Source organism: Alosa pseudoharengus, unplaced genomic scaffold (assembly GCF_046254945.1).
Source record: "Alosa pseudoharengus isolate Yale_2024_CS ecotype anadromous, Long Island Sound unplaced genomic scaffold, YU_APseudo_1.1 YU_APseudo_1.1_scf_18, whole genome shotgun sequence".
Lineage (NCBI taxonomy): Eukaryota > Metazoa > Chordata > Actinopteri > Clupeiformes > Clupeidae > Alosa > Alosa pseudoharengus.
Genome location: NW_027468650.1, coordinates 1618782 through 1682536, shown reverse-complemented (window position 1 = coordinate 1682536; position 63755 = coordinate 1618782). Strand labels below are relative to the sequence as shown.

Genomic DNA, 63755 nt, shown 5'->3' with positions numbered 1-63755 from the left:
GCACACTGTCTGATATTTTCCTCCTAATCTTAATGTAGCCTCTTGTTTTAGTGTTACCGTTTACTCTGAGAAAGTCAGCAGATCCCCCTGGTTGAAAAACATCCCAAAGGAATAATTTTCTCAGCCCCACAATTGAAATGGACATGGTGTCATTCAATCTCAGGCCATGTCCCTGGGTCAAAAAAAAATCCAGCGAAAGCTAAATTCATTGTCCAGGTGTGCCCTTATAAAGGTTAAGCTGAGTTGTGCATGTTTGGAGAATAGTGATCCATGATCACATCCATGATGACTAAGTGATCAATTTTGGGATGGGGTGAAAATTTCAACCACCAAAACATCACCCCCAAAGTGGAGAATAGCTATAGAAATGTAGGCCTATTAGTTTTGGGTGTTTTTCAGACAATGGGACCTGGTGATCTCAAAGTAAATGGTAACACTAACACAAGGGGCTACATTAAGATTTTTGGAGGAAAAGATCAGTTAATTCACACAGGAATGCTTTACTCAGAGCAAAGAGATTTCTTAGATGTAATGAAATAATAAAGAGAAAAATAAAATGAGAATTCTTTCATCAATTCAGTGGTGGTGTCTTTTACTTAAAGGACTTATTTACGGATGATTGGGAGTACATACGTTGAGTTGACATCAAAATCATGTCATTAGGATGTGTTTTGAGAAAGTTCGATTTTACCGTTTTTAGTCAAAACTCGTTAGCGTGGAAGTGAGAAGGGCATATTATTTCGCCGCTACAAAACGCTATTTTTATACCTCTTCTACAGTTCCAAACAACATTACACTTACGTGGTAGTGAGTAGAGGGTCCCTAAAGCCAAACCGAAGTATCCCGAGGTCTTTATGTGGTCGGATAGAGAGTCCAGAATGAATTTCATCAAGCCAGTACCTTTCCGGAAATGTTGCCATCTTTGCTGCCATCTTTGCTGCCATCTTTAGGGGAAAGTCCGTAGGAGTCGATCGCCAAGTGTGGAGTAACACGCTCTGGAAATTCACAATTTCGTCGCCGTTTAAAAAAAAAAAAAAAAACATAGTCCAGACCATACAACTTCATTTCAATTTCAAAATAAATACTGGACTATGTTTTTTTGTTTTTTTTTAAACGGCGACGAAATTGTGAATTTGCAAAGATGTTATCGCGGGCCGCCAGAAATGTTTCCGCGGGCCGCCATTGGCCCCGGGCCGCACTTTGAGAACCTATGGTTTAAAGTTAAACACTCAAACTTTTCAGCTAGCCGACAGGCCAACTGCTAAATATGTTCAGACATTGGATTTCATTGTAAACCTAGCCAGGCAGGCAGCTAGGCTACATGCTGCAACACAGGTATGAAATGTATTTGTTTTGCAGAGCACTCAATTGCGAGGGAATAATTGTGCATTGTAACTAAGGGATGCGCCACCAACAACCAAAAGACATTACAGGATTAGGTCTAGGAGTCCTCTCATCTTCTTTTAAGCTGTCCCAGACTTAGGTGCTGCATTTAGGGTTAAAATGCTTCGTGAATTACTCTTACGGCTCGTGTCCATTATCGCGGCAAAGCCCACCGCGCCGCACATAGCCCACCGCGCCGCACATAGCCCATTGATTTCCTATGGAGAGCGGCAAGGCGTGGTTTACGCTTCTGCAATGCACCTTGGGAAGGCGGCGCGGCCATTCGAGGCGGCGCGTCAGGAAGTTTGGCTCAGCTGAACTTTATGCAAATGAGAGCGGTTAACGCGAGGCGGTTAGCCAATTAAAGTACATCTTCAGTAAACAAGTTCTGTCCTTTGCTCTAGTCTTCCGGTCCGGAACAATAGCCTGCCAGAAAGATTTGTTTCCCCTGATAATCGTGTAGGTTTTATGAAAATATATTAAGCTATATAGTGGCGAAGAAGTTAAGTTTAGAACAAGTTCGCCACTGCACCCTATCAAAAAGACCTTGTTGGCAACTTGAACCAAGACATGACATTCTAAAGTGCATCGTCACTCGTCAAAAGTCTATTCAAATTTAGTAGGATGTCCAGTTCACATTGGGAGGAGTTTCGCTATCAAAAGTGGAGCGCATGGCGTAACAAGGTGTTCCTAGGTCTTTTAATCAGTCATATGGGTGTGTTTGGGGCGTAACATCATGTTAAACCAATGAGAATGACATCTGTCATTCCCTTTAACGGCGCAACGCGCGATATGTCAAATAAATGCATCGGTATTTTGGCATTCAAAGGCGCATTTGAAGGTGGCTGCTTGCGAGACCGTATAGAATAGTCATTCTTAAACCATGCTAAAACCTAGCATAGCCCTCACGCATTTGCACTCGTCTATTTGAACTCATTGGCAAAGTAAAAAGTAAAAACTAACTTCACCAAGGAGTCAGTCAACGACAAGACAGTTATATGCAGTTACTGTCACTATTGACTGACAATGGGTTACCACCGAAAACATAGGCTGGAAAAAGCAACACTTACCCTAATATTGCTCAAATGACTGAAAAAACAACATTTATCCTGCAGAGGAGTTGCTTATATCTCGTGACAGTGCGTCTTCAGCTGTGCTCCATACGTGTCTCTCGCCTCTCCCCTAATCACTTTTAACCATCATTACCAATTTGCAAATGATGGTGAATAACTACTCATTATGAGATGTACAGTATTTCGTAATATCTTTGTTCTAATTATGTTTCCCATTGTAATCGTGCAATTTGTAATGCTTTGCATGGACGTGCGCTGGTGTGCGTTCATGAATGATAGAAGGATGGTGCGTGCACCTGCCAATATGACTGTTGACATGCGCTCTTAAAATAGCATATGAACAACTCGCCATTGACTTCTGACCAGGTTTAGGTGGTGTATGATAGCGAATTTTAGACAACGCGCTAGGTCCCTCCCTAGGTTGTTAATTGCCACACCCCTGGGCGCAATGCTTAAAAAATAAACGTGCAAAATACCGAATTCAACTTTCCGCGGGTGAATAACGAGTATTACGCCATGCGCTGGTGGCCCAAAATACAGCTCAGAATGTGCTTTGGAGGAACATGTCAGTGATATTTCTGAGTGTTTCAATAAAATATGTTAACAGTAGTAGGCTACCTCCACTTTAGTAGCCTACATTAGCTGGCATTGTGTAATTACAAAAAAAAAAACTTGAAAACCATACACTTTAGCCTATACACGCCCACAAGCGGCGACGGGAGGGAGGGCTAGGCGTCTGCAAGCGTCTACGCGCCGCAATAATGGACACGAGCCGTGAGTCAAAAAAATTAGGAGTCCTAAAGTTAGGCCTACGAGTGACACGCCCATTATTTTTTAGAGAATGTCTAATTGGCCTTATTCACCCGGCGGCCAGAACGAGGCTACAGGGTACACTTGCCACTACGCCTCAGTCCAGCAGATGGTGCTATTACACCTCAGTCCAGCAGATGGTGGTAATGCACTCTGTTTGCAAACTGGCAAGTGTAGCCGCCGCCGGCTGGGTGAATAAGGCGAAACTTCCGGTTTCTGAACTGGTTGCAGTTCCTTCTCTGGTTCCACGTGAGGGCGCTCGTCCACGAGTGCAGAATGAATGGAGGTCTATGGAGCTGTACCCCTCAAAATCCACTTTTCTCGGGATATGAAATCATTTTTTGTTATATTTCGGGGGGGCAAATAAAATAGGCCTACACACTGTTGACTATTATATTGTTTAAAGTCACTTAATTGTTCTAAAAAGCCTTTCAAACGTGTTAATGATGTCATTCATTAGCACAATGCTAGCGTGTTATGGGCAACAACGACCCAACCTGTAAGAAATAGAAAGGACAAGTACTTTCGACCTATAACCCATGTTGTTGTAAAAACTACAATCAAATCTGAGATTTCTCAACGACAATCAGGTGAAGGAGACACATTTAGCTGTCTAGCTCCATAGACTCCCATTCATTTTTCACTCATGGCGATCATCCCCAGTGGAACTCTGGTGGAACTAGATAGATAGATAGATATATACTTTATTGATCCCCAAGGGGAAATTCAAGAAATTCAAAACTGCAACCAAAATTCAGTACAATGGGACTTAATAGGGAGTGGCCAGGCTCTCCGTAGATGGGCTCTGTTTTAGCCTTAAAATTCTTTGTGAATTACGGGCCCTGCTGGACTGAGAAATGAGCTTAGTTAGTCAGGAGTTAATTTGTCTCTGGTGCCAGACACAAAACACAGGGGCACATGGGGAGGAAAAGTAACCTCATCGCCCCCTACTGGTTGCGTTCCTACAGTTTGGCAAAATTAATGGGATTTTTGCTGTCTATGGATTTTCCATAGCTCGTTTTTTAGAAAAAATCTTTAGGAACGTCATCTCTTACGTGTATGTCACTTAATATTGATTTCTATACAAACCAAGACGGCGGATTCCTAAAGAGCGCAAGAACCCACACCATAAGTTTATCTAAATTAGCTATGTACCAAAAATTACATTTTACCGTGACTCGAAGAGCTGTAAACAGTGTTGTAAGGCTGCGTACAAATCCACTTGGAGCTCCATTGGAATTTTGAATTGCGATGACGAGAATTCTCGGGCTAACCGTTGATGTGCAGCGAGAAAGGTTGGGAATAAGTACCCACCAGCCCAGCACTAAACTCCAAGCGTGGTAAACAAAATCAGATATTTCAGGCAGTAAAAGCCCCGGTAAGAACTAAACTAGATTTTGTTCAAATCTACACATGTATGGCTACTGAAAAATGTAAGGTTCATTTAACAAATGTTATTTTGAAGTATTAAAAAACATTGTTGTTTTAGAATTTTCGAACGAAATGGTTGGTAATTAGCACGTTTACGATAGGCATCTCGGTCCCCATGGGAAAGTTAGTGGAATGGCTTCCATATGATATGCATTGGGGTCACCACTGTTGCTTCTGGTGATCATACTTTATTTTTAGGACCAGTATGATTTGTTTCGAGTTTGTAACATGGTAGAGTTTATCTGTAGCCTATTTCTACTCAGCTCCCTCTACAGAGTTTATACTGTATTTCTACTCAGCTCCCCTATAGACCTTTTACTGTATTTCTACTCAGCGCCCCCTATAGACCTTATACTGTATTTCTACTCAGCGCCCCTATAGACCTTATACTGTATTTCTACTTAGCTCCCCCTATAGACCTTATACTGTATTTCTACTTAGCGCCCCCTATAAAGCGTATTCTGTATTTCTACTTAGCGCCCCCTATAGAGCGTATCTGTATTTCTACTTAGCGCCCCCTATAGAGCTTATACTGTATTTCTTGATGATTATCCCTTTAATTGTTGTTGCTCATTCTGCTGCTCTATACACTCTTCAGTTCAAATGTGGCACCCGAGGCCTTTATCCAATCATATTCAGCCCTCTGATTAGTTTGAGTGCCATGTGACCAACAGGCCCCGCCTCTCATACCCTTTAGAATGTTCAGGGGACTTCTAGAGATGGAACTGAATAAGAATGTTGTGTCCAGCGAAGGGCCTCAGTAATGTAACTAATGTTGCTACATGAGAATGCTGTGTCCAGCGGAGGGCCTCAGTAATGTAACTAATGTTGCTACATGAGAATGCTGTGTCCAGCTGTGGGTACAGCAGCAAAGCAGTTATTGGATTTCCAACCTCTAGGGAATGAGATGCACCAACAGCTCCTAGCCCTCAGACTGGGTCCATAATGACTTGTGGTATGTCCATAGGGTTGTGTAGCCTGGGTCCATAATGACCTGTGGTATGTCCACAGGGTTGTGTAGCCTTGGTCCATAATGACCTGTGGTATGTCCATAGGGTTGTGTAGCCTGGGTCCATAATGACCTGTGGTATGTCCATAGGGTTGTGTGAGGGCCCCAGGATATTCTCTCCGTGGTCGTGTTGACCCCGTGCCTCAGTGGTCGTGTTGACCCTGTGCCTCCCTGGGCAGCACCTGAGCTCACCTGTGCCCTTGGGGTCACGGAGGAAGGCGGGGCTTCACACAGCGTCCATCTCAGATGGCGTACTTCCGTCAGTACACTGTGTGCTAGCTCGCATAGCGTATGAACTTCAACAAGATAGCGTAGACTTCAATCAAACACCAACTCGTGCACTTAACAGAAATGTCAATCACATTTAGATATAACTTTATTGGTGTCCTCTATTCAACAGTGACATAGTCGTACTGTGTTCTAACTTGTGTGTACACCTGTAAACCCGAGCGCCACTGTAGCAGGCAGCTCACTGCGCCGGGATTAGGGGGCAGTCGTGGCCTACTGGTTAGCGCTTCGGACTTGTAACCGGAGGGTTGCCGGTTCGAACCCCGACCAGTAGGCACGGCTGAAGTGCCCTTGAGCAAGGCACCCAACCCCACCCAACTGCTCCCCGAGCGCCGCTGTTGTTGCAGGCAGCTCACTGCGCCGAGCGTGTTTCACTAATTCACGGATTGGGATAAATGCAGAGACCAAATTTCCCTCACGGGATCAAAAGAGTATATACACTTATACAGGGATCAAAAGAGTATGTATACTAGAGTATGTATACTTATACAGGGATCAAAAGAGTATATATACTTATACAGGGATCAAAAGAGTATATATACTTGTACAGGGATCAAAAGAGTATATATACTTATACTTATACAGGGTCAAAAGAGTATACGTATACTTATGTAGGGATCAAAAGAGTATATATACTTATACAGGGATCAAAAGAGTATATATACTTATACTTATACAGGGATCAAAAGAGTATATATACTTATACAGGGATCAAAAGAGTATATATACTTATACAGGGATCAAAAGAGTATATATACATGTACAGGGATCAAAAGAGTATATATACTTATACTTATGTAGGGATCAAAAGAGTATATATACTTATACTTATACAGGGATCAAAAGAGTATATATACTTGTACAGGAATCAAAAGAGTATATATACTTATACTTATACAGGGATCAAAAGAGTATATATACTTATACAGGGATCAAAAGAGTATATATACTTATACTTATACAGGGATCAAAAGAGTATATATACTTATACAGGGATCAAAAGAGTATATATACTTATACAGGGATCAAAAGAGTATATATACTTATACTTATACAGGGATCAAAAGAGTATATATACTTATACAGGGATCAAAAGAGTATATATACTTATACAGGGATCAAAAGAGTATGTATATATACTTATACTTATACAGGGATCAAAAGAGTATATATACTTATACAGGGATCAAAAGAGTATATATACTTATACAGGGATCAAAAGAGTATATATACTTATACAGGGATCAAAAGAGTATACATACTTATACAGGGATCAAAAGAGTATATATACTTATACAGGGATCAAAAGAGTATATATACTTATACTTATACAGGGATCAAAAGAGTATATATACTTATACAGGGATCAAAAGAGTATATATACTTATACAGGGATCAAAAGAGTATATATACTTATACAGGGATCAAAAGAGTATATATACTTATGTAGGGATCAAAAGAGTATACGTATACTTATGTAGGGATCAAAAGAGTATATATACTTATACAGGGATCAAAAGAGTATATATACTTATACAGGGATCAAAAGAGTATATATACTTATACAGGGATCAAAAGAGTATATATACTTATGTAGGGATCAAAAGAGTATATATACTTCTACAGGGATCAAAAGAGTATATATACTTATACAGGGATATACTTATACAGGGATCAAAAGAGTATATATACTTATACAGGGATCAAAAGAGTATATATACTTATGTAGGGATCAAAAGAGTATATATACTTCTACAGGGATCAAAAGAGTATATATACTTATGTAGGGATCAAAAGAGTATATATACTTATACAGGGATCAAAAGAGTATATATACTTATACAGGGATCAAAAGAGTATATATACTTCTACAGGGATCAAAAGAGTATATATACTTATGTAGGGATCAAAAGAGTATATATACTTATGTAGGGATCAAAAGAGTATATATACTTCTACAGGGATCAAAAGAGTATATATACTTCTACAGGGATCAAAAGAGTATATATACTTATGTAGGGATCAAAAGAGTATATATACTTATACTTATACAGGGATCAAAAGAGTATATATACTTATACAGGGATCAAAAGAGTATATATACTTATGTAGGGATCAAAAGAGTATATATACTTATGTAGGGATCAAAAGAGTATATATACTTATGTAGGGATCAAAAGAGTATATATACTTCTACAGGGATCAAAAGAGTATATATACTTATACAGGGATCAAAAGAGTATATATACTTCTACAGGGATCAAAAGAGTATATATACTTCTACAGGGATCAAAAGAGTATATATACTTATACAGGGATCAAAAGAGTATATATACTTATGTAGGGATCAAAAGAGTATACATACTTATACAGGGATCAAAAGAGTATATATACTTATACAGGGATCAAAAGAGTATATATACTTCTACAGGGATCAAAAGAGTATATATACTTCTACAGGGATCAAAAGAGTATATATACTTATACAGGGATCAAAAGAGTATATATACTTATACAGGGATCAAAAGAGTATACTTCTACTGTAAAGTGTGTTTCCCACTGCTGCTGCTCCAGCTTCCACCGCAATCACCACAAGTTTGAAAACGCTCCTCCTCCTCTGCTCTGTGGCCAAGATGGCAGCCGTTGAGGGCAAAAAATGTCCATTCCACACTCAACTTTTTGACAGTTATGAGGGCACCATCTAGGCAGAGGCGCACCTTGTCAACAGGCAAACCAAGCAACTGCTTGGAGCCCCGAGCCGCTAGGGGGCCCCTGACCTGGTCTCAAGGTGTTTGCCGGTGGGACAAGCGAGATTTTGCATGCTCCTGTCCTGTTGTAGGCTACAAACAGTACATCTGTACATGTAGGCCCTAGGCTATGATCTGTGTTCAAAAGAGTTCAAAGAATCCACACATATTTAGGCTACTGTGGTAAACGTCAATCGAGGGTGCAGTGATGACGGATCAACATCGGAATTTGACATTTACTCAATGAAGTTATACAGTAGGCTAATGTTAATTGGCAGAAAGATTGAACATGGTTTGCTACATCTATACGACAATATACTTCAGCTAGCTAGCGACAGTTACAACTAGTTAAGCAAGGAGATGGTTAAGTTTATGTTTGTATTAGGGCTGTCAGCATAACGTGTTAGTATGAGTATGAGTAAGGATCAATCATACACGTTCATTTTTTTAATCACATTAATTTGTGCCGCCAAAGATTTTTAATTTTACACCGTCACTTGTTCTGTTATCAACAATTCTCTTTGGCTGCCAATATTTTGACTCTTTGATGCATCGTTTTATCCTCAAACTGACACAGACACCCAGCAGGCTAGGCTATACTTCTGTCTGCCTTCCTCCTGTAAGCCTTAGCCTAGTCATGAAGATAATAAACACTAACGCAGTTCTGAACTCCCGGTCAGCTGAATGGGCGTTATACTTTTAAAAAATAAATAAAATCCCTGTCGGCTCAGTCGACATGGAATTAAAATATTGTAATGATCTGAGCCTAGCTGTTATGACTGTACTCCCATAATGCTGTGCGTGTGTGTGTGTGTGTAATGTTGATGTTGGTTTTAGTATGAGTAATGGCGTTTACCTTGTCATGTATGTGTTAGCTGATATAGTCTTTCTTTATGTTGTACCTCATGTGTTTACCCCGTGTATTGTATGTGACTACCCTGTTTGTGTATCGTGCTTGTTTAATTGACCTCCCTTGTGTTGCCTGTTTAATGACGTTCGTGTGTTTTGGTGCGTAACCAATAAAGACCATTTTGAGACAACCTAGCAGTTTGTTACAATATCATTGACACACCTCGAGTTAAACTATAATCTACGACATGGGTCGGCAACAGGCGGCCAAAGCTGCCGCCACTGATATTGTTTGGCCCAGTCAAATTATTCTGGCAGTCCTAATTTTTAAAATCTTTCATTTTACGATATTGATTTACAAATAGCCTATTCACCAATCAGACTGTGAGTTGGTGCTTAACAAATATGAGAAAGAACACCAGGGGCCTCATTTATAAAGCGTTCTTACGCACAGATTTGATCTTAGACGGTGCGTACGCTCAAATCCATGCCAACGCTCAGATTTATAAAAACCGTCTTTGACGTGGAAAAGTGCTTATCTCCACGTCAGGTTCAAACTTGACGTACGACCATTTCCTTGTGGTAATGCCGGGGTACTGCAAGTAATCTGAGGTCTAAGTGTTTTTCAAAATTCCAAGACCAACGATCTCATGTCTTTCTTTGCCATATGCATGATCAATATCAGAAGATTTTTAACGACGTTTTTGGACGCAGCTTATTGTTTCATGGTTTGGCATAAAACTGCTAATGAGAACTATAGCCCACTTAAGAAAGTGAAAAGACGTATAGCTTACTTATTTCACAATATCTAAAAAAAAAAAACACCAAGACCTACGATGGAATAATTGAAACATTCTTACAGGTGATCTAGTATATTTAGTGTTTTCACCAATCTAATATTGACCATCAAATGTCCAATTGCCCTCGTTTAGGAGAGGAAGGCATTCAAAAAGGCATTCGAACAGTTTGATAATGTTGGAGGTTATTGTGCAGTATTGGGAATATAGGATAGTATTTGATCATACAGTTTTGAATGTTAAAAGTGAATAAACTTTTTTGAGAGGTGGATAAACTCTAATAAGAGGTGGGTAGGCCTAAACTCTATTTATGAAATTTCAGAGGTGGATAAACTGCGTTTACTCGCGTTTAGCCTCCACTACATCCTAATTTGCGCTTCGTAACAAAAAGGTAATATTTGACTGTAAGCTATACAATGTAGGCTATCGATATTTTATATCATATATAGCCTACACAACCAAGGGACGGAAGTTATCCTCTGAAAGCAGGGCATCTTCATATTTAGTGTTGCGTCGGAGTTGCGTAAAGAGGTGCAGAGCGCGCACCTGTTTGCTTTTTTTGACTGGCAGTGCCCAAGATCAGATGACAATACGTGAGCTGAATAATGTAGGATAAAATATAAAGGTAAGCCTAAAGCAAACAATAAAGGACAATGTTTAAGCCATTGGACATTATTGAAAGAAAATGATAGCAAAGATATGCAGAATGAATGAAAAATGACCGGCTAACTAGGCTACTTTTTCAGCAAAAACATAGCCTACCCTAAAAGAAACGTTAAGCCTACATGACATATCACGCTTATAATTTAGTCCTCTGTTTAGTAGGCTAAATCAGCATATTACCCTGGGTCATATTGGATACGTAGCCTACCGTACCATAACGTACAGGATTATATAGGCCTAGAGGTCTTTCCTTCATAGGCCTACCCTTTTTTTTTCTACAAAGTAGGCCTAAACATACGAAATGTTGATTATTCACATTCCTGCAAGCAAAAGGAATGAAAGCGAGCACAGGACAATAGACATGGATGCATACGATCTCTTTCCAGAAAGCTTTGCTGGAAAAAACATAATTAGGTAAGCTATTCGAACTGACGCATATAGGCTAGTTAACATCAGATGGCAAAGGCTAGGCCTATACAATGTTTTCAATATATAATTTTACATAAGCTACAGCTTTTAGGCCATTGATTTCATTAACACATATGCTAATGATATTGATGAGGGGGTGTTTACAAGGCGGAGACCTAAAACCATCCGGCTGCGCACAAGTTGACGTTCATTTGTGATTTATAATGGGCACATCTGGAAGGGTGGCGTACGCACGTTTTTTTGTGCGTACGTTCGTTTTCTCTGAATCACATGTACGATCATTTCATGTACATGATCTAAGATCAAATGAAGGATGGTTTCTACGCAACCCTTTTATAAATGAGGCCCCAGATCGCACTGGATCCTGTTAGCTCTGCATAGCCCTCGGCCAGCGCTTCAATATTGCGCCTCTGTGCTTGTTTGGAGCAAATAGCTGCGTTTTGTAGTGTGGTATGATATTTATCGTGACAGCGTTTTTGCATATCTGATACACAGGTTTTGCATTTGTGAAACCGGGTAAGATGAACGCAATTTTTTCTTTCCATTCCTGTTTATAGGCCCAGCTATTTCCATTCCTGTTTATAGGCCCAGCTATTTCCATTCCTGTTTATAGGCCCAGCTATTTTTCTCCAGCTCCAACTCCTTTAGCTCGCTTCTCACTCTGCATGCTAATAATTCTTGTAAGCAAACAATACACATTGTAACATTGTCAGGAGATGGGTCAACCAAGTAGCTTATTTAAGAATAAAAGATAAACTTCTTTGGATAAAGTCTTTCATGTTTGGAACATTTGGATTTTATTTAATAAATTTTCCGTTGGCATCAGATTATTTATAGCCTAACATAATGGTGATGAACACTGGTCGGTAGGGCCCCCTTGAAATTTTTGCTTGTGGCCCCCAGACTCTAGAATCGCCTCTGCATCTAGGGACTACTGTAGCTGTGCACTGTGTGTCGTCGAAATTTTCTGTGGACTCATTAGTATAGAAGTACCCCAGGTTACAAATAAAGATGTGAATGCACTCATGGGCTCATTAGTATAGAAGGTTAAACATAAAGATCCAGGTTAAAAGGAGTTGTACCAAGTACAATGGGAAGGAGTAGATTTGCTGTTAATGTGTTTCTTCTTAAACCTAGGAACCACAGCTTGAAGAAAATACCAAATCACTGCAAACATTGCCATGTCACGTGACGTCAAAGCCACTTCTCAGCAGCGCGGCACACTTGCCCTCTTCTCAACCACTTCTATTAAGCTAAAGTTGCAAGGCAAATTTAAAATCATAATAAAAACCACCTGTCCGTAGCGGGAGCTGCTACTGATCCATTTTGAGATCTCCTCAAGTCCCTGATGATCACCACTTGTGGATATTATGGGTTTTTTTTATCAGGATGCCGTGAACCCATATATAACAATGTTCCTTGTTTCATGATATTGTTTTCAACCATATTCCTTCATAAAATGACAATGCTGAGCTCTACATCCCTGTTGTTAACCAGTTTGTTTGACCACCCTATGATGGTTGACCTGCTAGACCAGCAAAACTCTTGCGAAAACATACCTTCGGCTGGTTTTCCCAGCTTATGATGGTAATTCAGCTGGTTTTGCTTGTCGTACCACCTCAAGCTGGTCATTTTAGCTGGTGTTGCTGGTCTACAGTGCTGGTTTAACTGGCCATTCCAGCTTATGTTGGTCATTCTAGCAAACCAGCATGACCGCTTGACAGGCTGGTCACCAGCATGACCATCTTGCACCAGCTGTATCCCACAAGACAGGCTGGTCACACCAGCATGAGCAGCTTCCTCCGATGGTCACGCCAGCATATCCAGCTGGTGGCCCAACCAGCTACACCAGCAAAGACCAGCAATAGCTGGAAGAAAACCAGCAAAGACCAGCATAAGCTGGTTTCTAGCTGTTTTTTTCAGCAGGGATGTACGGTAATATTGTTTTTCATATTCTTTCATAAACATATAGTCTTCAACTGACAATCCTCCGAACAGTATGAACATGAGACAAATGCTAGGATTGCAGTATTTATTACAGATATACAATCTCAAAATCATCATGTCAACACATCAGCAAGTTAAAGGGTTGAAATGTCAAAATAATTTCCACTTAATGACCTCTTCCTTCAGCTGTCCCCTGACCTGCACAAGGGGAGGACACACACACACACACACACACACGTTAAATAGAATATTGGGACCTGTTGTGGTGATTGTTCTTTAGAGGACTCGGCAGACTAACTGACCTGCACAAGGGGAGGAGTACTCAGCCTCAGCTTGGTCACCTGATTGAGAGAGAGAGAGATTTCATTGGTCAGGGGCTTACTAGCACTGCTGTATCCATGGCAATGTAATTATACATATATCCATGGCAATGTAATTATACATATATGTAATGCTGGTCTTGGTCTATGGAGTCTTACTGGTCTGGTAGTAGTCATACACCTTGACCCCTGCTGGCTTCAGGTTGGTGACTGGCAGATCCTGTCGGATGGTCAGTTCGCAGTGAACAGGTATATCCTTTGGAACCTGTTTGGAAATCAAAAGAAACACATCACATCAGATGGACAGAGCGCAAGTAGGTGCAGCATGTTTCAGTGAAAACCAGGATTCTTACAGATGGCCTTACCTCTGACAGATACACAAGGATGTGGTCATCTTTGCTGTCGACTCGGTCCACAAACCTGCTGCCCTGAAGCTGTTAAAACACAAGAACATTATGGATGGTGCACACACACACCAACACAGCCTCCATCAGCAACATTATGGATGGTGCACACACCCCAACACAGCCTCCATCAGCAACATTATGGATGGTGCACACAGCCTCCATCAGCAACATTATGGATGGTGCACACACACAACAACACAGCCTCAATCAGCAACATTATGGATGGTGCACACACACCAACACAGCCTCCATCAGTAACATTATGGATGGTGCACACAGAGCAACACAGCCTCCATCAGTAACATTATGGATGGTGCACACAGAGCAACAGATGTAGGAGGGACATTGGACAACTTACTTTTTCAGTGTCAGCAGTGAACCCAGATAAGATTTTCACATCTATTATCGCCATGTTGGTGCTCTGCAGTGGTCCGTTATATCTGCACAAGAAAGGAGGAATAACTATTAGAACAGATGTGTATCTGCACAAGAAAAGAGGAATAACTATTAGAACAGATGTGTATCTGCACAAGAAAGGAGGAATAACTATTAGAACGGATGCGGTCAGACTAGTTCAGTCAAAGAGAACAGAAGCAGGCGTTGCATGGCGCTCCATACTGGACTGTGATGTGGAGGCTGAAGGCCTGCTGCCCATCGGCCTTGTTGCACTGTCCCTCAGTCAGAGGCTTGGCTTGAGTCGTAATGCTCAGGGTTGAATGTTTACTGGGAGTGGGGATGTTGTAGAAGAGCGCGACCTGTTACAGAAGAGATGTGAAGAAATGTCACGGACAGAGTATCCATCATCAATAGTTTAGAAACCGAGGAGAAGTTCTTTTCCACTGACCCCCACAGAAGCGCATGCAGAGCCCTTCACGTCCACTCTGTACTTCCCAGGAACGTGGCGCAGCGCCCCCTCCTGGTACAGCAGTGTGTTGAGCTGGTTCACATCAAACTGGTGTGTGTCGCCCCCTGCTGACCGCACGGTCACTGTGCTGGACCCATGTGGGCTGAAGACCTTGGTGGCGTACAGAGCCAGAGCCTGCAGCGCCACCACCGTGTCCTGAGAGAACACACATCCAGCCGTCAGCACACACGCACACACACCCAGCCGTCAGCACACACACACCCAGCCGTCAGCACACACACACACACACACACACACACACCCAGCCGTCAGCACACACACACACACCCACACCCAGCCGTCAGCACACACACACACACACACAGCCGTCAGCACACACACAGCCGTCAGCACACACACAGCCGTCAGCACACACCCACCCAGCTGTCAGCACGGGCAAACACTGAAGCTGGAGACCAGCACACACACACACACACACACACACACACACACACACGACGTTTAGAAAGGAAAGGTGTGTGGAGCACCTGTGTGGAAGAGAAGCCTCCATACGGATTCTGCTGCTTCACCAGCCAGTTGACGATCCTGGAAGCATAGCCCAAGTCTGCAGCCGTCAGCGCGGGTTTGGTGAGAACAGCTAACAGCACATAAGCGCTCGTCTCCACCGCCAGGGAATCAGCTTGCTCTGATGAGGACTGAGACCAGTGCAGGAGACTCCCTGAGAAGACATGAGCCGTATGAGATAAAGACACGAGCCGTAGGAGATTAGGAGATAAAGACATGAGCCGTAGGAGATTAGGAGATAAAGACACGAGCCGTATGAGATAAAGACATGAGCCGTACGAGATTAGGAGATAAAGACATGAGCCGTATGAGATAAAGACATTAGCCGTAGGAGATTAGGAGATAAAGACACGAGCCGTATGAGATAAAGACACGAGCCGTATGAGATAAAGACACGAGCCGTAGGAGATAAAAAGACACGAGCCGTAGGAGATGAAGGGAGCAGGTGCACGTGTTTGCTCATCAATGTCGGTTGTGGCACACTGCAGTGTCTCCTACCAGCAGAGGTCGCTACACTGTCCAAGTGTTTCAGCAGCTCAGCTCGGAGGTCTGCTTCCCCAGCGAGGCTGAAGGTGTAGGCCAGCAGAGCGGTGGTGTAGGTGTTGGAGCGCTTACTGGCGGAGGACTTCAGGAACCTCATGGTTTCTTGCTGAAGTAAAAAAATAGATTCTTTTTTTAAACCTTCTGGTCAAAGGTTATATTTGTCATGAGTGGTACAAAGGGGTATGACTTTCTAGTCATGTTCAGACAGCTATGGAAAAGAAAAAGCATCTGAATGAAACCTTTGATAGAGGAGATGGTTTGAGACAGATTTACCTACCGTAACAGTGCTCATATTCAGCTCAAGCATTGATGCAGCGATGTAAGCTGTTATTGTTACATCATCGCTTACACCCCCCTAGAACACAATGAAAAACCCTCATCAACACTGAAAATTCAGCATCCATCCCAAATAAGGAGTTTGTTTATGAGTAGCATCATACAGGTCAGACCTTCATTCTGTTGTTGAAGAGTTTCCCCTGCATATTGAAAACACCATCTGGTCGAAGGTTTCCTCCAAGCCAAGTGCTCGCATCCGTTATAACTTTTGGATCAATGTAGATAAAGGACTTTGCTTTTCCAAACGACCTCAACACAAATGCAGTGAGCCTGGGAGAAGAGATGGACACAACGCTGAGTTTGCTTCTGTCCAGAGGTAAGAGCTGTGGTCTAAGCATTGTATGCAAGTCATTTTAATTTCTATAGCACATTACATTCCAAAGTGCTTCACAGTTAAAAAAGACAGAGTTTAAAAGATGATTCAAGCATCAACTACAGCTGACACCTCCAGACAAAAACAAAAGAGAGACAGACGTATAAATATACAGACAAAATACAAGTGGCATCAAATCCATAGTTCCACAGGCTCAGTGGCTATTAAAAGCAAGTCTGAAGAGATGGGTTTTTTTATTATATAATTACATTTTTTGGTCTTTTTATGTGTTTAATGATAGGACAGTGGAGAGTGACAGGAAGTGAATGGGAGAGAGAGCAGGGGTGGGATCCGGAAAGGACCACGGGGCGGGAATCGAACCCGGGCCGCCGCCGTACGGTGCAGGTGCCCCAGCCAGTTGCGCCACAGCTGGGGCTGAAGAGATGGGTTTTTAGTAAAGATTTAAAAACAGTCACAGGTGATGCCGATTAGAGTTCCGGTGGTAAGCTGTTCCAGAGGCGTTGCATGGATACTGAAAGCACAGTCACCTTTCTGTTTGCGGGAAGGGGGTGTGTCCAGGCGTGCGTGGAATCAGAGCTAGTGAGTGGAGCTGAGCGGTGCGAATATCCCGCTCCTCGCTCCGGTGGCTGTCCACTCGGCCGCTCCTCGCTCCGGTGGCTGTTCACTCGGCCACTCCTTGCTCAGGTGGCTGTCCACTCGGCCGCTCCTCCGCTCAAATGCACATCAGGCCGCTCCGCTCAATCCCGCTACACTTCAAAATCCTCCCGCTCCAGTGAAATCGCTCCAGGCTCGCTCCAATTTAAAAGAGGGAGAAATAATCTACAAGCCGAATCGTCACCTTAGAAAACGTAAATCCCAAAGATCTAAGAGCAACGGCAATGTCACTCATAGAACATTTATTGTAAAAGATAATGCAACGCCGACAGTGCAACAAACAAGCTTGGTAACGTCAATACACATAAACCTAAAACTAAAAGGATCAGTGGGATTAATTGCCTAAATAATACAGGTTTAGCATCCAAGTTATACTTCAGCCTTAGGCTACTTGATATGAAGCATATTCTAATTGCTCACGTTTTTGCTCTCCGTAACGCTCATGTTTCTGCAAAATTCCACATCTTCTTAAATTCCAAAATGAATCTTTACTCACTGGAACCACCACATGGTTGTTCTTGCTCTACATTATTAGCATCTAGTTGTTTTGTAGGAATAGTACGCTTGTACAGTAGGCCCTAGGCTATGACTCAGTTTCCTTTCTAAAATATTTAGCAACTCCATCCCTAACGAACTTACTATGGCCAATATCTTTGAAATGTAACGCTCTTGGTTTCATTCCGAAGACATGAAATCTGGGTGGATTTGGGCATGCATTTCCGCTTGGTGTGAGCGGAATCGGAGCGAAATTGGAGCGCAACAGAGGGGAAAAAGCGCTCCAACAAAATTCCATCCGCTCCGCTCCTCGCTCGGGCTCTGCAGCTCTGCGTGGGATGCAGATCCTAGTGCTCGTGATGGAGTGGAAAAGTTCAGCATGTTTGGGACATAACCGGGAGCACGCTCATTTAGTGATTTAAAAAAACAGTCAATGCCACTTTATACTGGATTGTACATTTAACAGGAAGCCAGTGCACGGCCAGCAGTACTGGAGTGATGTGTTCCTGTTTCCTTGTCCTGGTAAGCAGTCTAGCGGTTGCGTTTTGTACTAACTCTTGCAAGAGATGATTCATCAACTCCAGTATAAAGGGCATTACAATACTGTCAATCTTAAAAGTGGCGCTTCTGTCCTAATTATGCTTTTAAATGAAAGTTTGACTCGGGTACATTCACAAGACGACCCTAGGTTGCATTTTGGTTAGAGTTACGCTTTATTAGCTTTAAAAACAGCCACCTGTTCAGTGCTCAGTGCAGATGAGGATCGGGGAGAATGCCCTTGAGGCCGTAGAGGGGGAGGACCTCCTTGAGTGGCACTGTGACGTTTTAGTAGCCATGTGTTGCATCATGGGAAACGGCGCATTAAACGTTACTGATTTGTGGTCGGAGCATGCAGTATCTATTACATCAACCACGTCCAGATTAAAACCATGTGATAGAACAACATCAACAGTCTTGTGGTCTACAGGTGTCTTACTTTGTGAACCAGGATGGACTCACCATGTGTTTCCATCTCCTGTTCCAAACGTGCTGTATGCTCCATTAGGAAGCTTGTAGTTCAGCTGCCTCTGGTATCCTGTTGATTACTCATAATTATGTTCCAAATCACCAGCCACTTTATTAGGCACATGTGTTCAACTGCTCATTAACAGATATCTATTCAGCCAATCACATGGCAGTAACTCAATGCATTTAGGCATGTAGACGTGATCGAGAGCATCTGCTAAAGATCAGGGGCGTGTCCAGGGGCGTGGCCATGGGGAGGCACTGCTTCAAAAGAACGAAGTTGGCTTTAATAATATCAAATCAATAAAATTATCAATTATCAACAAATTTGATATAGAGGTAAACGGTGAAGAATATGAAATGTGGCACATGGAAATAATATATTTCTAGAGAGCTTTGTCTTCTGTCATACTTTGGATGTTGTAGGTATTGTTGTACCATGTAGTAAAAAAAAAAGAATCAAATAAAAAAACTATGATAAGTGTGTGTGTGTGAATTTTTTATAGTATACACTACCAGTCAAAAGTATGAAGGCAATTCTGAAGGCAAAAGGGGTTCAACCCGGTGCTACAAAGGTAAATGGGAAATAGTCATTAGTCATGCCTACCACACAGAACTCTAAAGTTAGAGGTGCCATCTTGTTCAGGGGTTCACTATCCAGGATGGATACATAATAATGAACATAGACATGTGCCCTCTACTGCCCTCTACTGTCAAAAGGAAGAGAACATCTCACCACTTTTGAGGAAATTGGTGGCCTTCTCCTTAATGTCTGCAGTGAGCTGGCCAGTGTTCTGCAGGTACTGCATAATGTAGATATTTGGGGAGAGGATGGCCATATTTTGCTCCCCACAACCATAAGGCATCTGCAGGAGGCTGTCGATGTTCTTCAGAGCGCGACCTATGATGTCTCCTGCAGGAGGCATGGAGTGTTGGACAAACATGGTTAGGATTTCAGCAGTCAGTCAGCCAATGTAAGGCTCTCATGGACAAACATGGTTAGGGTTTCAGCAGTCAGTCAGCCAATGTAAGGCTCTCTTGGACAAACATGGTTAAGGTTTCAGCAGTCATCCAGCCAATGTAAGGCTCTCTTGGACAAACATGGTTAGGGTTTCAGCAGTCAGTCAGCAAATGTAAGGCTCTCTTGGACAAACATGGTTAGGGTTTCAGCAGTCAGCCAGCCAATGTAAGGCTCTCTTGGACAAACATGGACAAATATGGTTAGGGTTTCAGCAGTCAGTGAGCCAATGTAAGGCTCTCTTGGACAAACGTGGTTAGGGTTTCAGCAGACAGTGAGCAAATGAAAGGCTCAATGTAAGGCTCTGCTGTGCATATGAAGCGTGTGTTGTATGTGACTGTTGGTACCTAGCACAGACACAGAGGCTCTGGCTGATCCCTTAACTACATCCCCTGGGAGGGTCAGCTCCACCTCCTCCGTCAGGGCGCCCCCTGTGGATACAACATGGAACTGAGTTGAGGGCCAAGCAGGCCAATGGCCAGTGGTCTAACACGAATAAAGGTCTGGCCAAATTACATGGACATAACAGTGCATGCAAGAATAGCATCAGTTTCCTTTTAACACAAGAATCTATTAATACATTCCATAGAGTATGCATTAGGACAACACGTGAACTATAGATACAGAAGATTGGAGCTCACCCTTTGGACATAAGAGCAAGCTGAAACTTCTAACCCTCTCGGTTCCTTCAGCCTTACAAAAGAGAAGTTACAGATGTTAGAAGTGTGATTTTAGCTCTAGAGGTTCTTTGGAGATTTTCTTGGGACTTCAAAATGACTGATCTTGTGCAGGACTACTGGCAGGCCTACCTTGACCTTGAGGGAGCGAGTGACTGCGTCTACGCGGCCTCTCTCTGGGACGGTCACCACTTCATTGCCACACAGAGTCTGGGACGGCCCAGCGGCCGCACTCACAGTCACGCTCATCTCTCCTGCAGGCAAGTTTCCCAGGTCAGCTTCAGCAGTGTCCACTACTACAGTGTCTCTACGCTCTCAGCATTACTCACAGAGTACAGAGAGCACAAGTGTCTAATAAAGTTACCCACTTTCCTTTAACTCTCTCAGCGTTACTTACCTAATACAGAGGGCACCAGTGTCTAATAAAGTTACCCACTTTCCTTTAACTCTCTCAGCGTTACTCACCTAATACAGAGGGCACCAGTGTCCATTTGAAGGTCTTTCTCCCATCTGCACACAGACAGGAGGAGTACTGGCCATCAGAGGAGGGGGTCAGAGTGAAGTCTGATGAAGGGGTTGGAGTCACTGTGACCTACCAGAGAGGGATTTGAGTTTAACACACACTGTGACCTACCAGAGAGGGACTCGTTTAACAGACACACACACACACGAGATGCAACGGTACACAGCTCAAGCTCAAGCACTAGCTCAAGTGCTTTTAACACCATGTCTTATTCTCTACATCTGACTATCATATGCAGTTGTTATGTATACAGACCTTACTGTCCTGTATTGACCCTAGGCAGATGGGTCAGGCCCTTGAGTCGTGGATCTGCTCGAGGTTTCTTCCTATATGTATCTCCAATTCTAGGGAGTTTTTCCTCGCCCCTGTTACCCATGGGCCTCTCTCTTTCTTTTCTTTTCTTCCTTTCTTTCCTGTTTCTCTGATTGCCTACATTCTGTAAAGCGCCATGATACATGTGTAATGTTTTGGCGCTCTATAAGCACAATAAATTGAATTGAATTACACAGTATATTATTGAACAGAGCCATATATATATATATATATATATAAAAAGAGTTCGGACAACTCAAATCATGGGCACCATGTTTCATACCAACGTCGGATGATTCTACAATGTAACCTGTGGGGCGAATACGGTATGTTGAAATAAAAAGCTAGAGAGGGAATCGAGTTTCACACACACACACACACACACACACACACACACAGCTAATTAAGTAATTCAATCAGAACACACTTTGGCTACCAGAAGGTTCAAAGTCCTTATGCTCAGAGCATGATCTGTTGCTATACCATGATGCACTTGGGCAGGTAGTTGAAAACTGTTGCAATACCATGATGCACTGGGGCAGGTAGTTGAAAACTGTTGCAATACCATGATGCACTGGGGCAGGTAGTTGAAAACTGTTGCAATACCATGATGCACTTGGGCAGGTAGTTGAAAACTGTTGTAATACCATGATGCACTGGGGCAGGTAGTTGAAAACTGTTGTAATACCATGATGCACTGGGGCAGGTAGTTGAAAACTGTTGTAATACCATGATGCACTGGGGCAGGTAGTTGAAAACTGTTGCTTTGAGCTCAAAGGTCTCTCCACGGATGATGGAGTAGGGCAAGGAGAGCTCCAGGAAGAAGGGCTGGAACACAGTGAGCTGAACTGGGGGGGCCAGACCGAAGCCCTGGTTGGACAGGCAGAACGCCTCCATCTCCCAGGTGGTGATGGTGTCAGGGACAGTGAGAGGGACTTGTGTTTCTCCAGACCCCCTGTGAAGAGACACGTTAGAGCAACGTTAGAGCAACGCAGGGATTAAAGTGAAAAAAAATCGTTTGACTGAACTTTTTTCAGGTCATAAGTCATAAGGCTACGTTGTTCATATCTACCTAGATAGCACCCCTTTTGCAGTCGCGACCTATTGGTTTTTAATGTACAAAAAGATGCAAACAGCAAAGTAAAGGGAGTATTCGCCTTATTCACACGGCGGCCATTGTTTAAACCAAAACGAGGCTACAGGGTACACTTACTATATAATTAATGCCACCTACAGGTGAATGCATAGAACATAACAATCCTATGGTTTGTGCCGCCATGTGAATAAGACGAATTGAGAGTGTTCTTGATTGAGTTTTCCTGATGAACAAAAATATATTTTAGTACCATCCCTGATCATTGCTGATTAGCCATTGCTGTTCTTTTCTACTGCAGCAATATTGTAGAAAGGCTTTAACCAAATAACTTTCAGTGTCCCGCCGGCGGGACCGTTACCCCCCTCCCCCAAACATTCTAAATCAATTGCATGCACCATATTGCTATGTAGCATAGTAATGTTATACACCATTTCAAAGCTTTGACTCTTGGGAATCCAAAAATGACAACTTCTTTCATGTACAATCTGTATAGTGCTTTACATTATCAGATTAATTTTATTATGTCTCAATTAAATTTGATCCAAAATGCCCCCCTCCCCCTCCTCCGCTTTTGGTGATACCCTGACTTCTGGCTGCAGTGTAGCTGCAGCACAATAAGTAGATGCCTCATATTGGGTACTGAAATATTCACAAGAATCCATAGAATTTGAATCTTCATGTTGTATTATCCAATATTAGTTGTACAGATGTATAGTCGATCTTATACACACTCATTGAACCAACAAAGTAAATGCAAAAATAGAGACTTTTTTGTAATTATTCCATATTTTGTGTAGTCAGTCTATATCAGAACACCTGACATACAATCTAAATAGTCCACAAGAAACCTCAAAGTGTTACCTTTCATTTGAGACCAGGATTATGCTTCTACACAAAGGGGTTCATGTGCAGTAAGCATTTGATTGTCAGTATGCATTTTGGATAACAAAAAGTCCTATGGGGAGTATCCATAGGCATTTTACAAAATGCATGGGCATACCTTGGCAAATAATAGTCTAAAGCACTCATATTTTCATTCTATATTGATCAACTTTTGCACACAGCTTCACAAGACCTGGTGCTAGGGCTCAGTTGTGTTTCTAAGGGATATCAAGTGACCTAGAGGGCTGAAATGTGGTCAGTTCAGAGATGCTTGTAATCCGGCAGAAAGGAAAAACTATATTCTAGCCTCTGTAGCTCTTTGTCAGTACATCACACAGTTATCTTGACTGCTTCCTACGAAAGCTACAGGTTCTCAGCTTTCTATAGAGGTCCAGCACTTGATGGTTGACCCCAAAAAAGGTGGGAACAATGCCCTTGTAAATAGGCACAGTGCAATTTCAGGCAACATTTTTTTACTGAGAACTATGTTAACACAGTCTTATTTAATTACTTCAGGCCAAAAGTGTTTAAAGGGGAGATTTTTTCCTTGTTAATATGCAATTCAACTACAAGTAAAATCTATAAAATCAAGTTTGCAAGACTTCCCATTTCCTAATCAAAGTAACGAATCAGAACATTCTAGATACGTATTGTTCATATTTCCATTTGTTGCCTCATCCGCATTTAATGAAAACATGGTAATTTTGAGTTTTACAGACAATTCAGTTTTCCAATGAGCAGCAATACTGTGTGTGCTCATGAAGGAGGTCTGCACATTTGATAACGACAATCTGGAGACGGCGCTTTTGTCTTCAGCAACAGATTGTATAAGGTTGACAAGAGGTTGCGATATGGTGAGGGACAGGTTGTGTTGCGCTATGAAAGAACATGCGTAGCCTACTTTCTAAACGTAAAAACGGTCAGCCATAGATAAACGTAGCCTACCTCTGTCGTGGTGGGTAGTTGCACCAGGTAGGGAAGATGTCCTGAAGTGCACGAAAGTTAACCTTATGGCGGTCTTCTGATTGGTGGCGTGCTAAAACATTTCCTATTGCATCCATAAACAATTTAAACAATTTTCTTGCAGCGAACCGCGCAAAAGCAAACCCCTGGCACTTTCATTTCTTTACACCATGGCTTGTTAGTTCTCCCCGTTTCCAACAGCTGCCCATCTCCATTTATTTTTTAACTTTTGACAGCTGCCTTCCTTTAGCAACAACGCATCCATGACAGCTAGTGGCCTTGCCAAATAGACGCACACAAATCATGACGCTAATATGCGAGGTTCTGGTAGGCCTACTGGTTATGGTTTTGTGCTATAAATTAATAATATTTTTAGATGTTAACACGCTCAGTCAAAACCTTCCGTCGCAAATTGTGAAAAACATTGTTGTACATGTCATAACAGACGGGATAATAAATTGCATAGGCTACGGTTTATATTGCGTCGCTTTACACATAATGTTAGTTGCATTGATTAAAAACTGTAACAAATAATAGTAGCCTACATCGGGTGGCATAGCAGGCTATCTGTTCAAGTCATAGGTGACACCCAAAATGAATGACCTCCCCTGACAAGAGTTCGCGATAGCAAGAAATTGTCTACATTGATGCACGGAAAGAACACAGCCTACGCTTCTTCTCCGAATTCGCGTTAAACGGATTGGCCAACCTCATCAGCTGTCTCGATTGTGTCACTATAATCCAACTTTTAGACCGTTATAGTCCTCCATACGTGTTCTTTTTTTTTTTAAGCAAACGCCCGAGACAAGTGTGTAGCTAGGCCTACAACATAAACAAAGCGAAACTCATTGTTCTCATCGGATCTGCATCGATCTCAAATATGACATTTTCTAAAATCAAATTGACGGAAATCCGTCCTACGACGGAGAACTTTAATCCTTGAGCAACGGTGATGGGGCTGGATATGGGGAGCAATGGTGATGGGGCTGGATATGGGGAGCAACGGTGATGGGGCTGGATATGGGGAGCAATGGTGATGGGGCTGGATATGGGGAGCAATGGTGATTGGGCTGGATATGGGGAACAATGGTGATGAGGCTGGATATGGGGAGCAATGGTGATGGGGATCTAGTGCTGGAAACAGGATCCCTGATTCTACGTGGCCACTTACCCGACCTCTGCCAGTTCCCAGATCCACGTCTCAGGGAAGATTGTACGAACAGTCACACCAACATTTTCCGGCACTGAAGCAACTGGTGCAGCATTTGCAGCAATTGCTTTACCTGCTGCAGCAATTGCATACCCTATTAAGGAGAAACAAAATCATAGGCCACCTCGGGATACCCCATCAAGGAGCAACAAACTCCTACAACATGTGCAGCAGAGTCCTGTAGTAACTGCCCTCTCTGCTCCTGTGCAGCAGAGTCCTGTAGTAACTGCCCTCTCTGCTCCTGTGCAGCAGAGTCCTGTAGTAACTGCCCTCTCTGCTCCTGTGCAGCAGAGTCCTGCTCTCTGCTTTACAAATGGCTTGGAGGCCTTCGGAGAGGCTTGGGAGCCATTGTTAATTGCTATGGCGATGGCATTGACACAGGACTGTAGTGTTAATTGCTATGGCGATGGCATTGACACAGGACTGTGTAGTGTTAATTGCTATGGCGATGGCATTAACACAGGACTGTGTAGAGTTAATTGCTATGGCGATGGCATTGACACAGGACTGTCATGTTAATTGCTTTGGCAATGGCATTGACACAGGACTGTGTAGTGTTAATTGCTATGGCGATGGCATTGACACAGGACTGTAGTGTTAATTGCTATGGCGATGGCATTGACACAGGACTGTGTAGTGTTAATTGCTATGGAGATGGCATTGACACAGGACTGTAGTGTTAATTGCTACGGCGATGGCATGGACACAGGACTGTAGAGGTCCTGTCCTCTCGAGTAAGTCAGAGTTTGGGACACCGTCCCTCCAGCATACGCCCAGTATGGATCAAAGGCCGCGGAAATGGAAGACATGGAGGTGATGTTCATGCATCACACGTTCATGCGGAGGAAAAAGAGGCCAGAGCAGCTGACGTAATCAGAGGCCTTGGTCAATGGTCAGGTCTACAAACACCAAGTAAAATGAGCCTCATTGTTAAATTAGGTTACAGTGTCTCAATTCAAGGTCTACAGTGTGTTTCATGTTTAAGTGCTCTTACGGAATCCCTTGTGGTACGTCTCCCCCCGGTACAGTAAGCAGTCTGGTGTCCCTAAAACCAGGTTAGTTACAGCCTTCAGCCCCAACCTCTAAAACAGACAAAGACGCAAAACCAGGTTAGTTGCAGCCTTCAGCCCCAACCTCTAAAACAGACACAGACGCAGATAGACTCCTCCTTCACAGATATTATGGACATTAGGATATGGACTTATTCTGTGTTCAAGTGCTTATTTTTCAGACCTGGAAAACTGCAAAGGCATCAGTTGCAGAAGATCTCCGAGGTCTCACTTTCAGACACTCTACTGGATCTTCAACTTCATAATCAACAAACGAGTCCATTGATGGTAACAGATCAAAAACCTAGAGGGGAAGAGGAACGCATCATCACCCCCCCTCCTCTCTTCAGGCAGTAACACATATGGGCATCATCATCACCCCCCTCCTCTCTTCAGGCAGTAATGGGCAGTAACACATATGGGCATCATTATCCCCCCCCCCCTCTCTTCAGGCAGTAATGGGCAGTAACACATATGGGCATCAGAGGCCCGGTCCCCTCTGGGTCAGATCTATGTCGTCATGGTGCTGGTAACCTTGTCAGCGTTCAGTCGTTTCCCAGGTTCCAGGATGTAGATGCTCTGATCCACAGCGCTGAGGCCGCAGAGAGAGCCAGGCTGAGCAGACAGCTGCAGGGAGCTCTTCTCTCCAGGAACCGATTTAGGGGGGGAGAACTGCACCGACACCTGTGTACACAACAGCATATTATCAACCAATCACAGAGCAGCAGAGGAGGACAAAGACAACTTTCCACAACCTTCATCTAGCGTGCTACCATGACATGCTCAACTGTGCTACTATGACAACAACATGCTCTACTGTGCTACCATGACAACAACATGCTGTAGTGTGCTCCCATTACACCATTGCACTGTAGTGCGCTACCATGACAACAACATGCTATAGTGCGCTACCATGACAACAAAATGCTGTAGTGTGCTCCCATTACACCATTGCACTGTAGTGTGCTACCATGACAACATGCTATAGTGCGCTACCATGACAACAACATGCTATAGTGCGCTACCATGACAACAACATGCTATAGTGCGCTACCATGACAACAACATGCTATAGTGCGCTACCATGACAACAACATGCTGTAGTGTGCTCCTATTACACCATTGCACTGTAGTGTGCTCCATGACAACCATCATGCTGTAGTGCGCTACCATGACAACATACTGTAGTGTGCTACCATGACAATATCATGCTGTAGTGTGCTACCATGACAACATCATGCTGTAGTGTGGTACCTTGGTTATGAAGCACTTCTCCGTTGAGAAGGTTTTGCTGTCAGCCAGGACCGTCTCACTGGGTAAGACACAGTAGGCCAGGACCTGCACTGAGGGGGCCATCTCAGCACTGACGGACAACTGGAAAGAAACCTCACCCTGAGTTACTGGTGGAGAACCCTTCACTGAAGCTTCAGCAAAGCCATGATGAACAATCTGTCCTCTTGATAAAACCTGCAACAAACAAGGAAAACTAATGACATAAAGTATTCAAATGACTTTAGATGTCTGGAATGGAACCTGTATTCCACATACCATATAAATGACATCCACAGAGTCTGCGTTGAAAGTCTCCCCAGTGAAGGTGTACTTAATGGTGATGGGTACGTCTTTGCCACACTGAAGAGCACCATTTATTTTGTCATCTATTATGGACAGAGAGCTGGATGACGCCGAGTCTGGAGATGCTGTTCTTAATCTGGACACAGACTTTGATTCCGAGTCATAGTATGGGGTGTTATATGGTCTGTATGTGTCGGTGTCTGTAGTTAGGCTGGCCTGGAAAGGAAGAAGCATTAGAGACGAGAAAGGAGGAATGCCTGGATCTTCCACAAAGCACCGTCACAACTACACTAGCACTAGCTTGTGTACGACCTACACATCACACGCCAACACAAAGATTCAACTACACTAGCACTAGCTTGTGTAGAATATACACATCATGCACTCACACGCAGAGACTAAAATATACTAGCATTAGCTTGTGCACAATCTATACAGAACACGTTCACATAGACACTAGACGTAGCTTTTCTGCAGTGCATTCACTGATTTTTCCAGAAGACCAGCTTACAAAGAGCTCAAAGTCCCCTGGGAAAGGAGCTGTGTTGAGGGAGAACTGACTGTAGTGACCAGCTTACAAAGAGCTCAAAGTCCCCTGGGAAAGGAGCTGTGTTGAGGGAGAACTGACTGTAGTGACCAGCTTACAAAGAGCTCAAAGTCCCCTGGGAAAGGAGCTGTGTTGAGGGAGAACTGGGCCACTCCAGCGGAGTCTGTGGTCAGGTTCAGCAGAAGCTTTGCATTCCATCTCGGACCTTTGAACAGATGGACCATCCTCCCAGCGATGCCAGTGTCATTGTAATGGGTCGCTTTGATCTGTAGAGAAAGGAAACGCAGTCAGTAGTGTTAATTTTGTCAACTATTTTTAATTTAGTCTTAGTCTTGTGACGAAATGTCCTTTTTAGTCTTTGTCATATTTAGTCATTCAAATATCATTTTTGTTAGTCAAATTTTAGTCGACTAAAAGTCTCGTCATTTTAGTCTAGTTTTAGTCAAAAGAAAACTAAAGGTATCTTAGTCTTAGTCAGTTTTAGTCAACACATTTTAGTCTTTTTTTTTTTAAAACAAATTATTTCTGATTACCATTTGAGTCCAATAGTGTTTCACACATCTCAATTTTCCAACAATATTGTGTCCACAGGGCTACTCGTCTGTTATAATTACTCATTCTGATTTTTTGTCAGTCAGTATGTTTACATGCACAGCTGGGATTTGACCATAGACAGTAAAAGATTTGACTGGACCACTGTCATATTCGTAGACCAGTGTTTCTCAAAGTGTGGTCCGGGGATCACTGGTGGTCCGCAAGCTATCCCAAGTAGTCCGCGAGCAGACGTGGTAAAATATAATATAGATGAGTTGTTTGCAATATTGAACCAACTGTAAAAACAGTTCTGCAACACTGTCTATGTAATATATGCCAGTTTAAATCATACAGTATGAATCCACACAATAAGCAAAGTGCAAAGACAATAAGCAAGGTGGTTCAGTGAGTAGGCCTATTGTGTAGACTATTTTTTTTTAGCTAGGGTTAGTTAAGTGGTCCTGAAACTGAAAAAGTTTGAGAAACACTGTCATAGGCCAAAGTATTAATGTTTTACTCCGCCTCGCTAGATGGCGATATGCGCCCAAACACAACACATTCCCCAAACAGACTCTCCATCTTAGCCATAGCTAACTTGCTAGCGAACTTACCATATTAGCTTACTTGCTAGCAAACTTTGCATCATCAGTCTAACTAGTTAAATAGTTGACATTAAATGATGAAAATTTCCATATGGACATTCTGGGGGATGTTAATTTGTATGAGAGAAGCTTCACACAGTGCACAACTGACTACCTGCACTTCTGCATGGACATTGTTGTTCCCACCAGAACTGTACGCTGCGTTCCCAACAACAAGCCTTGGATAACCAGCAATGTGAAGACCCTTCTCAACAGGAAAAAGATGGCGTTCAGAGAGGGGGACATGGCAGAGCTGAGGCGCGTGCAAGGGGAACTCAAATTCAAGCTGAAGGAAGCTAAGGAGGACTACAGAAGGAAGGTGGAACAGAAGCTGCAGGAAAACAACTTGAAGGAGACATGGGACTGCATGAAGGTTATCACTGGCCTGAAGAAGAACAGCAGCTCTGTGGAGGGGGACCTGGACAGGGCGAACCAGTTGAACCACTTCTACAACAGGTTTGACTGCCCTGCTCCAGCTCCAATGGTGGTGGTCTGTCCACCCTCACACCCCCTCAATACCAGCGCAACACTCACCTCCATCATCACAGGCTATCGTACCCCCACCATCACTGGATTTTGCACCCCTCCCCCACATGGCGATCACAAACAATGAGGTGACAACGACCTCAGTCAACAGCCATCAGACACACAGATCCCAGATGCACCCCTCCCCCTCCCCTCCCCTCCCCTCCCCTTACACCACTCACCATTACAAAAGATCAAGTGACAGTCCAACTTAAGAAATTGCGCAGCAATAAAGCAGCTGGGCCTGACAGACTGTGCCCAAGGCTACTCAAGGCCTGTGCTGCTGAACTGGGGGAGCCACTGAAGCACATCTTCAATTTGAGCCTACGCCTTGGACAAGTTCCAACACTGTGGAAGACATCATGTCTCACCCCTGTCCCTAAGAAGCCACACCCTAGTGAGCTTAATGACTACAGACCTGTCGCTCTCACATCACATGTGATGAAGACAATGGAGCGATTGGTCTTAGGCATGCTCAGACCCCAGGTACACCATGCACTAGACCCGTTACAGTTTGCTTACCAGGAGAAAGTGGGCGTGGACGATGCCATCACTTATCTTCTACACAGGACACATTCCCACCTGGACAAGGGGAAGAGTGCTGTGAGAATCATGTTCTTTGATTTCTCAAGTGCTTTTAACACCATCCAGCCCCTCAGATTGGGAGACAAGCTCTTGCAGATGGGTGTGGACGCTCACCTGGTAACCTGGATTACAGATTACCTGACCGAGCGACCACAGTTCGTCAGACTGAAGAACTGTCTCCCTGACACTGTGATCAGCAGCACCGGAGTGCCACAGGGAACTGTGCTCTCTCCAGTCCTGTTCACACTGTACACATCTGACTTCTGCTACAACACCGAGTCATGCCACATGCAGAAGTTTTTCTGATGATACTGCAATTGTGGGGTGTATCAGGAACGGGCAGGAGGAGGAGTACAGGAGCCTGGTGGAGGACTTTGTGCAATGGTGCAAACTCAATCATCTTCAACTTAACACTTCAAAGACCAAGGAGATGGTGGTGGATTTCCACAGGTCTAAGCCCACTCTGCTACCAGTCCACATTGATGGAGTCAATGTGGAGGTGGTTAGCACCTACAAGTATCTGGGTCTCCACCTGGACAAGAAACTGGACTGGTCAGCCAACACTGATGCACTCTACAAGAAAGGGCAGAGCAGGCTGTACTTCCTGAGGAGGCTGTTTGTGTTGTATGTATGCTGCCGAGACCTTGACCTTGAATTTCCCCTGGGGATCAATAAAGTATCTATCTATCTATCTATCTATCTATCAACTTCTGGGTATGTAGCATTGTGGCATAAAGCTTAAGTAGTTAGCTTGCTAACTCTGGCAGAAATCTCCAGTGTTCTTGTTCCATGTAGTTTCATGTTGCAGCCACAGGGTTGCAGCAACAGCACATAGACTAGCCTACAGGAAAGCTGTTGCGTATGAACTCATTCGGAATATTTTGAAAACGTAACAGCTAGATATTCTGTCTTCTCATTTTGTAGACAAAAATGGAGAGATTTTATCTTAGTTTTTATTTCATGCAAAACATTTCAGTCTCGTCTTTTTTCGTCAACAATAATGCATCTTAAGATAGTCTTAGTCAGTGTTTCAGGACATTACTGCCATCTAGTCATCGTCTCAGGACATTACTGCCATCTCGTCATAGTCTCGTCTTAGTCATGAAAAAAAAGGTTGTTGACGAACATATTTCCTCTCGTCTCGTCTGACGAAATTAACACTAACGCAGTGTGACTTTGTGCTTTCCGCTGGCTAGTCTTTGCCACTGGTTCCAGAAATGTACCTCATAGCACTGATCAGACAAGACAACTGGCTGAATCTCCTTTTTTCGATCAAATCCTGCAACACCAAGGCCAGTGTCTGAATCACTTTCCCCTCACACTCACACAGCACCAAGATCAGTATGTGAAAATACTTAAAGGTACAGTCCATAAGTCTAGTGAAAGGTTGTTTGGCAAGATACCGGAGGCTGGTGGTCAAAAGTCAAAGGTATAGTCAGCAATTCTAGATGATGTCACATTCGATGGTATTTGAACCAAACACAAACAAAACATCAGAGAGGAAACTTTCCCCAAACTCAGTCCCCATTACCCAATAATACAGCAAGTACAGACCTAGACATGTGCTAACGTTATATTCAACCAAAACTAAAAACCCTCACCATATTTTGAACAAGCTCCATGTGCAGGGGAGGAATAAGACTACAGTTGACGGAGAGGCATTTGAAAGATGGAGAAGAATTTTAAATGACCGTAGTGCATGCATGGCAGATGTGTTTGCAGAGACGACCTTTTCACCTACCTTGCCCTCCATAACTGCCCCGTCCTCAATTACGTTTGGTGTATCAACAAAGGAGAGTTTCCCAAGAGAGAAGTCCAAATCTATGTTTTTGACCTCTGAACGACTGATACCTGAAGACAAAATGAAATATAGACAAGGAACCTTTGGTGGACAAACGGTTTACAAAAGGGTCGCTTTGGCTTACCTGTTCCTTCTTCAACTACTGTGGCCTTGAATATTAGGATATCCCTCAGTTTTTTGTTCAAGTCTTGCTGTGTAAATGTTGCCATATAGAATGCATAACAGCCACAGCCAGACTTGTCCATCTGTGGGCAAAACAAGCACAGTTACAATTAAACACTCCATAAACCTGCATCATCACAGCCTCAGGAAGTGTTTGTCAGTCTACTTCATAGCTGTCAAACATTGAGCGTTGAAAATAAGGGAGATCCCCCAGGTCTCACCCAAAATACAAGAACATCAACATAGAATTCTTGCTGATAGCAACAGGAAGATCATACAACAAAACTGCTGCACTAGCTAAACAAGGTGTAGAGCTAGGTCTACCGTTACTTGGCTTACAGATGGGCATCAAAATCATGCTCACAACAACCACGCTGTTATCTTAAATAGACTAATATCACCAAGTCGCCTTCAAGCAAGCAAAACAATGCTTTGAAAACATCTGCTTCGCTGGAAGGGCAAGGGGGTAGCAACAGGACAACAGTAGGCTACATAGACTGACAGGTGCGGTGGTAGGGCTAATGTTATTAAAATATTAGGATATTTTACGGGAAAAAATATTAAGATGGGAAGGCAGTGGGAAAAAAGTTAAAATAGGTCAGAAACCCAGAAAAAACAGGAGGGTTGACAAGTATGGTCTACTTGGCCCTTTAATCCCTACTGTTATAACTTCATTTTAAATGCAGAAATGAAATAAATGTGTGGCAAACATAAATGTTATTTTACATTTTAATGTTAATTTCGTTAATATCAAAATCAATCATATTGAGGCAACATTTACAGAAGAGTGAATAACTAGGATGTTGATCATTTAGTTTGGAAGTATATCTTTACCTCCACCAGTTCTTCCCAACATACTGATAGTGTGGGATCAACGCCATCGCCTCCTTGGATATCCGACTCTCGACACAAAGACAGAGTAGCCTTCCCTGGCACAGGCGCCCCAAACGTGTATCTGAGAACAGGGACAACATGGGATACAAGGTCACGGCCTACAAGGTCAAGGTCACGGCCTACAAGGTCATACAGCACAACGCTTAAAGGCTAAAAGACCACACAATCACAACGCTTAAAGGCTACAAAACCACACAATCACAACGCTTAACAGGTGAAAACAACCTCCATCAACTGCAGCTGTACTGCAAGATGGGTGATGGCAGATGACACATTTACTTAGCTCCGTCACCAAACGACTATGGTCCTCTTGAATCTACAAATCGACACCTGGATGTCTCAAATTTTTCTTCAGCTGAACCAAGAAAAAATTGAAGTAATTATATTTGGTAAAAAGGAGGAAAGACTTTGCCACTCTCCTTGACACAAAAGTGTTGAAAGCAAAGGATACTGTTACAAATCTTGGTGTATTAATTGTCAGTGATCTAAATTTCAACAGCCACATGAAAGCGATAGCTAAATCAGCTTTTTACCACCTCAAAAATATTGCCAAACTTAGAGGGCTGATGTCAAAATATGATTTAGAAAAACTCATTCATGCATTTATCTCCAGCAGGGTTGATTACTGCAATGGACTGTTCACAGGCCTTCCTAAAAAGACTATCAAACAGCTTCAGGTGATACCAAAATGCAGCTAGGATTCTAACAAAAACTAAAAGAACTGGCCACATTCCTCCAATTCTTAATTCTGTGACTTACTGGAAGCCAGTGCAGGGACTTGACTTTAAAGCACTACTACTTGTTTCTAAATCAGTAAATGGAGCAGGACCTAAATACCCATCAGACATGCTTCCATGGTCCCAGGTGAAAAACCTGTTAGTAAAACCTACTGTTAGGTTTTTGACATCAAAAAAGGCCCCAACTGTAGCCAGTTTTAAATATAGACTTAAGACCAAACTGTTTCTACATATTAATTCTACCTTGTCGTTTATTACTTTACTTTTATTAAAGTACTTACTTTTTTCTTATTAATTGTTCTTTATTTTTAAATTATTTTACCTTGTGCGTTTTATGTTCTTTTTATGATCTTTATTATTATTCTTTACTTTTTAAACCATTCTTTGACTATTGCCCTTCTATGCTTTTATCAGCTATTCCTGTTTGCTTTTGTTTATGTAAAGCACATTGAATGAGCTCTGTATGAAATGCGCTATATAAATAAAGTTGACTTGACTTGGACCATGATCGCACAATTTCGTCTGAAAACGCTTCCCCATAGGATGCCCTCATATTTCCTGGCGTATCGGCGCTGTCGCCTCTCTCCTCTCCTCATTCTCTCCTCCTCTGGTTGCATTTAGATAAATGAGACGTCCTCGATGACGTCGAGCTTTGAACGATTTCCGGGGCACTAGCAGGAGGAGCGAGGAGAGCTTTGGGATGCAGCCCTGATCACGGTGTGAAGATGTATCCATTTAATGGCCGCTGTACTTCACCGGATCACTTTATTTGAAGATGTTATTGTTGTACTTCACCCGAGTTGCCCAGTTGGGGGCTCGTCGTCACTTTTGTCATCACGTAGTTCATCTGTAGTCCATGTGGACTTTCATGTCCAGCAGTTTTAATGTGAACTTGGGAATTTGCCATTTTTGTCACTTGAAATCTGCATATTCCACCATATTTTTAAGCAAACAGTTGTATTGAAGATTAATGAGCGTATGTTTTAACCTTTGTTGTGGCATCCATGTTTGTCACACATTCCGACGGCAAAGCACATGAACACTCTCAGTGGGGAAAACAGCGTGATCACGGGGGCGGTCCCTGATACTCCAGGTGCCATAAGGCCTCCAGCAGCCGTGGGACCTCCAGCAGCATGGCCATGAACTTTAGAGGTCTACCCCAGAATTCTACACATCCCCGTGTCACTTCCTGAGAATGACCCGTCCCCGTGTCACTCACTTGGCACATGCTTGCAGTCGGATCTCTGCTGCTCCCACACTCACTGACTCTGGGCTGTTGAGAGTCACGTCGAACTTGGGCAAAACTGAAAGGAGGAAGAGACGCCATGGTAACAAAAAAACTTTATTATCCTAAACGTGCCAGTTGGCTTTACACTATTCTTAAACATCCTAAAAAACATACTGACAAACCTGTATAGCTATACATATTATATATGTATAACATATTATATATAAACACAAACAAAGCTGTATAGCGTGTCATCTTGAAGGATTGCTCATCTGACAAGAACAGACTAAAAAGGTTGTAAGCCAAATGTGTATCGAGTGAAAATGTCAGACTCATCACTTCATGGATTTGGTCGCTGTCCACCAAGACAGTTTTCCAACCTGTCTTCTAAATACATGGATGACTTTATAACAGATATATTCTTATGCTAAATATACAACCTTTTGTGGAACGTACATCTGCACATGAATGAGTGTGGAATGTTCATCTGCACATGAATATGAGTGTGGAATGTACAGATACATGAATGAGTGTGGAATGTTTATCTGCACATGAATATGAGTGTGGAATGTACAGATACATGAATGAGTGTGGAATGTTTATCTGCACATGAATATGAGTGTGGAATAGGGGTCGACCAATTATCGGCCTGGCCGATTATTAGGGCCGATATTTAGCATTTTTATAATAATCTGTATCGGTCATTTTTTCCACCGATAAGCCGATATTGAAATGGATAAATATTGAAACGCGCTACTTTCTCTGTAAAGAGTCTCTCACTCCCTGCATTTGCTACTCTGTGGTCAAGAGCATTGTCCCGCCCACTACACCGTCTGATTTGTTAGTTAGCACGAATGCAGCCAATCAGCATCGAAGACTGAACACAGAGAAAGTTTAGGATTCTCACTGAGGCAGACTGACTGGGCTTCAGCTGTATGTACGGAGCTATTTTTCGAAGGTAAGGAAGGTAGCCTACATTGCTGAAGTTGCAATGAATCACAATCATCTACACTGAAGTTAAAAAAAACACCACTTTGTAAGCTATTGTCTCTTTGATCCGGATCAATAAGTAAAGCACCCACTTCCTTCATTTAGCGAATTCCCGATTGATGCACGTTAGTGATGTTTAGGCTACTAGTTAGCCTACAAACCCGGGTGCTGCGCGTCGGGAGTTCTCTGCCTCCGCCTTGTGCGTTAATTGTGAATAACGGGACACCTCGGCGGACATAGTAGCCTACAGACAAGTCCTAAATTATGCGATAGCGAACGTCAAAAAGTCTAATTGCTCCTTTTTGAAACGGACTGTCAGAAAAGACTACATGCACCCAGGGCCAGCCGTAATTTAATCCGACCTGAACTAAATCGCGTCCTGAGCTGGCTATTAACGTGCCTTTTAGGCTCTCAAAAGTGTAGCTTATAGCATATGGACAAAAATTGCATGCTTAAATAGCCTACAAACTATTTTAAAACAGTTTTGTTAAACTGTTCAACCCTAACACTTGCCATCACGCATGCACCTCTTCCTCTCCCGTGCACTCACACACACGATGGCAAAGCATCCTCTTTCTGACAGGTCCCACATAGCCCATTGTGTAGGCCTACTCTATGAAAATAATTGCTATCACTCAGCTCTTGGATTAACATGATACACAGGATATACACTTGCAAGTGATGCAAGTTGATAGACAATTGTGTATCAAAAGAAGAAAGAAAAGTTTGCATAATTAAATACTTTTGAATTAAATTTTTGCAGCATATCGCCTTTACTATCTACCTCCCTTTTTGACAACCGACATATCGGTTTTACATATCGGTTATCGGCCTCCTGTTTTGGTAATAATTGATATCGCTATCGGCCCTGAAAAAAACATATCGGTCGATCCCTAGTGTGGAATGTTCATCTGCACATGAATACGAGTGTGGAATGTACATCAGTTTGGAATGAAAGTGGGACTCTGGAGAAGGACTAGCACGAAGGGACACGCCCACTTTGGGACAAGAAGCCTCTGTCCATGCCGGGCTACCAGCACACAACACACACGTGTCACTCTAGACAACAACAACAACATACCATATTGTTTCACTTGAAACTGGTGCGACCCTGCGCCCTGCTCTCCGGTCACAGACAGCATGTAGTAGCCCTGGTCAGCCTCTGGGTTGAGGGCGTGAGACAGCTGCAGCATCTTACGCTCCGACGACACGTTCAGCCACTGGCCAATGGTGTTGCCACGGGGATCCTGAGAACGGCCAACAAGCGACAGAGTTTAATACTCTGATGAAACCGCACATTTTGAGAAAACAGAACTCTAAAACTTGTGCTGCTGTTGCAATTTCAGTCTACAAGCACTTTTTCCTTAGACTCACACAATATGTATGGTCAAGTTCAAAGGAATTTAATAAAGGATATTTAATAAAGGAATTTAAAGGAGAATTCCGGTGTGATATTGACCTAAAGTGTGTTGAAACATGATACCGAGTGTGAACGTATGTCTCATAGCTCACCTCGGCTTGTCCCCTGCACTCAGAAATCTGGCGCTAGTTAGCCAATGCTACCAACAGTGTTTCGTTGCGGTGCCTCGGGCATCGGCCTAGCCATGCAAATAAATCACTGTTTTACACCATTTACGAGGTTCAAAGTAGCTCCATACTTCATTGGTAGACTTCCGAGGGCCTTGACATTTAAAACGAGACATGGAGCACTTTGAAAAAGCACTGGTAGTTTATTTACAAGACGATTTATACAGACAGTACCTTAAGGAATTTTACCGTTCGATCACCATCTTGAATTTAGTCACGATAAGTCGAGCGACGAGTACAAACGAACAGGTATGATAAGGGATCAGATTCCAAAAATAATTCAGTGGAAATGCATGGATTCAGTTGCTTCCAGTAGCAGCAAATGGACTCCATGCATTTCCACGGAATTATTTTTGTGAGCTATGAGACATACGTTCACACTCGGTATCGTGTTTCAACACACTTTAGGTCAAAATCACACCGGAATTCTCCTTTAATAAAGGATATTTTCAAGTGGAATATGAGATGACTACTGTATTAATCTACAGAATAATTCCGAGGGAGAAACACAGCATGGTGTGGGGGAGTAAACATAAAGGCACGTAAGATAGATAAATATAATATAAAACACAGTTATGTACACACCTCAAGTGTCACCAGGCTGTACTGTGGAGACAGAAGAGAAATGATTAGTGCTTTTTTATATTTATTTAAATGATGAGTGCTTTATAGTGTTGGTTTTTAAACACAGAGACCAGAATATTTGGAATGGATGGTGGATTTCCCCTTGGGGATCAATAAAGTATCTATCTATCTATCTATCTATCTATCTCTCTCTCTATCGATTACATAGCAGTGCATTGAACTGCTCCGAGCCGTTGGCAGTTACAGTTACTAGGACCTACCAGTAGAGGGAGCCAGACATTCAGTTTGTATGTTGAATTACGCCTCAGAGAGAGAGGGCCAAACTCCCCAATATGAGCAAAAAAATACAGAGAAAAAAAAGCACTCAGCTAAGAGATTCAGCCCACACACGTACATTTCCGTTGACTAAAGTAATTCACATGCCAGGTAGGCAGTTATGAGCTTGAGGCAGAGCAGCTTCAAAATCTGGCATTTCTTATTTTAAAGTCAAGAGCAGAACATGGGCAGTATGTGTTAATTAGAATATCAGAAACATGAGAAATACCCAGACTTCTGGTTTGCTCCGCCCCAAGTGACTAACAGACACCATTAAGGACCAATGATAGGCTTATTATCAGGCTTAATAAGAGGGAGTACTTCACTACACAACAGTTCCTGAGGGGACGTCTACCTCACTACACAAGTCCCTGAGGGGACGTCTACCTCACTACAGTACAGCTCCCTAGAGGACGTCTACTTCACTACAGTACAGCTCCTTAGAGGACGTCTACTTCACTACAGTACAGCTCCTTAGAGGACTTCTACTTCACTACAGTACAGCTCCTTAGAGGACGTCTACCTCAGAGGACGTCTACTTCACTACAGTACAGCTCCTTAGAGGACGTCTACCTCACTACAGTACAGCTCCTTAGAGGACGTCTATCTCACTACACAAACAGTCAGAAAACTCAGCAGGACTCACCTTCTGCTGAAGGGGAATGAACTCCGTATCCATGGTAACCACTCTGAAATACACTGCAAGTGAAATTCAGAGTTAGAATCAGACCTCAAACTGGACCATCTGGGTGTTTACAACTGACTCTGCGACCACATGCAAGCGTGTATAGGAGGACATACCTGGGCTGTACATGCAAGCGTCTATAGGAGGACGTATCTGTTTGGCCTGGGCTGTATCAAGCATCTATAGGAGGACGTACCTGGGCTGTATATGCAAGCGTCTATAGGACGACGTACCCGTTTGACCTGGGCTGTATATGCAAGCGTCTATTGGAGGACGTACCTGTTTGGCCTGGGCTGTATATGCAAGCGTCTATAGGAGGACATACCTGGGCTGTATATGCAAGCGTCTATAGGAGGACGTACCTGTTTGGCCTGGGCTGTATCAAGCGTCAATAGGAGGACGTACCTGTTTGGCCTGGGCTGTATCAAGCGTCTATAGGAGGACGTACCTGTCTGGCCTGGGCTGTATATGCAAGCGTCTATAGGAGGACGTACCTGTTTGGCCTGGGCTGTATATGGGTTTATCTGTCTGGATGAAGGTCACGGGATCAGGTTTTGGCCTGAACTTCACCAGACTCTCTGAAGTCCAGTGAGATGTACGACCCTCGACCTCTACTTTGATACTCTGCACAGAGTCTTTATTTACCGATGGGGCCTGTTAAATAACAAAAATAACCTGGTTAAATAACCTGGCCCTTGCTCTCCAGGTGTGTATGTACCTGGCCCCTGCTCTCCAGGTGTGTATGTACCTGGCCCCTGCCCTGCAGGTGAGCTACTGACCTGGAAGTGGACGCAGCGGTGGAAGTCTGTGTCTGAGGTCTCCTGGTGCAGCATCTTCTTCTTGTCTCCGCTGGTCAGATATATGGACATGCGCAGAGTCTCATTAGGACTCTGGAGGCGGGCACACAGTTTGGCTTCGGATGCTGACCTCATCTGGGCAGGGAAGGTCACCAGGAACGACCTACAGAGATGCAAGGTGTTTCCCCACACCCCCTCTGAGCATTCGTACAGATTACAGCAATGTGTTTCCCCACACCCCCTCTGAGCATTCGTACAGATTACAGCAATGTGTTTCCCCACACCCCCTCTGAGCATTCGTACAGATTACAGCAATACGTTTCCCCACACTCCCTCTGAGCATTCGTACAGATTAAATGACCATTAAATGACTAAGACATCTTTTTCCAACCTTGGGGTCAGGACCCCATGTCGCCTGAAATTCAAATGGGGTCGGCTGAGTATAAGGCATCTTAAATTGTACTAGCATGTTACATAAGAATATATATTTATAAAAACCTCTTGAAACTAGTATGGATTGTTCATTACAATCTAGCAACGTAAAAATAAACTTAAGACAGCGCGATATATTTGATTGATGTGCTTAAAAATCAAAGTACCGCTCTCGACTGGATGTTACACCAGAGATGAGATGCGCGCTCATATTGTGAATGAGTATGGGTCGCCAACATTTTGTGACATCAAAATAGGCTTACCTGCCAAAAAAGGTTGGCAAGCCCAGGACCAAGGGGATGTTTTAATGCCACTCATGCTTGCAAATGTGGAGATAGCTCACCTGCAGTATAGATGGAACTAATGCTGGGCGGTATACCGGTTCACAGAATACCGGTGTATATTTTCGTTATGATATGAATGTTTGATATACCGCCATACCGGTGCATTTGATTAGACAACGTTTGGAACGCTGCACCGCACGACACTGTTTCAGACAGGACCCCTGTTTGTGACCCTTAAGGCTTAATTTCTCCTTAAGTAAGGGATTTATTTAGGGGGTTGCACGGAATACCATAAAGATTGTTCCACAGCTGTAACTATTTGGCTAGTAGGCTTATCATTCATCTCACCTTAAAAATATTCGCTGAAATTATCCAGGTAGCAAGTAAAGCATGTTCTAGACATGAACTGAACAATACTAGCTGACTAGCAGAGATCCTGACTGTCATGGTTGCTAACAAGACATCCACATGAATTCTGTTCTGTTCAGTAGAAAATGCTGAACACCTGATTAGGCATGGAAAAAAAAAATACCGTCATATACCGTGAAACCGTCATATACATTTTTGGTGATACCGCCTAGCACTACACGGAACCCTGTCCGCGTGCCAAAGACTACACATCCCACCTCCAAAAGGGAACCACAAAGCATATATTTTATTATAGTCCTTTATCTCTCAATTGGTTTCCACTACCCCCTCCATCTGATAGATGCCCCCACTAGCCTCGAGGGGTGTGTATACTCACGGCTCTGGTGTTGCTGTGTGTGTGTGTGTGTGTGTGTGTGGGGGGGGGGGTGTATACTCACGGCTCTGGCGTTGCGGTGTGTGTGTGTGTGGGGGGGGGGGGTGTATACTCACGGCTCTGGCGTTGCTGTGTGTGTGTATGTATACTGACGGCTCTGGCGTGGCTGTGTGTATGTGTGTGTGTGTGTGTGTGTGTGTGTGGGGGGGGTGTATACTCACGGCTCTGGTGTTGCTGTGTGTGTGTATACATACACTCACGGCTCTGGCGTTGCTGTGTGTGTGTGTGTGTGTGTGTGTGTATATATACACTCACGGCTCTGGCGTTGCTGTGGAGGAGCAGAGTGTGTAGAGGCAGAGTAGCAGCCCTCCAGCAATCAGGATCCTGGTGAGGGCCATTCTGCGCTGATTCTCTTAACTGAACACGCTCTTAACTCAGCCTGATGCTCCTGCTGCTGTGCGGACAGAGGGAGAGGGAGGCATGGATGTCCTCGGTGTGCTGGACTTCAGTCTCCACACAAACAAACATTTCCCCACATTACCGTGTAGATAGTATGACCTATGACCTTTCCATGTAGTTAGTATGACCTACGACTAGGCTTGGGTATCGAATATCGAGTATTGGTTGGAACCGGGACTATCTTTGCGATTTTTTTTATTTTTATTCCCACCCCTATGTTAAATTCCCATAGAGACAGGCAGATTTAGTGTTAGATGGGTGTTATTTCAGTTAGCCTATTAGCTGGTTTGATGCTCATTGAGCTCAATGCAAATTAAACCAGCTAATAGGCTAACTCAAATAACATCATGCCAATCTTAGGTATGGTGAAGGGTATGTGATGATGTGGGGCTATTTTAATTCCAAAGGCCAAGGTAACTTTATCAGGATGCACAGTATTCTGGATCCATGAAATAACTGGCCTTTAAAAATAAAAATCTGCCTGTCTCTATGGGAATTTAACATAGGGGTGGGAATACTTATGACCCCTGTATTTTAAGGAAGAACATTTATTTATTTATGATACATTATTCATTCACTAAGAAAATTGGTGTCCTTAAAGGTTAGATATTTCCTCATTTTTCACTTAAGGCATTAAGATCAATTTCCAAAAGATGATTTTATATTCCTCTTTTCAGTCAACTTTAGCATGGGTGCCAATACTTTTGGCCATCACTGTATGTGCAGTGCTTCACAATCAGGAGGAAATACTGTATATGTTAAGTTGATCTGTTTGCATCTTTCCAGCGTGTGTTGCTGGCCTAGCCTAGGGAAGAAAATATCTGTCTAAGTTATAATAGCCTACCTGTAATATCTGCCAGCAGCTTGCTTGCCAGCGTTTTCCAGTAGGCTAGGCCTACTTCGCAAAAGTTGTGAAATATAACCGCATGTTTTTTGAATGTCGGCAACTGCTACATAAAAAAATAATAATAATAAGTGCGTTCATAACACGTGCGTGCTTGAGATGAAACCAGCAGTTTTCAGCAGGATCATGCAAGGAGGACCTGTCTCTTAATTTAAAACAAGTCAATGGTTTTACAATGTTTCAGTCAAGCTTTGGTTGGTTTAGATACAACTGGTATGCAACATATAAAGTAGTAGATTAACTTTAATTTGCTGTGCTGCATATTGGACAATAGATGCACATAGTAAATTATATAAAGTAGGCTTATTAAAATATGTAAATAGCTTAGTCTAACTTTGAAAAAAATATTGAAGGGAATCCAGTCCAGTGCACATGTCTTTGGCAAGTAGCCCTAGGCTACTACAGACTACAGACACAGGTGAAGAAGTCAGCCTCAGCAGTAAGCAAAACCAAATATGTACAGCCAGCTTCAAAAGCAAGCAGCCCAGACCCTAAAATTAGGCATATATAGCTGTGAAGGTAATTCACACAATTATTTTTCTTTAGCCAAAATATATTTGGTAACTTCTGTAGACATCCAAAATGGGGTGGGGGTTAAAATTTGTAGGAAAAAAAAACTATTGCATAAACAGCCATGTATATCTTTTTGCCGTGGTAGTCTTAATTCATTTAGATGTCTTGAAAAGGTCGTAAAAGTCTTTAAATTTGCACTTGGAAAATGTGCAGATACCCTGAGAAAGGCCGTTGGTTAGCTAGCTCATTTAAAATATCCTAAACTTTTTTTGACCCTGCCTTTAAAAAAAAAAAAATCTGAATCGAGAATCGTTAGGAACCGGAACTGAAATAAGAAATTTGAATTGGAATCGTTCAAATTGAAACGATACCCAACCCTACCTACGACCTTACCATGTAGTTAGTATGACCTACGACCTTTTCCCAGTTCATCAGGGCAACATCAAATAGCAGCAACCACCACATCTTTGATCAACTTTGATGTAACACGATGTAAATACAAACACGATGTTACCCATCTACCTTTTACGAACACAGCATACCAATACATTTGGGATTGCAGTTAGGGTTTTAGGTGTTTTCAACCTTTTTTGAGCCATGATAGGCTACATTTTATTTTTTTTAAATCCAGCGGCACAACATCAACCAAAAATGTAACAGAATACACAGGGGTCATTCCGTGTGAAATCACCCAATTTCAGCACAATTTGGCAGGTGACCCTCTCCGAAAAAATCTGAAAAAAATCACAGGTGTTTGTAGACCAAATCCATGCATAGATCTTAAATAGTATATTTGGATAACTAATCGTTGCAAAACTACAGCCCTTTGAAACTTCAAGTCATTTTAAGCATTGTGGTGAACAATCCTTTTGTTCAACTTCCAGCATTATTGGCTCTTTTGGTATTTCACACACATTAGTGAAACTATGTGAATAGAAGTACATTTACCTGTTGAATTAAAAAATCCAATCGGATCAGACGTATCTTGTGTACTTTCCCCTCTGCAAAGCTCTGAAAATGGCTATAAATTCATAATGTGAAAAGACATCATCACTTTTGAGGGCTTCTCATTCAGAAAGTATGTGACACAAATTCATCAGATTTTTTTCCTACACATATATGTATTATAAGGTCCTGTCCATGCATTAACTTTGGTTGTTATCATTTTCATATTTTCAGAGCATTTTTTTAAAATTGGGCCTGATTTTCAAAAAGCCTGTTTTCATCTTCTCATTTCACCACGTGGACAGTTAACAGGATTTTTTTTAAATTTACCATATATCATTCTGTATGTGAGGATCATCTGCCCAAAATGTGGGCTTGTTGCTGAGTTTCTTCATTGAGGTAAGATTTTTTTTAAATATTGTCTATAAATCCACTGAATTTGTACTGGATCTGCAGTACCACTTTGCACCACATGTGGTGCTCTTTTAATACAATGGAAGTCAATGGAAGAGTAAGAGAGTCACTTGTTTGCTGCACATATCCAATCTAAACACACAGTTTATGGTTCATAGTTGAATTGGTCCAAATAATTATTGCAACATGAAGAACATACTACTCATACATAAATCTTATTTAAAGAAAATAAACTGATCAAGTAAATTATACACACATAAGACTGACTGGTCATCATACATGCAGCAAGAGGATTTAATTACCATCTTTGTAATGAGTTTTCTACACCAGCTTTAACCTATCAGTGCCTATGTGAGTACTTTAATAATTACTAGCCAACTGGTTAGGCAAAGTCTATATCCATCGTCATATGCATGGGATGCAGTTCTCTGTGATACATAGACAATAGAAAATGAATGTCATAAAGGAACATATTCAAGAAACAATGGGTTTCTAAAATTCAGTTCATCAAGGTATTTCACTTGATGAAGATGACCATGTGTGTTTTCATCACAAGTATTCATAACAAGGTTTGAGGACTCGTGGATCCAAGAGGCATTTGTAAAAAGATGATAAATCGTTAGTATTGATTTTTATGCATCTGACAATGCACTGAATTTTAGAAACCCCTTTTTACTTGAACCATATGAACCATAAACTGTGTGTTTAGATTGGATATGTGCAGCAAACAAGTGACTCTCTTACTCTTCCATTGACTTCCATTGTATTAAAAGAGCACCACATGTGGTGCAAAGTGGTACTGCAGATAAAGTACAAATTCAGTGGATTTATAGACAATATTTGTAAAAAATCTTATCTCAATGAAGAAACTGAGCAACAAGCCCACATTTTGGGCAGATGATCCTCACATACAGAATGATATATGGTAAAATTAAAAAAAATCCTGTTAACTGTCCACGTGGTGAAATGAGAAGATGAAAACTGGCTTTTTGAAAATCAAGCCCAATTTAATAAAAATGCTCTGACAATGTGATAATGTTAACAACCAAAGTTAATGCATGGACATGACCTTATAATCCATACATGAGTGGGAAAAAAATCTGATGAATTTGTGTCACATATTTTTTGAATGAGAAGCCCTCAAAGGTGGTGATGTTTTTTCACATTATGAATTTATAGCCATTTTCAGAGCTTTGCAGAGGGGGAATTACACAAGATACACCTGATTTGATTGGATTGTTAAATTCAACAGGGAAATGTACTTCTATTCACATAGTTTCACTAATGTGTGTGAAATACCAAAAGAGCCAATAATGTTGGAAGTTGAACAAAAAGGATTGTTCACCACGATGCTTAAAATGACTTGAAACTTCAAAGGGCTGTAGTTTTGGAACCATTAGTGATACAGATATACTATTTAAGATTTATGCATAGGTTTGGTCTACAAACACCTGTGAGTTTTTTCAGATTTTTTGGGAGAGGGTGACCTGCCAGCCACTGGGTGATTTGACACGGAATGACCCACAGTGTAATCTCATTTGTTTACAGATCAGTTCAGATTCTGCATTTTTTGCTTTTCAAGTATAGGCCTAGGCCTACTTATCTATCGCTCTCATCGGCCGTCATATTGCTTGAGGCAAACACCTAATGGCCACCTTACAAAAAACAACTTTGACAAGATTTGGGAAAGATTCTTGAAAGATTGTAGTCTTTTAACTAATGCCTCCAATTCAAGCTTTATTCAAAAGACTCCACTCTTAAGAATCTCTCCCAAATGTTGTCAAAGTTGTTTGGGGTGCAAACAATCATAGTTGGTTGATAATTTTGACCATCAACTTCCAAATAGGCATTTTACTTTGAATAGACAATAGCAATACACCATAGGAGTGATTAACGTCAAAAAACATTTATCACCTTCTAAAGATAGTCCGCTATAGTTACCAAATTCATAGCCAAAGAGCCAGCAGGAAGGACGCATGGATGGCTATAAAAGCTATGCTTTCATTATACAACTAAACACGACAAAATACATTTATAACCTTTGAGCCAGCTCCTTTACTATGTGATCCAAATGGCAATGCAGCGTTTGTTTGCACCTCCAAAAACATGGCGTAGCCTACCTGGGGCCTGTACTACGAAGCGGGGTTTCTGGCTTATCTGGGTAACTTCGAGAGTAACTTGATCACGTGTGGCGTAACTTCTCGATTAACCCGTACTACGAAAGGTGGATAGGTTTTAACCGAGGTATGCTGCCATGGCAATTTACGCTGCATCTCAAACCTGCTCCGACCAGGTTATGTTCTTGGTTAACCCGAGGTTTCCGTTAACCACACCCTTTATAAGTACCACCCCTCCACTAACAATTTCTCCCGAGACATGTAGGCGTACCTGGATGATCCATACGACATTGGAGCGCAAATCGTGAGGGACTCTCTTCGCAGGGCGAGGGGTTTTAGAGACCGCCAGAAAATATATATAGCCTACCCGGACGATATGCTCTATGAAGATGTAGATTGTCAGCCGAGGGAATTCGTTATCTTTGTCAGATGATCTAGGAAGACGTCTCATAGCAATGCCCGTACGTGGACATTCATGTATTCAATCGGTGATGGAAGAATACTGTACGTAATAAATCGGACATAGGCCTACAGTAGGCCTAATAAATAAAAAATCACCATTTTAACAAACTTGGTGAATTGAATGTCATATTACTGTAGCCTGCACATAAAGGCTACACATTTCCACAGCACCAGAATCCGACCGAATGCCTCCTTCAACCCCCTCCATAATTGGCCTTCCACTATTATTTGCGATGGCCAACTCCTCTGCTACTGTAAAACACTCTGGTGCCTTTCCTCCTACAGTAGTGTTCGAAGACACCCGTTTCTTGTTAGCTGTAAAACAGAGACCAAGTGAAGGCTATAAGCTAGGCCTACATGTTTTCATAATTAAGAAATATTAATGCAAGCTATAACTATATAAACCTACTATTCTGAATAATGTTTTTGTGTTTCATTTTCACCTGCTGCCATGTGCGTTTGGCAATGGTGTTGCATCTGAAATGTTCACAGGATTAGGCATACACTAAATCACTTAAACATTCAATTATCCTTATTACTGTAATCTATATGCCCACTTCTGAATTGGGTTGCATCTGTAGGCCTTTCTATGAACTTAAATTAGGCTATTTAATTATTTAAACTCATTTCAGACATTCCGCAAGCTACTAATCCTCTGTAACACATATTTGAAGAACATGTGGGAACTAGAAATGCAATTCCGAGGAATTACACAAGGGGATGCAATCTGCTGGTTAGGGTGTTGGTGGGGCTTGCTGCTAGCTGGTTGGTAGGGTAATTGTGATACCTGCAAAGGTGCTTTTGGAGTAACCAAATTTGAATCTTGTGTGACATGGCATTCTTGAGATATCACACTCAGGGTGTTTTTGACCTTGACATTTGACCTTCAACCTCCAACATCAACTCACTTCACCTTTGAGTCCATAAAAACACTCGTACCAAATTTGAAGCATGTACGTCAAGCCGTTCTGGAGATATAATGCTGAATGCATGAGATATGGCTGGGACTTTTATTTTGACACACAGGAAACACTAACAGGATGTGTAGTTCAGGTAGAGCTAGATTGTATGCTTAGAGGCTGAGACAGTTGAATTCCTCACAGGTGACACCTGTGCCAGTGTTCTGATTAGCCTGGGAACTGCTCTGAGAACTACTTAACGAGCGCAGCTGGCTCTATTATGACATCACAGCTCCCATTCAAGTCTATGGGGGAAAAAATACACTTTTAATTACAAATCTCTCAAAAAGTATAAACTTCTCAAAAATGAAAAACGGATAGGACGGTAAAGCCTTGGAAGATCTACGGAACGGTGTTTGAACCAAATTTGTACGTTAAACGGTTTGGGCTGAATAGCGCGCACAAAAAGGTAAAAAGAAAAATAATAAGAAGAAGAAGTTTTCGGATTTCAATAGAGGGGATGCATCCCCTCTAATAAAACTTTACTTTTAGGCATTTTGGCTACCCGATCTGCAATACGTTGCCAACAGCCTTGCCTTGCTTTGTTCACTGCCGACGTATTTGATTTTTGTCGTAGAGTGGGTTTTAATTCCTCATAACTTGTCATAATAATTGTGCATTCCTCATCCGTAAAATAAGGTGAACGCGTCATCACTGAAAGTGGTGATTTGCGCTGCAACCCGCCCCTTTTATGTGAACGCGCACAAACTCCAATGAGGTTAACCCCGGCTCAACAAATCAACTTCATAATCAGCGTCATAGTACCGATTAACACCACTAAAGATAACCAGGTTTTGTCAACCCCGGTTTAACAAAGTAACCCTGGGTTACATCTGGGTAGGTTAAGCTCCCTTCGTAGTACAGGCCCCTGTTACCTTGCAAATACCCGTATGTTTGTGTGAAAGAATTAACCGATCAAATAAATTCACCGGTTTCAAAAAACCAGAGTCGTGTAGACGGGCCCTTATTGTCTTTGGGCAACACTTGCCGACAATCAGAGACACCTGTTGCTCCATTGGCCTTGATTGTTGCCGCCACCATGATTACGTTCTGGAGCCGAATGCGTATCTAGCTTTCTAATATCTATTTTTCGCCGCCAGTTCTCAAGGCTACATTGCAGGCACAGATAGCCTACTCAACAATATCTTAGCCTACTTTGCAACAACTAAATAGTTAATGTTTTAGGACCAATTAAGTGAAATTGGACAATCTCTCACGGCACACTGGTTGAAAATCACTGAGTTAGGGGGATCATGGTAAATTAGAGCCTCCAATGTGCTTAATGTAATAAACGTGTGTGTGCTGGTAGTGTAATGTTTGTTCACACCTAAGGAAAGAATGAATGCAATCATACCAATCGGAATCCCTGTCAGCGTGTCGTCAGATATCAATAGCTGCGTGGGATGACTTGGCCTATGATCAATACTTTTGTCCCAAAAAGGACCAGGATTGTAACAAAGATACACAAAGGACTTGAATGCTGACTGGTAGTAGCTTACTTTTTAAAGATTCTGCAGAGATAAAAGTAGCCACAATGGATAAACCGTTGGGTTTTAAATTGTTAAAGCTCGCAAACATAAACTTCTCCATTTGAATCTCCTTGCCCCCACCCCATCTCAACATGTGCGCGATGTTTGCGGAGGGCAGGCTTTGCTGCGCAGTCTGAGGACGCCAAGTTTTAACCAGCATGCAGGTAAACGCCTCCACATCGCCCCTCTTGCGCGGCTGAACACAACGCAACTGTCCCAAACATTTGGACGGATTTAATGTAAATTATAAAGGAAAGAGCTCGTTTGTGGTCCAGATAATGTTAAGATTAATGTTAATGCGACCATTCCATCTACATATCACAAGTATGAAATCCACAATGTGAATTGTTTTATCAAACTATTTACCGACTTTTCCCGAGTGAGTCTGAAGTAGAGGCTATGCTTTACCTGAGTAGGCTCCAATAACTATGAGGCTGGCGTCGCACCGCGGCAGAGCCTGAAGTTGAACGTGTAGATAGTCTCACCTGTAGAGAGTGCGGCGTTGGGGAACGGGACCGCGTCTGCCAAGAAATAAGTGTTCGGTGCTGTGCTGCGCCTGCGCCACATTAGAAAAACGGAATGTGGGCGTGCTCAGCAACGTCCTTCTCTGCGAGACTTACTGGCTGTCTGATGTGCAAGAAATGTATTCCCTTCACTTGAGAGTGGACGACTTAATGTAAAATGCCACGTGCAGCCAGGGTTGGGTAGTAACGGATTACATGTAACAATCAAGTAACTATAATCAGCCCAGATTACAATAAAAAAAAAAGTGTAATCAGACTACAGTTACATTGTTGGGGATTACCTGATTACATTTTATGATAGCCTATGACAAGCTTCGGGCTTGCCAGTTCGATCCCCGACCAGTAGAAAAAATGTGGGCGGGTGAAGTGGTTGAGCACTGCTCTCCCATGCCCATTGCCCACATCCACGGCTGAAGTGCCCTTGAGTAAGGCACCTAACCCCTCACTGATCCCCGAGCGCCGCTCCAGACAGCTCACTGCTCCGGGTTAGTATGTGCTTCACCTCACTGTGTGCTCATTGTGTGCTTCATCTCACTGTGTGTTCACTGTGTGCTCTGTGTGCTTCACTAATTTACGGATTGGGAGACCAAATTTCCCTCACGGGATCAAAAGAGTATCTATACTTATTACTAACTTATTTACTATTGGGGCAGGTCTCTCGGCACACTGCCTGATATTTTCCTCCTAATCTTAATGTAGCCTCTTGTTTTAGTGTTACCGTTTACTCTGAGAAAGTCAGCAGATCCCCTGGTTAAAAAACATCCCAAAGGAATCATTTTCTCAGCCCCACAATTGAAATGGACATGGTGTCATTCAATCTCAGGCCATGTCCCTGGGTCAAAAAAAATCCAGCGAAAGCTAAATTCATTGTCCAGGTGTGCCCTTATAAAGGTTAAGCTGAGTTGTGCATGTTTGGAGAATAGTGATCCATGATCACATCCATGATGACTAAGTGATCAATTTTGGGATGGGGTGAAAATTTCAACCACCAAAACATCACCCCCAAAGTGGAGAATAGCTATAGAAATGTAGGCCTATTAGTTTTGGGTGTTTTTCAGACAATGGGACCTGGTGATCTCAAAGTAAATGGTAACACTAACACAAGGGGCTACATTAAGATTTTTGGAGGAAAAGATCAGTTAATTCACACAGGAATGCTTTACTCAGAGCAAAGAGATTTCTTAGATGTAATGAAATAATAAATAGAAAAATAGAATGAGAATTCTTTCATCAATTCAGTGGTGGTGTCTTTTACTTAAAGGACTTATTTACGGATGATTGGGAGTACATACGTTGAGTTGACATCAAAATCATGTCATTCGGATGTGTTTTGAGAAAGTTCGATTTTACCGTTTTTAGTCAAAACTCGTTAGCGTGGAAGTGAGAAGGGCATATTATTTCGCTGCTACAAAACGCTATTTTTATACCTCTTCTACAGTTCCAAACAACATTAGTGAGTAGAGGGTCCCTAAAGCCAAACCGAAGTATCCCGAGGTCTTTATGTGGTCGGATAGAGAGTCCAGAATGAATTTCATCAAGCCAGTACCTTTCCGGAAATGTTGCCATCTTTGCTGCCATCTTTAGGGGAAAGTCCGTAGGAGTCGATCGCCAAGTGTGGAGTAACACGCTCTGGAAATTCACAATTTCGTCGCCGTTTAAAAAAAAAAAAAAAAAACATAGTCCAGACCATACAACTTCATTTCAATTTCAAAAGAAATACTGGACTATGTTTTTTTGTTTTTTTTTAAACGGCGACGAAATTGTGAATTTGCAAAGATGTTATCGCGGGCCGCCAGAAATGTTTCCGCGGGCCGCCATTGGCCCCGGGCCGCACTTTGAGAACCTATGGTTTAAAGTTAAACACTCAAACTTTTCAGCTAGCCGACAGGCCAACTGCTAAATATGTTCAGACATTGGATTTCATTGTAAACCTAGCCAGGCAGGCAGCTAGGCTACATGCTGCAACACAGGTATGAAATGTATTTGTTTTGCAGAGCACTCAATTGCGAAGGAATAATTGTGCATTGTAACTAAGGGATGCGCCACCAACAACCAAAAGACATTACAGGATTAGGTCTAGGAGTTCTCTCATCTTCTTTTAAGCTGTCCCAGACTTAGGTGCTGCATTTAGGGTTAAAATGCTTCGTGAATTACTCTTACGGCTCGTGTCCATTATCGCGGCAAAGCCCACCGCGCCGCACATAGCCCACCGCGCCGCACATAGCCCATTGATTTCCTATGGAGAGCGGCAAGGCGTGGTTTACGCTTCTGCAATGCACCTTGGGAAGGCGGCGCGGCCATTCGAGGCGGCGCGTCAGGAAGTTTGGCTCAGCTGAACTTTATGCAAATGAGAGCGGTTAACGCGAGGCGGTTAGCCAATTAAAGTACATCTTCGGTAAACAAGTTCTGTCCTTTGCTCTAGTCTTCCGGTCCGGAACAATAGCCTGCCAGAAAGATTTGTTTCGCCTGATAATCGTGTAGGTTTTATGAAAATATATTAAGCTATATAGTGGCGAAGAAGTTAAGTTTAGAACAAGTTCGCCACTGCACCCTATCAAAAAAGACCTTGTTGGCAACTTGAACCAAGACAGAGGGCCCTATCATGACATTCTAAAGTGCATCGCCACTCGTCAAAAGTCTATTCAAATTTAGTAGGATGTCCAGTTCACATTGGGAGGAGTTTCCCTATCAAAAGTGGAGCGCATGGCGTAACAAGGTGTTCCTAGGTCTTTTAATCAGTCAAATGGGTGTGTTTGGGGCGTAACATCATTTTAAACCAATGAGAATGACATCTGTCATTCCCTTTAACGGCGCAACGCGCGATATGTCAAATAAATGCATCGGTATTTTGGCATTCAAAGGCGCATTTGAAGGTTGTTGCTTGCGAGACCGTATAGAATAGTCATTCTTAAACCATGCTAAAACCTAGCATAGCCCTCACGCATTTGCACTCGTCTATTTGAACTCATTGGCAAAGTAAAAACTAACTTCACCAAGGAGTCAGTCAATGACAAGACAGTTATATGCAGTTACTGTCACTATTGACTGACAATGGGTTACCACCGAAAACATAGGCTGGAAAAAGCAACACTTACCCTAATATTGCTCAAATGACTGAAAAAACAACATTTATCCTGCAGAGGAGTTGCTTATATCTCGTGACAGTGCGTCTTCAGCTGTGCTCCATACGTGTCTCTCGCCTCTCCCCTAATCACTTTTAACCGTCATTACCAATTTGCAAATGATGGTGAATAACTACTCATTATGAGATGTACAGTATTTCGTAATATCTTTGTTCTAATTATGTTTCCCATTGTAATCGTGCAATTTGTAATGCTTTGCATGGACGTGCGCTGGTGTGCGTTCATGAATGATAGAAGGATGGTGCGTGCACCTGCCAATATGCCTGTTGACATGCGCTCTTAAAATAGCATATGAACAACTCGCCATTGACTTCTGACCAGGTTTAGGTGGTGTATGATAGCGATTTTTAGACAACGCGCTAGGTCCCTCCCTAGGTTGTTAATTGCCACACCCCTGGGCGCAATGCTTAAAAAATAAACGTGCAAAATACCGAATTCAACTTTCCGCGGGTGAATAACGAGTATTACGCCATGCGCTGGTGGCCCAAAATACAGCCCAGAATGTGCTTTGGAGGAACATGTCAGTGATATTTCTGAGTGTTTCAATAAAATATGTTAACAGTAGTAGGCTACCTCCACTTTAGTAGCCTACGTTAGCTGGCATTGTGTAATTACAAAAAAAAAAACTTGAAAACCATACACTTTAGCCTATACACGCCCACAAGCGGCGACGGGAGGGAGGGCTAGGCGTCTGCAAGCGTCTACGCGCCGCAATAATGGACACGAGCCGTGAGTCAAAAAAATTAGGAGTCCTAAAGTTAGGCCTACGAGTGACACGCCCATTATTTTTTAGAGAATGTCTAATTCGCCTTATTCACCCGGCGGCCAGAACGAGGCTACAGGGTACACTTGCCACTACGCCTCAGTCCAGCAGATGGTGCTATTACACCTCAGTCCAGCAGATGGTGGTAATGCACTCTGTTTGCAAACTGGCAAGTGTAGCCGCCGCCGGCTGGGTGAATAAGGCAAAACTTCCGGTTTCTGAACTGGTTGCAGTTCCTTCTCTGGTTCCACGTGAGGGCGCTCGTCCACGAGTGCAGAAGGAATGGAGGTCTATGGAGCTGTACCCCTCAAAATCCACTTTTCTCGGGATATGAAATGTTATATTTCGGGGGGGCAAATAAAATAGGCCTACACACTATTGACTATTATATTGTTTAAAGTCACTTAATTGATCTAAAAAGCCTTTCAAACGTGTTAATGATGTCATTCATTAGCACAATGCTAGCGTGTTATGGGCAACAACGACCCAACCTGTAAGAAATAGAAAGGACAAGTACTTTCGACCTATAACCCATGTTGTTGTAAAAACTACAATCAAATCTGAGATTTCTCAACGACAATCAGGTGAAGGAGACAAATTTAGCTGTCTAGCTCCATAGACTCCCATTCATTTTGCACTAATGGCGATCGCCCCCAGTGGAACTAGATAGATAGATAGATAGATAGATAGATAGATAGATAGATAGATACTTTATTGATCCCCAAGGGAAAATTCAAGAAATTCAAAACTCAAATTCAACCAAAATTCAGTACAGTGGGACTTAATAGGGAGTGGCCAGGCTCTCCGTAGATGGGCTCTGTTTTAGCCTTAAAATTCTTTGTGAATTACGGGCCCTGCTGGACTGAGAAATGAGCTTGCAGGAGTTAATTTGTCTCTGGTGCCAGACACAAAACACAGGGGCACATGGGGAGGAAAAGTAACCTCATCGCCCCCTACTGGTTGCGTTCCTACAGTTTGGCAAAATTTATGGGATTTTTGCTGTCTATGGATTTTCCATAGCTCGTTTTTTAGAAAAAATCTTTAGGAACGTCATCTCTTACGTGTATGTCACTTAATATTGATTTCTATACAAACCAAGACGGCGGATTCCTAAAGAAACACAAGGACCCACACCATAAGTTTATCTAAATTAGCTATGTAGCAAAAATTAAATTACATTTTACCGTGACTCGAAGAGCTGTAAACAGTGTTGTAAGGCTGCGTACAAATCCACTTGGAGCTCCAGTGGAATTTTTAATTGCGATGACGAGAATTCTCGGGCTAACCGTTGATGTGCAGCGAGAAAGGTTGGGAATAAGTACCCACCAGCCCAGCACTAAACTCCGAGCGTGGTAAACAAAATCGGATATTTCAGGCAGTAAAAGCCCCGGTAAGAACTAAACTAGATTTTGTTCAAATCTACACATGTATGGCTACTGAAAAATGTAAGGTTCATTTAACAAATGTTATTTTGAAGTATTAAAAAACATTGTTGTTTTAGAATTTTTGAACGAAATGGTTGGTAATTAGCACGTTTACGATAGGTATCTCGGTCCCCATGGGAAAGTTAGTGGAATGGCTTCCATATGATATGCATTGGGGTCACCACTGTTGCTTCTGGTGATCATACTTTATTTTTAGGACCAGTATGATTTGTTTCGAGTTTTTTGTAACATGGTAGAGTTTATCTGTAGCCTATTTCTACTCAGCTCCCTCTACTGAGTTTATACCGTATTTCTACTCAGCGCCCCCTATAGAGCTTATAATGTATTTCTACTTAGCGCCCCCTATAGAGCGTATCTGTATTTCTACTTAGCGCCCCCTATAGAGCTTATAATGTATTTTTTGATGATTATCCCTTTAATTGTTCTTGCTCATTCTGCTGCTCTATACACTCTTCAGTTCAAATGTGGCACCAGAGGCCTTTATCCAATCATATTCAGCCCTCTGATTAGTTTGAATGCCATGTGACCAACAGGCCCCGCCTCTCATACCCTTTAGAATGTTCAGGGGACTTCTAGAGATGGAACTGAATAAGAATGTTGTGTCCAGCGAAGGGCCTCAGTAATGTAACTAATGTTGCTACATGAGAATGCTGTGTCCAGCGAAGGGCCTCAGTAATGTAACTAATGTTGCTACATGAGAATGCTGTGTCCAGCTGTGGGTACAGCAGCAAAGCAGTTATTGGATTTCCAACCTCTAGGGAATGAGATGCACCAACAGCTCCTAGCCCTCAGACTGGGTCCATAATGACCTGTGGTATGTCCATAGGGTTGTGTAGCCTGGGTCCATAATGACCTGTGGTATGTCCACAGGGTTGTGTAGCCTTGGTCCATAATGCCCTGTGGTATGTCCATAGGGTTGTGTAGCCTGGGTCCATAATGACCTGTGGTATGTCCATAGGGTTGTGTGAGGGCCCCAGGATATTCTCTCCGTGGTCGTGTTGACCCCGTGCCTCAGTGGTCGTGTTGACCCTGTGCCTCCCTGGGCAGCACCTGAGCTCACCTGTGCCCTTGGGTTCACGGAGGAAGGCGGGGCTTCACACAGCGTCCATCTCAGATGGCGTACTTCCGTCAGTACACTGTGTGCTAGCTCGCATAGCGTATGAACTTCAACAAGATAGCGTAGACTTCAATCAAACACCAACTCGTGCACTTAACGGAAATGTCAATCACATTTAAATATAACTTTATTGGTGTCCTCTATTCAACAGTGACATAGTCGTACTGTGTTCTAACTTGTGTGTACACCTGTAAACCCGAGCGCCACTGTAGCAGGCAGCTCACTGCGTCGGGATTAGGGGGCAGTCGTGGCCTACTGGTTAGCGCTTCGGACTTGTAACCGGAGGGTTGCCGGTTCGAACCCCGACCAGTAGGCACGGCTGAAGTGCCCTTGAGCAAGGCACCCAACCCCACCCAACTGCTCCCCGAGCGCCGCTGTTGTTGCAGGCAGCTCACTGCGCCGAGCGTGTTTCACTAATTCACGGATTGGGATAAATGCAGAGACCAAATTTCCCTCACGGGATCAAAAGAGTATATACTTATACAGGGATCAAAAGAGTATATATACTTATACAGGGATCAAAAGAGTATATATACTTATACTTATACAGGGATCAAAAGAGTATATATACTTATACAGGGATATATTTATACAGGGATCAAAAGAGTATATATACTTATACAGGGATCAAAAGAGTATATATACTTATACAGGGATCAAAAGAGTATATATACTTATACAGGGATATACTTCTACAGGGATCAAAAGAGTATATATACTTATACAGGGATCAAAAGAGTATATATACTTCTACAGGGATCAAAAGAGTATATATACTTCTACAGGGATCAAAAGAGTATATATACTTATACAGGGATCAAAAGAGTATATATACTTATACAGGGATCAAAAGAGTATATATACTTATACAGGGATCAAAAGAGTATACATACTTATACAGGGATCAAAAGAGTATATATACTTATACAGGGATCAAAAGAGTATATATACTTCTACAGGGATCAAAAGAGTATATATACTTATACAGGGATCAAAAGAGTATATATACTTATGTAGGGATCAAAAGAGTATATATACTTATACAGGGATCAAAAGAGTATATATACTTATGTAGGGATCAAAAGAGTATATATACTTATACAGGGATCAAAAGAGTATATATACTTCTACAGGGATCAAAAGAGTATATATACTTATACAGGGATCAAAAGAGTATATATACTTATGTAGGGATCAAAAGAGTATATATACTTATGTAGGGATCAAAAGAGTATATATACTTATACAGGGATCAAAAGAGTATATATACTTATACAGGGATCAAAAGAGTATATATACTTATACAGGGATCAAAAGAGTATATATACTTATACAGGGATCAAAAGAGTATATATACTTATACAGGGATCAAAAGAGTATACTTCTACTGTAAAGTGTGTTTCCCACTGCTGCTGCTCCAGCTTCCACCGCAATCACCACAAGTTTGAAAACGCTCCTCCTCCTCTGCTCTGTGGCCAAGATGGCAGCCGTTGAGGGCAAAAAATGTCCATTCCACACTCAACTTTTTGACAGTTATGAGGGCACCATCTAGGCAGAGGCGCACCTTGTCAACAGGCAAACCAAGCAACTGCTTGGAGCCCCGAGCCGCTAGGGGGCCCCTGACCTGGTCTCAAGGTGTTTGCCGGTGGGACAAGCGAGATTTTGCATGCTCCTGTCCTGTTGTAGGCTACAAACAGTACATCTGTACATGTAGGCCCTAGGCTATGATCTGTGTTCAAAAGAGTTCAAAGAATCCACACATATTTAGGCTACTGTGGTAAACGTCAATCGAGGGTGCAGTGATGACGTATCAACATCGGAATTTGACATTTACTCAATGAAGTTATACAGTAGGCTAATGTTAATTGGCAGAAAGATTGAACATGGTTTGCTACATCTATACGACAATATACTTCAGCTAGCTAGCGACAGTTACAACTAGTTAAGCAAGGAGATGGTTAAGTTTATGTTTGTATTAGGGCTGTCAGCATAACGTGTTAGTATGAGTATGAGTAAGGATCAATCATACACGTTTTTTAATCACATTAATTTGTGCCGCCAAAGATTTTTAATTTTACACCGTCACTTGTTCTGTTATCAACAATTCTCTTTGGCTGCCAATATTTTGACTCTTTGATGCATCGTTTATCCTCAAACTGACACAGACACCCAGTAGGCTAGGCTATACTTCTGTCTGCCTTCCTCCTGTAAGCCTTAGCCTAGTCATGAAGATAATAAACACTAACGCAGTTCTGAACTCCCGGTCAGCTGAATGGGCGTTATACTTTTAAAAAATAAATAAAATCCCTGTCGGCTCAGTCGACATGGAATTAAAATATCATTGACACACCTCGAGTTTAAACTATAATCTACGACATGGGTCGGCAACAGGCGGCCAAAGCTGCCGCCACTGATATTGTTTGGCCCAGTCAAATTATTCTGGCAGTCCTAATTTTTTAAATCTTTTATTTTACAATATTGATTTACAAATAGCCAGAGCCGGACAGTAACGGAGTACATTTACTTGAGTACAGTACTTGAGTACAGTTTTGAGGGATCTGTACTTTACTCGAGTATCATTTTTGGGGAGTACTCATGACTTTACTCAAGTACATTTGAGAGGCAAATATTGTACTCTTTACTCCACTACATTTCTATCCATAGCCGTGAGTACCCGTTACTTCTTCTAAAAAAAAGGAAAAAGCAAAAATCTCGGAAACCCTCAATTTGTTGTTACCCTCTCAAACGTGATTGGATTGTGCAGGCGCCACTGATTGGGACAGCCTATCAGCAATCACCTTCAGCTTTCCGCCAAAGTCAACTCCATGGTTAGATTTAGATAAGAGACGAAACCATGGACGAAACAATGGATGAAGACGCAGCAGGTCCATCCCGGGAATGTGCCAACCTGTGGCCCCACCTTGCCAGACTATTTCAATTTTCTGAACAAGTTAATGATAGTTTTCACTTCAAATGTTTCAATTACAAAATAGTATTTTGTATTTTAAGTACGTATTTTAAATACATGTATCAGAAATACTGCCCATCCCTGGCAACATGGTAAAAATATATCAATTACTCGATTTTACTTTCAATTCCTTTTACATTCTCCAAGGTATTATCATATCTCCATGTAGGATGTTTCTGTACATAAATGTAAGCACTCTAGGGACTACTGTAGCTGTGCACTGTGTGTTGTTGGAATTTTCTGTGGACTCATTAGTATAGAAGTACCCAAGGTTACAAATAAAGATGTGAATGCACTCATGGGCTCATTAGTATAGAAGATTAAACATAAAGATCCAGGTTAAAAGGAGTTGTACCAAGTACAATGGGAAGGAGTAGATTTGCTGTTAATGTGTTTCTTCTTAAACCTAGGAACCACAGCTTGAAGAAAATACCAAATCACTGCAAACATTCCCATGTCACGTGACGTCAAAGCCACTTCTCAGCAGCGCGGCACACTTGCCCTCTTCTCAACCACTTCTATTAAGCTAAAGTTGCAAGGCAAATTTAAAATAATCATAAAAACCACCTGTCCGTAGCGGGAGCTGCTACTGATACATTTTGATATCATCTCAAGTCCCTGATGATCACCACTTGTGGATATTATGTTTTTTTTATCAGGATGCCGTGAAGCCATATATAACAATGTTCCTTGTTTCATGAAATTGTTTTCAACCATATTCCTTCATAAAATGACAATGCTGAGCTCTACATCCCTGTTGAAAAAAAAACAGCCTGACCAGCTAAAGGTGGTTTGCTGGTTGACCAGCTTGTTTGACCACCCTATGATGGTTGACCTGCTAGACCAGCAAAACTCTTGCGAAAAACTAACTTCGGCTGGTTTTCCCAGCTTATGATGGTAATTCAGCTGGTTTTGCTTGTCGTACCACCTCAAGCTGGTCATTTTAGCTGGTGTTACTGGTCTACAGTGCTGGTTTAACTGGCCATTCCAGCTTATGTTGGTCATTCTAGCAAACCAGCATGACCGGCTTGACAGGCTGGTCACCAGCATGACCATCTTGCACCAGCTGTATCCCACAAGACAGGCTGGTCACACCAGCATGACCAGCTTCCTCAGATGGTCACGCCAGCATATCCAGCTGGTGGCCCAACCAGCTACACCAGTAAAGACCAGCAATAGCTGGAAGAAAACCAGCAAAGACCAGCTAAAACCAGCATAAGCTGGTTTCTAGCTGTTTTTTTTTCAGCAGGGATGTACGGTAATATTGTTTTCATTCATATTCTTTCATAAACATATTGTCTTCAACTGACAATCCTCCGAACAGTATGAACATGAGACAAATGCTAGGATTGTAGTATTTATTACAAATATACAATCAAAAACATCATGTCAACACATCAGCAAGTTAAAGGGTTGAAATGTCAAAATAATTTCCACTTAATGACCTCTTCCTTTAGCTGTCCCCTGACCTGCACAAGGGGAGGACACACACACACACACACACACACACACACACACACACACACGTTAAATAGAATATTGGGACCTGTTGTGGTGATTGTTCTTTAGAGGACTCGGCAGACTAACTGACCTGCACAAGGGGAGGAGTACTCAGCCTCAGCTTGGTCACCTGATTGAGAGAGAGAGAGATTTCATTGGTCAGGGGCTTACTAGCACTGCTGTATCCATGGCAATGTAATTATACATATATGTAATGCTGGTCTTGGTCTATGGAGTCTTACTGGTCTGGTAGTAGTCATACACCTTGACCCCTGCTGGCTTCAGGTTGGTGACTGGCAAATCCTGTCGGATGGTCAGTTCGCAGTGAACAGGTATATCCTTTGGAACCTGTTTGGAAATCAAAAGAAACACATCACATCAGATGGACAGAGCGCAAGTAGGTGCAGCATGTTTCAGTGAAAACCAGGATTCTTACAGATGGCCTTACCTCTGACAGATACACAAGGATGTGGTCATCTTTGCTGTCGACTCGGTCCACAAACCTGCTGCCCTGAAGCTGTTAAAACACAAGAACATTATGGATGGTGCACACACACACCAACACAGCCTCCATCAGCAACATTATGGATGGTGCACACACCCCAACACAGCCTCCATCAGCAACATTATGGATGGTGCACACACCCCAACACAGCCTCCATCAGCAACATTATGGATGGTGCACACACACACCAACACAGCCTCCATCAGCAACATTATGGATGGTGCACACAGCCTCCATCAGCAACATTATGGCTGGTGCACACAGCCTCCATCAGCAACATTATGGATGGTGCACACACACACACACAGCCTCCATCAGCAACATTATGGATGGTGCACACACACACACACCAACACAGCTTCCATCAGCAACATTATGGATGGTGCACACACACACCAACACAGCCTCCATCAGCAACATTATGGATGGTGCACACACACACCAACACAGCTTCCATCAGCAACATTATGGATGGTGCACACAGCCTCCATCAGCAACATTATGGATGGTGCACACACACCAACACAGCTTCCATCAGCAACATTATGGATGGTGCACACAGAGCAACACAGCCTCCATCAGTAACATTATGGATGGTGCACACAGAGCAACACAGCCTCCATCAGTAACATTATGGATGGTGCACACACACCAACACAGCCTCCATCAGTAACATTATGGATGGTCCACACAGAGCCTCCATCAGTAACATTATGGATGGTGCACACAGAGCAACAGATGTAGGAGGGACATTGGACAACTTACTTTTTCAGTGTCAGCAGTGAACCCAGATAAGATTTTCACATCTATTATCGCCATGTTGGTGCTCTGCAGTGGTCCGTTATATCTGCACAAGAAAGGAGGAATAACTATTAGAACAGATGTGTATCTGCACAAGAAAGGAGGAATAACTATTAGAACCGATGCGGTCAGACTAGTTCAGTCAAAGAGAACAGAAGCAGGAGTTGCATGGCGCTCCATACTGGACTGTGATGTGGAGGCTGAAGGCCTGCTGCCCATCGGCCTTGTTGCACTGTCCCTCAGTCAGAGGCTTGGCTTGAGTCGTAATGCTCAGGGTTGAATGTTTACTGGGAGTGGGGATGTTGTAGAAGAGCGCGACCTGTTACAGAAGAGATGTGAAGAAATGTCACGGACAGAGTATC

The 63755-nt window shown here is 42.6% G+C and overlaps 2 protein-coding genes, 1 long non-coding RNA gene and 1 pseudogene across 3 annotated transcripts; all 4 read right to left on the bottom strand.

Moving 5' to 3' along the window:
• Positions 1 to 13547: 13547 nt before the first annotated feature.
• Positions 13548 to 29028, bottom strand: LOC143130816 (alpha-2-macroglobulin-like). Its single transcript, XM_076290039.1, has 25 exons — positions 28900 to 29028; positions 28228 to 28470; positions 27934 to 28146; positions 27214 to 27363; positions 26864 to 26983; positions 26619 to 26712; positions 25592 to 25706; positions 22209 to 22434; positions 21110 to 21236; positions 20777 to 20898; positions 20609 to 20660; positions 20315 to 20398; positions 19686 to 19862; positions 18944 to 19019; positions 16575 to 16731; positions 16403 to 16480; positions 16081 to 16231; positions 15546 to 15736; positions 14998 to 15213; positions 14772 to 14908; positions 14512 to 14593; positions 14112 to 14180; positions 13906 to 14011; positions 13729 to 13767; positions 13548 to 13624 (listed from the first exon to the last, which is right to left on the bottom strand). The coding sequence occupies exons 1-25, from the start codon at positions 29023 to 29025 to the stop codon at positions 13593 to 13595; spliced, it is 3183 nt and encodes a 1060-aa protein (XP_076146154.1). The 5' UTR covers positions 29026 to 29028; the 3' UTR covers positions 13548 to 13592.
• A 3784-nt stretch (positions 29029 to 32812) lies between these two features.
• Positions 32813 to 36083, bottom strand: LOC143130817 (uncharacterized). The gene is made up of 4 exons (XR_012988002.1): positions 35900 to 36083; positions 33884 to 34004; positions 33012 to 33132; positions 32813 to 32937 (listed from the first exon to the last, which is right to left on the bottom strand). It is a non-coding gene; the product is annotated as an uncharacterized LOC143130817 (long non-coding RNA).
• Positions 36084 to 37874: 1791 nt separating this feature from the next.
• On the bottom strand, positions 37875 to 42860 carry LOC143131808 (alpha-2-macroglobulin-like). Its single transcript, XM_076291396.1, has 6 exons — positions 42641 to 42860; positions 40850 to 41030; positions 40565 to 40724; positions 40032 to 40084; positions 37993 to 38145; positions 37875 to 37928 (listed from the first exon to the last, which is right to left on the bottom strand). Exons 1-6 carry the CDS (start codon positions 42721 to 42723, stop codon positions 37875 to 37877), a joined length of 684 nt encoding a protein of 227 aa, XP_076147511.1. The 5' UTR covers positions 42724 to 42860.
• A 19147-nt stretch (positions 42861 to 62007) lies between these two features.
• LOC143130815 (alpha-2-macroglobulin-like) overlaps positions 62008 to 63755 on the bottom strand; it is a 9041-nt pseudogene continuing 7293 nt past the window's right edge.

Excerpts from the sequence above, each read along its gene's own strand:
- LOC143131808 (XM_076291396.1), bottom strand. The coding sequence starts at position 42,723 with ATGGCCCTCACCAGGATCCTGATTGCTGGAGGGCTGCTACTCTGCCTC. Across the intron at positions 40,725-40,849 it reads ACCGCTGCGTCCACTTCCAG|GCCCCATCGGTAAATAAAGA; the intron begins GTCAGTAGCTCA and ends GTTATTTAACAG. Across the intron at positions 38,146-40,031 it reads TCATTCCCCTTCAGCAGAAG|GATCCCCGTGGCAACACCAT; the intron begins GTGAGTCCTGCT and ends GGCCGTTCTCAG.
- LOC143130816 (XM_076290039.1), bottom strand. The coding sequence starts at position 29,025 with ATGGTCCATCTGTTCAAAGGTCCGAGATGGAATGCAAAGCTTCTGCTG. Across the intron at positions 22,435-25,591 it reads TGGGAACTGGCAGAGGTCGG|GGGGTCTGGAGAAACACAAG; the intron begins GTAAGTGGCCAC and ends GTCTCTTCACAG. Across the intron at positions 15,737-16,080 it reads CAGTGTAGCGACCTCTGCTG|GGAGTCTCCTGCACTGGTCT; the intron begins GTAGGAGACACT and ends ATGTCTTCTCAG.